General features: G+C 40.1%; 4 protein-coding genes and 1 pseudogene across 8 annotated transcripts in view; 1 reads left to right on the plus strand and 4 right to left on the minus strand.

The window, feature by feature from the left end:
- Positions 1-1,904: 1,904 nt before the first annotated feature.
- On the minus strand, positions 1,905-6,674 carry LOC133618965 (gap junction delta-4 protein-like). The gene is made up of 2 exons (XM_061979823.1): positions 6,572-6,674; positions 1,905-2,746 (listed from the first exon to the last, which is right to left on the minus strand). The coding sequence occupies exons 1-2, from the start codon at positions 6,627-6,629 to the stop codon at positions 1,905-1,907; spliced, it is 900 nt and encodes a 299-aa protein (XP_061835807.1). The 5' UTR covers positions 6,630-6,674.
- A 3,097-nt stretch (positions 6,675-9,771) lies between these two features.
- LOC133619012 (cyclin-Y-like) lies at positions 9,772-21,611 on the minus strand. Its single transcript, XM_061979874.2, has 10 exons — positions 21,458-21,611; positions 17,811-17,885; positions 17,447-17,481; positions 17,241-17,338; positions 15,557-15,592; positions 15,436-15,490; positions 15,238-15,357; positions 12,423-12,589; positions 12,190-12,352; positions 9,772-10,224 (listed from the first exon to the last, which is right to left on the minus strand). Exons 1-10 carry the CDS (start codon positions 21,609-21,611, stop codon positions 10,108-10,110), a joined length of 1,020 nt encoding a protein of 339 aa, XP_061835858.1. The 3' UTR covers positions 9,772-10,107.
- A 72-nt stretch (positions 21,612-21,683) lies between these two features.
- LOC140679590 (uncharacterized) lies at positions 21,684-23,649 on the minus strand (annotated as a pseudogene).
- A 2,792-nt stretch (positions 23,650-26,441) lies between these two features.
- crema (cAMP responsive element modulator a) lies at positions 26,442-42,634 on the minus strand. Of its 2 annotated transcripts, XM_061979079.1 has the most exons (8): positions 42,506-42,634; positions 41,851-41,961; positions 36,800-36,862; positions 36,650-36,723; positions 36,445-36,578; positions 36,202-36,372; positions 27,455-27,614; positions 26,442-27,330 (listed from the first exon to the last, which is right to left on the minus strand). In XM_061979079.1, exons 2-8 carry the CDS (start codon positions 41,947-41,949, stop codon positions 27,186-27,188), a joined length of 846 nt encoding a protein of 281 aa, XP_061835063.1. In that variant the 5' UTR covers positions 41,950-41,961; positions 42,506-42,634; the 3' UTR covers positions 26,442-27,185. The 2 variants fall into 2 exon arrangements, with proteins under 2 accessions (XP_061835063.1, XP_061835064.1); XM_061979080.2 differs by lacking the exons at positions 36,202-36,372; positions 36,445-36,578; positions 36,650-36,723; ... (1 more) ...; positions 41,851-41,961; positions 42,506-42,634 and adding an exon at positions 33,162-33,440.
- A 9,239-nt stretch (positions 42,635-51,873) lies between these two features.
- Positions 51,874-72,089, plus strand: part of pard3ab (par-3 family cell polarity regulator alpha, b) — a 427,849-nt gene continuing 407,633 nt past the window's right edge. For 2 of the 4 annotated variants that reach the window (XM_061979076.2, XM_061979077.2), the window contains exon 1: positions 51,874-52,287. In XM_061979076.2, the coding sequence (XP_061835060.1) occupies positions 52,168-52,287 (120 nt within the window). In that variant the 5' untranslated portion in view covers positions 51,874-52,167. The remainder of the gene's footprint in view (positions 52,288-72,089) is intronic. The other 2 variants (XM_061979075.2, XM_061979078.2) reach the window with 2 other exon arrangements.

Genomic DNA, 72,089 nt, shown 5'->3' on the forward strand with positions numbered 1-72,089 from the left:
ACTCCAACAAGTCAATAACATCAACAAAGCTCACTTTTGTGCATTCACGCACAGCATAAAACGTTTGGTGGACAAAATGTGACAAAGAAGGAGTGGCATAAAACACTTCTTTCTGTGGCAGTGTCGGAGAAAGTTATGCATGTAAACAAACTGGTCAGTCACAGTCCACCCAACGGTGAGTTCAAGGGCCGCTGAAATTAGTAGGACAAAACGGCGCTCGCCAAATACTCTCATCGGTGAAGCATGAACACAAACATATTAAACAGTGGGCTTTGTAACAATTAGGAAGGTTTGTGTCATGTTTTTCCTCCTACAGAAACCATATTACAACAAAAAACAGATCGTTCACCCCATTTTTTTTCCATTTCCATGCATTTTTGAAAAAGCTCCATGGCTCTAGAGCCGCGGGGTTGCCGACCCCCGGTCTAGTGGTACGCCAAAGAATCACTTGATTAAAGTACAACGTTTTGTTTTCCTTTCTTTAAACTCAGTGTTACTGTTCAAACTGTGTGTTACAGTTGCCAAAAATATTACATATACTCCGCCTTGTTTTTAATCAATACTTAGGTCTACTACACTACTATATTTTAATGTTGGTCATAATGCATACTTGCCAACCTTGAGACCTCCAATTTCGGGAGGTGGGGGGTGGGGGCGTGGTCGGGGGTGGGGCGGGGCGTGGTTAAGAGGGGAGGAGTATATTGACAGCTAGAATTCCCCAAGTCAAGTATTTCATACAGGCAGCACGGTGGAAGAGGGGTTAGTGCATCTGCCTCACAATACGAAGGTCCTGAGCAGTCCTGGGTACAATCCCGGGCTCTGGATCTTTCTGTGTGGAGTTTGCATGTTCTCCCCGTGACTGCGTGGGTTCCCTCCGGGTACTCCGGCTTCCTCCCACCTCCAAAGACATGCACCTGGGGATAGGTTGATTGGCAACACTAAATTGGCCCGAGTGTGTGAATGTGAGTGTGAATGTTGTCTGTCTATCTGTGTTGGCCCTGCGATGAGGTGGCGACTTATCCAGGATGTACCCCGCCTTCCGCCCGATTGTAGCTGAGATAGGCTCCAGCGCCCCCGCGACCCCGAAGAGATTAAGCGGTAGAAAATGGATGGATGGAAGTATTTCAGACATACATATATATATATATATATATATATATATATATACATCCTGAAAATATGCAAACAAAACTGTGTTTAGATAATTGATACTTCAAACTTGCATAAATAAATATTAAGGAATATAACATAACTTGGCTTCTGAGAGTTTCAAAATGTAATGAATAAAATGCTAAAGTTGTTGATAAACAAGCAATTATTTTAATAATTAAATATGGTCATTTTAAATGAATAATTATGATAATTTAAAATCAATTATTTCAAATATGTTTATTTTAATGTATAATTCTATGGCTGGATGTAATAAGGAGTCACAAAAAAATACAAATAAAAATACAATTAATTTTGATGTTTTTAGCAAAATATAGTAAAAATGTATTTTTTTTTTTTTTTTTTTAAATTAATTAATATATTTATTTTTAGGTAAAATAAACATAATAATACAATTTATCTCTAGTCTGGATGAAAAAAGGCTGTCCTCACTCAGGTCCGCATGGAGCTGGAGGGGGCGTGGCTTCCAGCTCCGGCTGAAAATCGGGAAATTTTCGGGAGAATATTTGTCCCGGGAGGTTTTCGGGAAAGGCGCTGAATTTCGGGAGTCTCCCGGAAAATTCGGGAGGGTTGGCAAGTATGTCATAATGGTGGAGAGCCAACTTCTTCCTGAGGTGGTACTTATACCAGTTGAGTTGAGTCACAATCCTTTTATTGGTTTTGTGACTCAGGAAGTGTTTGGATGTAAACATAAAAAACTACATGAGTAGAATAGAAGTAAAGTCTAGTCGCCATCAAACCCACGCCCTCTTGTCTTTGACAGACCAGTTGTTACTGGATGTGACCCGGCTTGGCTCTTTGGGTGTTGGAGATCTGGCCTGGTCGTGGAGGACTAAGTGCATCACAGAGAAAGGCGATACGTCCGTCTGAGCGTGCCTGGGGTCTTGAAGCTTCTTGAGTTGTCCGTTTGGAAGAGGTGCCCCCTCCTTGTGGTCGTTCATGGAGGTCCCGCTGGTGCTTGTTCTTTGGGTCAGGAGCCCATCGGGGACGCTACCTTCTTCTCCTTTGCACAGCTGGTCACCCAGTATGCGTCTCGCTCTCCTCCGGCTCAGCGTGGCTTTGATTGTGCAGACCAAGTCCAGCAGGCTCAACATGGCTGACAAGGATGCCAAGGCCAGCATCAGGTGGAGCATCAGGGTCTTCTCTGTAGGTCTGGAGACGAAGCACTCCACCCCCGAGCTGCAGGGGGCCTCGTAGCACAGCACGCTCTTCGGGATGGACAAACCAAAGAGGAAGAACTGTCCCGCACCGAAAGACACTTCCAGAAGGATGCGAAGAATGATGGTGACAACGTAGGCGCAGGAGAACCTCGGCACCCCTCCACCTGGGTAGCCAGCGGTGGTTCTGTGGGTGACGTAGGTGGCGAACAGGATGTGAGGCAAACACAGCAGGATGAGCTGGAAGAGCCACAGGCGCAGAAGACACACCGGAGACAAGACGTCAAAGCAGACCACCGAGCAGCCCGGCTGGAGGCTGTTGCACACAAACCTCTCCTGATCGTCTTGGAAGAGGCTCGAGGCGCCCAGACACAGCACCAGAACGCGGCCCAGAACCATCAGAACCCACCACACTTTGCCTGAGGAACACAGGTACATTTCATTAGGTACACCTTCCTAGGAGCTCCAATAGAAACATGCTTCAGTTATGTAACAGTGGTGGTCATCCCGCACAGTACTGCCCCGCACACACCAGGCTCGAACCAGCAACCCACTCATCCCTGCTGATTGAGAGTGAAGTGGAGCAACAGGCGGTCAGCTCCTCGTGCAGCACAGCTCTTAAAGGTGAGCCATGATGATTTTAATCTAATCTACAATGTGTTGTGCATTACAAACTCAAAAGTAGAGATGTCCCATAATATCGGACTGCCGATATCATCGGCCGATAAATGCTTTAAAATGTAATATCGGAAATTATCGGTAAAGTAAAATGTATGACTTTTTAAGACGCCGCTGTACGAAGTGGTACACAGACGTAGAGAGAAGTAAAGAGCGCCAATCAACCTTAAAGGCACTGCCTTTACGTGCCGGTCCAATCACATAATACATACAGCTTTTCACACACACAAGTGAATGCAAGTCATACTTGGTCAACAGCCATACAGGTCACACTGAGGGTGGCCGTATAAACAACTTTAACACTGTTACAAGTATGCGCCACACTGTGAACCCACACCAAACAAGAATGACAAACACATTTCGGGATAACATCCGCACCGTAACACAACATAAACACAACAGAACAAATACCCAGAACCCCTTGCAGCACTAACTCTTCCGGGACACGGCAATACAACCCAACCCCACCCACCTCAACCTCCTCATGCTTTCTCAGGGAGAGCATGTCCCAAATTCCAAGCTGCTGTTTTGAGGCACGTTAAAACAAATAATGCACTTTGTTACTTCAGTAGTAAATATGGCAGTGCCATGTTGGCATTTTTTTCCATCACTTGAGTTGATTTATTTTGGGGCATCACAACAAAATTAAGCATAATAATGTGTTAATTCCACGACTGTATAAATCTGTATCGGTTGATATCGGAATCTGTAATTAAGAGTTGGACAATATCGGATATCGGCAAAAAAGCCATTATCGGACATCTCTACTCAAAAGCAATTTAGCTGTTGATGCAAAAAGCCAGCGTATGGCTAATGACATTGAAAAACGATGTGTTACTACGCTAGAATAACAAAGTTGCTACAGCTGTGCTGATCCGTTGCCCGGATCATGTTTTGTTTTAGTTTGAGACTCCCCTAGTTCTGTTTCAGCACCCTGGGGTTTGTGTTTCGTGGTTGCCATGGGTGCTGATTATTTTCATTTGCTCACCTGCTCCCGGGCACTAATCAGAGAGGTATTTATTCCTGCCTTTTGCCACACTCGGTCTAACTGGGGTTTTTTTTATCCTGCAACATGTTATGTTGGTTATCTTAGCTTCTTGTTCCTGTGCTTAGCTCTACCCTAGCTTCCCGTGCAATCGGCATGCTTTTCTGTTCTTGTTTTCTTGCCTTATTTATGAAAATAAATAATTTTTTCCTACCTGGCCGCTGCTTCCGGAGTTCCGTCTGCATCTTGGGAAAACAACCTGCGCATAGCCATGCGACCCCCCCAACCGTAACAACAGCTTGGTTGTTAGGCAGGTTACGGAACCTAAATCAAGTATTGTTGGCGGTTTTTGGAAGCATTTTTGAAGTGAATTAGAGGCAAAAGGAATTGATCCCCATTAGCTGCATTGCTAACCACCAAGAACAAGCCGATTATTACAAATTAGAATGCAAACTTGTCTCCTGTCTCACATGAGGATTGTGAACAATGGGCAAACAGTGCAGTTCCCCTTTAAATATTAATTTTGAAGTTGTCCACTGCTACACTTTTTCCAGACGTGGTCGAAAATTAACAATATATAGATTCACCAGGTCACAACATTAGGTACACCTGCACACACTCTGACCAATTGTGAATTATATTTAGTGAAGTGAATTATATTTATATAGCGCTTTTCTCTAGTGACTCAAAGCGCTTTACATAGTGAAACCCAATATCTTAGTTACATTTAAACCAGTGTGGGTGGCACTGGGAGCAGGTGGGTAAAGTGTCTCGCCCAAGGACACAACGGCAGTAACTAGGATGGCGGAAGTGGGAATCGAACCTGGAACCCTCAAGTTGCTGGCACGGCCACTCTACCAACCGAGCTATACAGACTCTGCTTTAAGAAATTGCCTTTGGCAGCATTAATGTCACTTCATGCAGCACTTTGGTGTTATTGTGTGCATACCACGATTAGTTAAACATATTACTTTATCTTACCTTTATGTATGTGTCCACATAGCCTAAAGCAGTGTTTTTCAACCTTTTTGGAGCCAAGGCACGCTTTTTGCGTTGAACAAATCCGGAGGCACACCACCAGCAGAAATCATAAACTCAGTTGACAGTTAAAAGTCATTGTCGGAATTGTTGGATATGACTTTTAAAGCATAACCAAGCATGCATCACTATAGCTCTTGTCTCAAAGTAGGTGTACTGTCACCACCTGTCACATCACACCCTAACTTATTTGGAGTTGTTTGCTGTTTTCCTGTGTGTAGTGTTTTAGTTCTTGTCTTGCGCTCCTATTTTGGTGGCTTTTTCTCTTTTGTTGGTATTTTCCTGTAGCAGTTTCATGTCTTATATTTCCCGCATCTACTTTGTTTTAGCAATCAAGAATATTTCAGTTGTTTTTATCCGTCTTTGTGGGGGCATTGTTGATTGTCATGTCATGTTCGGATGTACATTGTGGACGCCGTCTTTGCTCCACAGTAAGTCTTTGTTGTCGTCCAGCATTCTGTTTTTGTTTACTTTGTAGCCAGTTCAGTTTTACTTTCGTTCTGCATAGCCTTCCCTAAGCTTCAATGCCTTTTCTTAAGGGCACTCACCTTTTGTTTATTTTTGGTTTAAGCATAAGACACCTTTTTACCTGCATTTACAAAGCAAATAGCTACCGGCTGCCACCTACTGATATGGAAGAGTATTACACGGTTACTCTGCCGAGCTCTAGACAGCACCGACACTCAGCAACAACACATAATTTGCAGACTATAATTACTGGTTTGCAAAAAATATTTTTAACCCAAATAGGTGAAATTAGATAATCTCCCACGGCACACCAGACTGTATCTCACGGCACACTAGTGTGCCGCGGCACAGTGGTTGAAAAACACTGGCCTAAAGCATAAGGGGAAGAGCTCCTCCCCCTCTGGCAAAAATGCCTGAACCTTATAATTTGATCATTTGGTATTGTTTATCACGAGTATCCAACAATTTATAGGACAGAAAAGACTAAATTTATCATAGGTCCCTTTTAAAGTGAGATTTACACAGAGTTCTATAACACAGCCCCACGAACTGGCAAACGTTACTTTTAAAAAAAATAACATTTACTAACTTAACAATTATTTATCGTTCTGCTTAGAACACTCGTACAATCAAGTACTCGAGTAGTACATAAAAACGTACTGCTTCTTGTTATGTTAGTAGCAGCATTTGCCTATTAGCCGAAATACCTCTGCTATTGATTCAGTTTACCTTTGTAGCCAAGAGAACATTCCATATGGTGATCTGTTACGATACAATCTATATCTAAGATAGCATAGATATGCCATTTCTGAGTTGCTAGCATTAGCTTGTGTTCGCATTATCTTAGTACAAATACTCATTCTTAGTTCAATCTAACAGAAAAATCTACTTTCACAAAGATAATAATGCTCACTTCAACTATTGAATCAACACTATGTTTATTTTACCATCAACATGGCACAATACTGTAAATTAATTTGAAAAAATAATAACTTTTAGAGGCATATTTCTTTTGTTCTCATTGTATCCAGTAGGTTTTGTCATGAATTCTTTGAAATAAAAGAGCGAGACTCACCGATGAAGGATACGTTGTGACTGATAGTGATGAAGACCAGATCGTAGAGTGTCACCATGGCTCAGCGTGGACATAAAAACACGGAAGTCCTTGAACAGACCCGATTCACTCTGCTGCAGTCCTCTTCTGTCGCTGACTTGTTGTGAGGAGGCCAAGACCTGTGCGGCTATTCTTACCCAGATGCCTTCAAAGCATTGTTGGCATGACGAGGTACAATGGAGAACCTTATGGAGGAGGACCACCAATCATACTGGACAGCTTATAGAGCAGCATCTTAGTTGTTCTTACATTAACACCTTAGAAGTAGAGATGTTTAGAAATATGGGCAAAATACAGCCCGTGGGCCACATTAAGTTCAAAGTTAAAGTACCACTGATTGTCACACACACATAAGGTGTGGTGAAATGTGTCTTCTGAATTTGACCCATCCCCTTGTTCACCTCCTGGGAGGTGAGGGGAGCAGTGGGCGCGGCAATCATTTTTGGTGATTTAACCCACAATTCCAACCCTTGATGCTGAGTGCCAAGCAGGGAGGTAACATGTCCCATTTTTATAGTCTTTGGTATGACTCGGCCAGGGTTTGAACTCACAACCTACCGATCTCAGGGCGGACACTAACCACTATGCCAATGAGTAGGGCCCGTTAGGATTTTCAATCCGGCCCGCCGGTTGTTCTACATAATTTTTTTAGACCTTTAAGATTAAAACTGCAGTGCAGTACTGTTTTTAAATGACCGTAGGTCTTGAACTGTAGAAAGTATTTCAATGGTTGAAATCTGCGCTTTTGAGTGTTATACGAGTTATTACGGTAATCTTCGTCACAGCAGCTCAGACGAAGAACAACCCAGAGTGGGCGGGGTTTGTTTTCAGCGCACCCAGCCCTAAACGCGTGTGTCAGAAACAGATGCGGAAGCAGATTTTTACCTAATAATATATCATATTGTAGGTGTGGATTACACTTTGCCTTCATATTTTGCTGTTTGTTACATTTTTTTGCTTGATTGTAAAAGATGTCCATCAAAGAGCTGGTCTGAGTAGTAAAAGAGGTGTCACGACTGGGTGGCATCTGTCCGGTTCAAACACTGATGACATCTATTAAACAAAACAAAAAGCAAGGAATTAAACGGAGCCAAAATTAAATTTGGCTCAATTGAGGAGCGCTGCCTGGCAAAAGATTGTACGCCTCCTCTTTTATTTGGACTTTCCCTGATTACATGGCAAGAGTTTTTTCTAAGGGACGGGGGTCGTAAACAGCCATCACCTTTGATTAAAACAGTTCAAAGAAAAGGTCGTAAAACAGTTCACAGAATAGGTCGCCTTGATGGGAGTCAGGCCCTGCTTCCTCTCCGCTTTGTAGTTCTTGGGTCACGACAATATCTTTCTGTTGATTACAATACATGAAAAAAACAGAACACCTTCATGTTGCTTCCCATCCTACACAGTGGAGTTTTACAAGCCTTCTTCTTGGTAGGTTCAAAGACAGCTTTTGTCTTCTCGCCGGGAACTTATTTCAACACAAAGTTTTGTGATAACTTAGATACAATTATTCTGACAGCATGTTACTGCGGGGGTTGCTCTCCCAGGATGCAGACGGAAAACTCCGGACGAAGCGTGCAGGTAGGATATGATTTATTTTTTTCATAAATCGTACAACATACCAAAGACAGGAAATAAACAAAAGAGATACGTGCCCGATTGCACGGGGAGCTAAGGTAAAACTTAGCACAGGAATCAAAAGAATAAACAAGCATAGAAACGAGAAGCAAGGTAAACATCCAACGTGACTGTTGCATAAAGCAAACAAGGAAACCAGACCGAGTGTGGCACACAACGTGAATAAGTAGCTCTCTGATTAGTGCCAGGCAGCAGGTGAGCGTGCCGAACACTAATCAGAGGCAGGTGAGACTAATCAGCACCCATGGTAACCAAAACACAAACCCAGTGGTGCTAAAAAACTGAACTTAGGTTGTGGAACTAGTAGAACAAAACATGATCCGGGCAACGGATCATGACAAGAGGAGTGATGTTCATATGTTGTTGATATTCAGTGTTTTATTGTTCATAGTTAATATTATAAATCCCACTTTCTTTATTTTAATGTACAATTTGGGTGTCCCCTTCAGTAAAAAACTGTAAAATTCCATTCCGTTTTTTTGAGGTGGTCTATCATAATGTTTTTAGAACTCTATCGGACATTGTGACTTTTGGTATTAGCTTTCCTGAAAAAAAGGGACCCAAACACATATACAGTACAGCAGATTTTTACAGCTACATGTGTATATATCATCTATACCAGGGGTCGGCGACCCGCGGTTCTAGAGCCGCATGCGGCTCTTTAGCGCCGCCCTAGTGGCTCTCTGGAGCTTTTTCAAAAATGTATGAAAAATGGAAAAAGATGAGGGGGGAAAAAAATATTTTTTGTTTTAATATGGTTTCTGTGGGAGGACAAACATGACACAAACCTCCCTAATTGTTATAAATCACTCTGTTTTTATTAAACATGCTTCACTGATTTGAGTATTTGGCGAGTGCCGTTTTGTCCTACTAATTTTGGCGATCCTTGAACTCACCGTAGTTTGTTTACAAAAGAATAACTTTCTCCGACTTTCTAGGACGGGTTTTATGCCACTTCTTTTTCTGTCTCATTTTGTCCACCAAACTTTTAACGTTGAGCATGAATGCACAAAGGTGAGTTTTGTTGATGTTATTGACTTGTGTGGAGTGCTAATCAGACATATTTGGTCACTGCATGACTGCAAGCTAGTCGATGCTAACGTGCTATTTAGGCTAGCTATATGTACATATTGCATCATTATGCCTCATCTGTAGGTATATTTGAGGTCATTTAGTTTACTTTAAATCCTCTTAATTCAATGAATATCTCATGACACACTATCTGTATGTAATAGGGCTTTTAATTTGTTGCGGCTCCAGACAGATTTGTTTTTGTATTTTTGGTCCAATATGGCTCTTTCAACATTTTGGGTTGCCGACCCCTGATCTATACACACATACACCTTGGCCCCCGTGACACATTTTCTTCTCTAAATGTGGCCCCCCCCGAGTCAAAATATTAGCCCACCTCTGGTTTAGAAAATAGTGAGGGATTGTTGACAGTCAATGTAGTATGTAGTCCAAGGAGGGCAGACCAAGGTACTCATTTTGGATCATCAGCACAGGTGTGGATCAGAAGTGATCATACAGAGCTGATGTCAAACAATAGCAAACATACTAAATCCGAAAATATTTCCTTCTCTCGTCGAGGTAATAAGCTAGAACACCGGAATTACTTGACAAAAACCTCTGAAGACTCATTTTCAATGTTTTTATTTTTCTAGGAATGAACACGTAGAAAGTCACTCCACTCTACTAGCTGTTCAAATATAGAAATAAAAAGGAACTAAAAAAATAAAGTTTCTGTTAAATGTCAGAGGCGATTTGTTCTAGAAAGTCTATTTGTTTCAGACCTTTCTCTCAAACCAAGACATCACCTGACATCCAAGGTGGAGTCCAGCACGCCATCAGTCCAGTCTGTGTTAGGAGAGGATGGCGGGAACCCAGGTGACCCCGTACAGGTCGTCCTGGCTGGCGGAGTGCTTCCTGGCGGCTCGCCGCGCGTCCTTGAAGCTGTCGTCACACAGTCTGGAAATAGCCTGGAAGGCGGGGAACGCAATTTCACTTACCAGGTCTTCTCGCTCACCTCTAGATTTCACCTCTAGATTTCAAAACATGGAGACTTTCTTGAGCTGTTGACATTGCACTCAGAGAACTTGTAAACGTGTCCACATGCTGCTTGGTGAGGTAATGATGACATATGCAATGCTTCATCAGGACACTATATATATGTATATATGATAGTATATATCTGTATCATAAATCAATTTAAGTGGACCCCGACTTAAACAAGTTGAAAAACTTATTCGGGTGTTACCATTTAGTGGTCAATTGTACGGAATATGTACTTCACTGTGCAACCTACTAATAAAAGTCTCAATCAATCAATCACTACAGCAGTGGTCCGAGGCCATAACTTATTTGCTACAGGACCGCACAGAAACACAAAATAATTTACTGACGACCGTATTTTCTGACTTAACATTTACCTGTCCCACTAGAACACACCAGTAAGCTTCTTCATAGATGTACAAACCCAAAACCAGTCAAGTTAACACGTTGTGTAATTAGTAAATAAAAACAGAATACAATCATTTGCAAATCCTTTTTTAAATCCAATTTTTAAAGCTTTTCAGGTGGAATTCTTTCCCATTCTTGCTTGATGTACAGCTTAAGTTGTTCAACAGTCCAGGGTCTCCGTTAAGGTATTTTACACTTCATAATGGGCCACACATTTTCAATGGAAGACAGGTCTGGACTACAGGCAGACGAGTCTAGTACCCGCACTCTTTTACTACGAAGCCACACTGTTGTAACACGTGGCTTGGCGTTTTCTTGCTGAAATAAGCGTTTCTGGGTGTTGTTGATAAATGGCTTTGGCTTTGTATAGTAGAGTTTTAACTTGCACTTACAGATGTAGCGACAAACTGTAGTTACTGACAGTGGTTTTCTGAAGTGTTCCTGAGCCCATGTGGTGATATCCTTTACACGCTTATGTCACTTTTTAATGCAGTACCGGCTGAGGGATCGAAGGTCCGTAATATCATCGCTTACGTGGAGTGATTTCTCCAGATTCTCTGAATCTGTTGATGATGTTACGGACCGTAGATGGTGAAATCCCTAAATTCCTTGCAATAGCTCTAGAGAAATGTTGTTCTTAAATTGTTTGACAATTTGCTCACGCATTTGTTGACAAAGTGGTGCCCCTCGCCCCATCCTTGTTTGTGAATGACTGAGCATTTCATGGAAGCTGCTTTTATACCCAATCATTGCACCCACCTGTTCCCAATTAGCCTGTTCACCTGTGGGATGTTCCAAATAAGTGTTTGATGAGCATTCCTCAACTTTCTCAATCTTTTTTGCCACTTTTTTTAAACATGTTGCAGGCATCAAATTCTAAATGAGCTAATATTTGCAAAAAATAACAACGTTTTCCAGTTCGAACGTTAAGTATCTTGTCTTTGCCGTCTATGAAATTGAATATAAGTTGAAAAAGATTTGCAAATCATTGTATTCTGTTTTTATTTAGGATTTACACAACGTGCCAACTTCACTGGTTTTGGGTTTTGTAGTGATAATAATCAGTGATGTAGTTTTTTAAAAAAGCGAACGTTGTGATGCATTTTTGAAATGAATGCTTAAAATGGTCAAAATATGTAATTATGTTATTATTGTGTATGTTACCACATTACATATATAATTACATAATTTATATAAAACCTTAACGGATGTGTTTTGGATGTTTTTTTTCAAGGCCTTTATAGGCAGAATAGAGTGTCTCTCTGAAGGCTCCATTGTAAGCTGACTTTTAATCGCATACATTTAATATTTAGAATGCTTTTCTTTTATGCATACGCCTTTCATAATGATTGTGAACGATAGGCAAGTGATGTTCCCCTTTTAACTGTGTTATTGGTGTTGTGTGCATGTCATGAGCATGTAATTGTTGTGTTATTATAATATTGTATGCAAATATGCCTCAATGTTGTTGGTTGTTAGCTCACCTCCAGTTTGCGAGCCTTGTCGCGGCTGAGTGGCTCCAGGGGGATGCTGAGGTCGTTGGCCTCTGAGAGGGAGCGTAGGTCAAAATAATACTTGACATAAACGCTCGAGGGCACGTTGATGTTAAACTGCAGAAGCTCCAAGAAGTGACGCTCCAGCTCGTTCCTGGTGGGGTAAGAAGGTGGCGAGCGCGTCACGCGTGGCTTCAGTGATGAAAACGTGGCGTGTCACGTACATATCCTCCACCGCCATGTCTTTGAGGATCTGACAGTAGTCCACGTTCCACACGGCCTGGTCATCCCACACCTTGGAAGCCAGCAGGACGGCACCCAGCACCATCCTCTTCCACGTGCCGGGACTCATGGAGATGTCTGCGTACGTCAGCAGCCTCTCCAGGTACACCTATACAGGACACACAATCTTATTAACAATTAACAAGTTTTTTTTTCTTCTATGTACATACAGAGGAGTTTCCTCACCTGTCATTACCTTACCCCCATCAGTGGTACTCATTCTTGGTAAGTTTGAAGCTCTACCATGAACTTCTTTTTACACTTACATGCCAGTTCTGCTCAACATGAGCTATTTAGAGGTCTTATTTTTGTGTTCGGGTCGCATGTCTACGATGGTTGTGTACCTCAGGAAGCGGAAGAAGCAGTGTGCAGGTAAGTTAAAGTACCAACTGATGTGGTGAAATTATCCTCTGCATTTGACCCATCCCCATGTTCACCCCCTGGGAGGTGAGGGGAGCAGTGAGCAGCAGCAGTGGCCGCGCTCGGGAATCATTTGGTGATTTAACCCCCAATTCCAACCTTTGATGCTGAGTGCCAAGCAGGGAGGCAATGGGTCCCATTTTTATAGTCTTTGGTATGACTCGGCCGGTGTTTGAACTCACGACCTTCCAGTCTCAGGGCGGACGCGCTTACCACAAGGCCACTGAGCAAGATCTTTTACTTCAAATGGCAAGGCAAAAAGACAAAAACAAACACCGTGACGCTAGGAGGCGCATGGGATGCCCACGGCAAAGCTAAACGTAGATTGACAAATATTTAAAATTATAATAGCACAGTCGCTTGTGGCGAGCATTGATCCTGCAAGGACTGGCGGGGTGAGACCGGAATAAGAAGCCCTCTTATTAGTAATTGGCAGCATAATGGCTAATCATAGGCAGGTGGTGAAAAACGGCGCTCAGAAAACCAGGGTGAAGTCCCTGCAGGAAAAAAACACACCAAACAGGAAGTGGAAACACAAAATAAGAGCGTTAACCCGGAAATAAGAACTACCGTATTTTTCAGACTATAAGTCACAGTTTGTTTTCATAGTTTGGCCGGGCGTGCGACTTATACTCAGGAGCGACTTATGCGTGAAATTATTAACACATTACCGTAAAATATCAAATCATATTATTTAGCTCATTCACGTAAGAGACTAGACGTATAAGATTTCATGGGATTTAGCGATTAGGAGTGACAGATTGTTTGGTAAACGTATAGCATGTTCTATATGTTATAGTTATTTGAATGACTCTTACCATAATATGTTACGTTAACATACCAGGCACGTTCTCAGTTGGTTATTTATGCCTCATATAACGTACACTTATTCAGCCTGTTGTTCACTATTCTTTATTTATTTTAAATTGCCTTTCAAATGTCTATTCTTGGTTTTATCAAATAAATTTCCTCAAAAAAATGCGACTTATACTCCAGTGCGACTTATATATGTTTTTTTCCTTCTTTATTATGCATTTTCGGCCGGTGCGACTTATACTCCGAAAAATATGGTAAACATAGGAAAAATATTGTCAAAATCCGTTGCTCGGATCATGTTTTGTTTAGTTAAAGACCCCCTTGGTTCTGTTTCAGCACCCCTGGGTTTGTGTTTTCCTGGTTGCCATGGGTGCTGATTGTTTTCACCTGCCTCTGATTAGAGTTCGGAACGCTCACCTGCTCCCCGGGCACTAATCAGAGAGCTATTTATTCCTGCTTTTTGCCACACTCAGTCTGGCTGTCTTGTTTGCGCCATGCAACAAGTATACCGTTTGATTCCTGAGCTAAGCGTCGCCATTTGTTTGCTTGTTTTCCGTGCTAAGCTTTCCCGTTAGCTTTTCCATAGTTACCCGTGCTATCGGCACGCTCTCCTGTATTTTTGGATTTTGCCTGATTTTTGAAAAATAAATCATTGTCCTACCTGCACGCTGCCTCCGGAGTTCCGTCTGCATCTTGGGGAAACATGTGACCCCGCCGTAACAACTAGATTAGTGGTTCTTAACCTTGTTGGAGGTACCGAACCCCACCAGTTTCATATGCGCATTCACCGAACCCTTCTTTAGTGAAAAATAAATTGTTTTTTTTTTCAAATTCAAGACAAAGTTATATGTTTTTGGTAACACTTTAGTATGGGGAACATATTCTAAGTAACAAAGACTTAATTTACAGTTTTTTGGACACTAGAGGAACATATTCTAAGTAACAAAGACTTAATTTAGAGTTATTTGGTTAGGGTTAGGGTTAGAGGGTTAGGGCCAGGGTTAGAGGGTTAGGGTTATAATAAGGCCATGCTGAATAAGGCATTAATAAGTACTTAATAATGACTAGTTAAGAGCCAATATGTTACTTATTTGCATGTTAATAAGCAACTAATTAATGGTGAATACGTTCCCCATACTAAAGTGTTACCATGTTTTTTTACTTGTGCACAAAATTAACCATGCATGAACATCACCTTGTTCAAAGAACAAAACCAACACAGTGCATAAACTCACAACAAATTACACACCTGCAAATCAGTCTGACTTCTGCTGCTGCCGTATCCGTAATACGCCGATAGGGAGAAGTTTTTATTTACACAATGAGTCGGGTGTGTTTTGACCTCCGCCGAACCCCTGAGCCCGACTCACCGAACCCCTAGGGTTCCATCGAACCCAAGTTAAAAACCACTGAACTAGAACAAGACTTGACAGGTCTTGACTGGACCCTCATGGATTCGTTTCGGTTTTCATAATTTTTTTAAGTGCACAATTCCGATTGTGACTATAGATGTCATCATACCAGCGAGACGATGGCGCACTCGGACGCCAGTTGAGCAGCACAGAAGAGCGTACGCACAAAGCGATATGTCTGCCTCTGGTCTGGGTCACGCCGGTCGTAGTCCGCCGTCACTTGGGATCTCTGTGGGAGGGAGCAGTAGGATGGAGGACTAAGGGAAGCGTTGTGTATCTACTGTAGGAAGAAACATGGACATCTCACTGAGAGAGGATGGAGCTTCTCATCAAAAATGTCGAGTGGTGTTCCATCTTTGTCCCTAGAAGGCAGACGCCCAAACTCACTATTCATGCACGATAAACATACAATACACGAGCTGCCTCACCTGTTTTTTATGTGGTAGTAAATGGCCAGCGCCACGCTGTAAAAAGACACACGTGTGTTCAAATTAATTCTGTTTACTGTAAAAAGTTGTATTGATGTACAAACCCCAAAACTAGTGTAGTTGGCACGTTGTGTAAATGGTAAATAAAAACAGAATACAATCATTTGCAAATCCTTTTCAACCTATATTCAATTGAATAGACTGCAAAGACAAGATACTTGATCTTTGAACTGGTAAACTTTGTTATTTTTTGCAAATATTAGCTCATTTGGAATTTGATGCCTGCAACATGTTTCGAAAAAGCTGGCACAAGTGGCAAAAAAGACTGAGAAAGTTGAGGAATGCTCATCAAACACTTATTTGGAACATCCCACAGGTGAACAGGCTAATTGGGAACAGGTGGGTGCCATGATTGGGTATAAAAGTAACTTCCATGAAATGCTCAGTCATTCACAAACAAGGATGGGGCGAGGGTCACCACTTTGTCAACAAATGCTTGAGCAAATTGCCGAACAGTTTCTCGACGAGCTATTGCAAGGAATTAAGGGATTTCACCATCTACGGTCCGTAATATCATCAACAGGTTCAGAGAATCTGGAGAAATCACTGCACGTAAGCAGCAAGGACAAAAGCCAACGTGACCTTCGATCCCTCAGGCGGTACTGCATCAAAAACCGACATCAGTGTGTAAAGGATATCACCACATGACTCAGGAACATTTCAGAAAGCCCCTGTCATTAACTACAGTTCGTCGTTACATCTGTAAGTGCAAGTTAAAACTCTACTATGTAAAGCGAAAGCCATTTATCAACAACACCCAGAAACGCCGCTGGCTTCGCTGGGCCCGAACTCATCTAAGATTGACTGATGCAAAGTGTAAAAGTGTTCTGTGGTCTGACGAGTCCACATTTCAAATAGTTTTTGGAAACTGTGGACGTTGTGTCCTCCGGACCAAAGAGAAAAAGAACCACCCGGACTGTTATAAGCGCAAAGTTCAAAAACCAGCATCTGTGATGGTATGGGGGTGTATTAGTGCCCAAGGCATGGGTAACTTACACATCTGTGAAAGCACCATTAATGCTGAAAGGTACATACAGGTTTTGGAGCAACATATGTTGCCATCCAAGCAACATCTTTTTCATGGCCGCCCCTGCTTATTTCAGCAAGACAATGCCAAGCCACATTCTGCACGTGTTACAAAAGCGTGGCTTCGTAGTAAAAGAGTGCGGGTACTAGACTGGCCTGCCTGTAGTCCAGACCTGTCTACCATTGAAAATGTGTGGCGCATTATGAAGCGTTAAATACCACAACTGTTGAACAACTTAAGCTGTACATCAAGCAAGAATGGGAAAGAATTCCACCTGAAAAGCTTCAAAAATTGGTCTCCTCAGATCCCAAACGTTTACTGAGTGTTGTTAAAAGGAAAGGCCATGTAACACAGTGGTAAAAAAATGCCCCTGTGCCAACTTTTTTGCAACGTGTTGCTGCCATTAAATTCTAAATTTGTGATTATTTGAAAAAAAAAAAAATTACGTTTCTCAGTTCAAACATGAAATATCTTGTCTTTGCAGTCTATTCAATTGAATATAAGTTGAAAAGGATTTGCAAATCATTGTATTCTGATTTTATTTACTAATTACACAACGTGCCAACTTGACTGGTTTTGGGTTTTGTACTCTGGTACCATTTGATGGTGTATTTCAGGTGTGGCCTACTGACGGTGTTGTCATCAAGAAAGATGGTGGAGCAGGAACTGTACTTGCACCTGGTGACCGGACCGTACTAACACACACACACACACGCACACACACACACACACACACACACACACACAAGCATTAGAGTACCAGTGACAGCTGTCAATCAGCATGTGATGATAAGTATACTCACGTATCGTATAAAGTGTATCCTTTGTTTTTCTGTCACTGCAAATACAAACAGTTTGGTCACAAAGTTGGCTTTTTACAGCAGTAAAATGGAAAATATGAATAACTCTGGACTCAAACAGGACACAGTGAGGTCATTTGGACACAAGAGGGAGACAAAACCTTTCTACCAAGAATGAGGCGGGAAAACTAAGTCTAAAATGTGATTACTCCTCCAAGCAAGATAAATGTATTTATATGATGCTTCCATCATCAGATTTATAAGGCTGCATTTGACCTTGACTGTTGACCTAAACAACAGATTAGCATCGATAGCCAATATGAAAAGTGATTGTTGAATTTGACGTGAAACAATAGAAACACCTCACCATCGTTGAGAGACTTCCTTAGGAACATGGTGCTGGTCTGTGGATGATCTGCAGGACTGACCAACGTGTCCAACTCTGTCAGGACATTAAAGATTTGGACAAAAGGTATAAAGTGGTGTTGTCCCGATTCAATATTGATATCAGTCTAATATCAGCAAAACATAAGTATGGAATGATATCGGCTTGCATCTAAAATGTCTGATAGAATTGTTTTGATACAAGCAGTCCTGCTGTGTGTTTACTTGGACAGCCAGTTAACATCGGAATGTCCTCCAATAAGCATGCAAGGTTGGTATTTTCTTGTTTTTAGTCAAGTCGTAAACATAGTAAGCTGTGGGTCACGAGGAGCGAGCAGCTACACAACAGTTAAGCCCACAATAGCACACCAGACGAACGTAATAGGGATGTAATAATCAAAGGTAATAATGATAACTGCAGTAAAGCTTCCGACGGTTTGTAATAATTCTCCAAAAAAACGTGATTGATAAACTCACAGGCTGATTGGTAACATGAAAACAAGAGACATTGACGTCTTTCCCCATTAAGAAACAATACCCAATATCAGAACTGATATAGACACATTGCTGTCTGAGCAACTAAGTTATTCAATCGTGCACATTGAACCTTCAAATTTGCTGTCTTATCGTGAGTGATCGAGGATTACGAAACACAGGTGTTTTTACGGTGTATTCAAGGACCGCTAAACAAAGTACGACGAAACAACGGCCACCCGAAATAATAATAATTAATTTTATTGGTCACAGACTTTTCGTTTAAATACATATTAAAGTGCTACAGTACAAACCAATATTTTAAACAATAAACGTTTAGCCATTAAAACAGATACAACACCAAGACTAAAACAGTATCAGTGAAGCATAAGAAACACAAACCATGCAAAATAGTGTTTTTTTCTAACAGTGTCTATATTACATATTTACACTGCAAAAAGTCAGTGTTCAAAAACAAGAAAAAAAAATACAAAAATTAGGGGTATTTTATTTGAACTAAGCAAAATTATCTGCCAATAGAACAAGAAAAGTTGGCTTGTCAAGACTTTCCAAAACAAGTCAAATTAGCTAACCTCAATGAACCCAAAAATACCTTAAAATAAGTATATTCTCACTAATAACAACTATACTTTCCAAAACAAGTCAAATGAGCTAACGTCAATGAACCCAAAAATACCTTAAAATAAGTATATTCTCACTAATAACAACTGTACTACTATATGAGTACGTATTTTCTATTGTTTTTTTGATTGGTTGATTGAAACTTTTATTAGTAGATTGCACAGTACAGTACATATTCCGTACAATTGACCACTAAATGGTAACACCCGAATACGGTTTTCAACTTGTTTAAGTCGGGGTCCACGTTAATCAATTCATGGTTTCATTGAAAATAAAACAGCAAAGTCAATTTGGCTGTCATCTGTTTTAATTATGAGACACAATTGTGTCAAAATCATGATTTTTTTTGTTCATGCTTGAAATAAGAAAATATTACTTTAAAAAAGTAGTTTTATACTTGTGAGTGTTGATGACACAGCTTTGCATCAGTTGATATTCTAGTTTCAAGGAGGCTTTACTCAATGTAGGTCATCAAATCTCAGCAAAAAGCTGTAATATCTTACTGAGATCATTTAGGACCAAAACACTTAAAACAAGTAAAACACTCTAACATAAAATCTGCTTAGTGAGAAGAATTATCTTATCAGACGGAAAATAAGCAAATATCACCCTTATTTGAGATATTTAATCTTACTTAGATTTCAGTTTTTGCAGTGCACTGTAGGAAAATTATGCAACTTCATCTAATTGGTCCAAAAATATTTTTTGCAAATCAATAATTAGAATAATGTGCCATTGTCTAGTGCCTGTGCTGTTTAGAGCTTGGAAGGGTAACCATGTAATACTCCATATCAGTAGGTGGCAGCAGGTAGTTCATTGCTTTGTAGAAGTCGGAACGCGTCAAGGATGGTTTGTCGCGATCCCGATATGCAGAGCACAGCGGGAGACAGCGTGCAGGTAAAAAGGTATGTAACGCTTAAACCAAAAATTAACAAAAGGCAAGTCCCGCTAGGAAAAGGCATTGAAGCATAGGGATGGCTATGCAAAACAAACTTAAAACTGAACTGGCTACAAAGTAAACAAAAACAGAATGCTGGACGACAGCAAAAACTTACAGCGTGTGGAGCAGAGACAGCAAAGTACATCCATACATGACATAACAATCAACAATGTACCCACAAAGAAGGATAGCGTGCGCACAACTTAAATAGTCTTGATTGCGAAAACAAAGCAGGTGCGGGCAATGGCACTTAAAGGAAGGCGTAAAGCTGCTACAGGAGAACACCAACAAAACAGGAAGGGTCACCAAAACAACAGCGCAAGACAGAAGCTAAAGTGCTACGCACAGCAACAACAAACAACAACAAACTCAAAATAATTTAATTTTTTTAACCTTTTCTGCTGGCAGTGTGCCTCCGTATTTTTTTTTATGAAAAAAATGTGCCTTGGCTCAAAAAAGGTTGAAAAACACAGATGTAGACCACAAGGAAGTGTTTGAAATGTAGAAACAAAACAAACAAACATAATATGACCCATTTGAAGACAGCATAAATCCATTCCAGTTTTTCTACAACATTCCACATAACAAAACCATAAAAGTGTATAATTGTATGTATGATCGTATCTGATCGATATCGGTATCGGCCCATGCTCAATGCTTCACTATCGGTATTGTATTAGAAGTGAAAAAGTGGTATTATGGCACCCCTAGCAATGACAAAGAATGTCAAAAGCATAAAAAATATGTATTGAAATACAAATTAACTTTCTTATTTTGCTTCTTTTCGTGTTTATTGCTTGCTTTTGATTGCACCCGCTGCTAGTTGAGAAGAGCAAAATGTGCTTCTCATGTCTCCAGAAGTGTCCAAAAGTACGATAAAGCAACGCGGATCCCTCCTACTATGTCTTCTTATTCTCTGGCAGAGCAGGTGTGTATGAGCTGTGTTAAAAAAAAAGAGCGATAAGATACCCCCTGCTGTTCAGAGTTGGAACCACAAGCTACACTAATAATGTGGGTGTAGCGCCATATTTGTTTGGGACGACCCGCGGGTGTACATCAATGTGTGGTAAACATTACAAAATGGCATTTTCTGGACAAGGATGTTACATGTTTTGTTTGCCAGGTTTACATTTTGCAGCCTTTGCTTCCTCCAGTAAACTTTAAAGAAGACTGCTGGAGGCTGAAAGAGGAGATGCTTGTCAATAATTCATGAACAAGACAACACCTCCTGACAAAAAAGTCAACTATTGCGCCCCCCCCAACTCCCTCCTCTGAACAAATGTTTATTTCAGTTTGAAGCACGTCACAGCGTCACATGACGACACACACACCAGCCGCTTTGACTCCCATGTCACACTAAAATGTTTGCAGTTTTATTAGTTATTGATGTCAAATATTGAGACAAGATCAATTTCAAACACCTTTGATTTCATAGATACATTAAGTCTCCATACTGTTAAATAAGCATAGTAGCACATGAGTACATAGTACATGATACATAGTACATGTTACATAGTACATTTTACATAGTACACGATACATAGTATATGTTAGAGTGCAGTCACTAAGCTTACCATCCATGTTCTCTCTGTCACTGATGTGTTGCAGGCTGCTCTCAGTCTCCACCAGGCTTGGTTCCACTTCCACTCGGTGCTCCTCCAGTCCAGAGTGAACTTCCCTGTGGAGCTTTGGAGTGGAAGGAAGACAGCAAGAGGCGATGCTGCCCATGACCAGGAACCTGAGGGCTTTCTTTTTGCAGTAAGTTGAGACTCCAGGTCACACGACCGGATGATAGGTGCATCACCGGAGCCAGCAAGGTACGTCCTCCTCCTCCTTCTCATCCTCTTTTTTCTTCTCCCCCTCCTTATTCTTGTTCTCCTCCTCTTCCTTCTCCTCCTCTTCCTTCTCCTTCATTTTCTCTTCCTCTTTCTTCTTCTTCTTCTTTTCCTCCTCCTCCTGCTCCTCTCCCTCCTGCTCGTGCTCCTTCTTCTCTTCCTCCTTTCCCTCCTTCTTGTTCTTCTTTTCCTCCTCCTTCTGCTCTTCCTCTTCCCCCTTCTTCTCTTCCTCCTTTTGATCCTCCTCCTCCCCCTTCTTCTCCTCCTCCTTCTCTCCCTTCTTTTTCTTTTTCTCCTCCAATTTCTTCTCCTTCTTTTCCTCTTCCTCCTCCTGCTCATCCTCCTCCTTCTCCCCCACCTCCCTCTCCCCTTCCTTCTCATTTTTCTTCTCCTCCTCCTCTTCCCCCCTCCTTATTTTCCTCCTGCTGGTACTCTTCCTCCTCCTCTCCCTTATCCTTCTTTTTCTCCTCCAATTTCTTCTCCTTCTTCTTTTCCTCCTCCTCCTCCCCCTCCTTCTACCCCTCCTTCTCGTTCTTGTTCTCCTCCTCCTCCTTCTGCTCCTCCTCTCCCCCTCCTTCTCTTCCTCCTTCTGATCCTCCTCCTCCTTCACATCCTCTCCCTTCTCCTTCTTTCTCTCCTCCAATTTCTTCTCCTTCTTCTTTTCCTCCCCCTCCTCCTGCTCCCCCTCCTTCTCCTCCTTCTCCTCCCCCTCCTTCTGGTTCTTCTTCTCCTCCCCCTCGTCCTCTCCCTTCTCCTTCTTTTTCTCCTCCAATTTCTTCTCCTTCTTCTTTTCCTCCTTCTCCTCCTTCTCCTCCCCCTCCTTCTTGTTCGTGTCCTCCTCCTCTTCCCCTCCTTCTGATCCTCCTCCTCCACCTCATTCTCCTCCTCTCCCTTCTCCTTCTTTTTCTCCTCCAATTTCTTCTCCTTCTTCTTTTCCTCCTTCTCCTCCTTCTCCTCCCCCTCCTTCTTGTTCGTGTCTGCCTCCTCTTCCCCTCCTTCTCTTCCTCCTTCTGATCCTTTTTCCTCCTCCAATTTCTTCTCCTTCTTCTCTTTCTCCTCCCCCTCCTTTTTGTTCGTGTCCTCCTCCTCTTTCCTTCCTTCTGTTCCTCCTTCTGATCCTCCTTCTCCTCCTCTCCCTTCTTCTTTTTCTCCTCCAATTTCTTCTCCTTCTTCTTTTCCTCCTACTCCTCCCCCTCCTTCTTGTTCTCCTCCTCCTCTTCCTCTCCCTTCTCCTTCCTTTTCTTCTCTAATTTCTTCTCCTTCTTCTTTTCCTCCTCCTCCTGCTCCTCCTCCTACTTCTCCCCCTCCTTCTCGTTCTTGTTCTCCTCCTCCTTTTCCCCCTTCTTCTCTTCCTCCTTCTGATCCTCCTCTTCCCTCTCCTTCTCATCCTCTCCCTTCTCCTTCTTTTTCTCCTCCATTTTCTTCTCCTTCTTCTTTTCCTCTTCCTCCTCCTCCTTCTCCTCCCCACTCCTTCTTGTTCGTGTCCTCCTCTTTCTGCTCCTCCTCTTCCCCCTCTTTCTCTTCCTCCTTCTGCTCCTCCTCCCCCTCCTCTCCCTTCTCCTTTTTTTCTCCTCCAATTTCTTCTCCTTCTTCTTTTCCTCCTCCTCCTGCTCCTCCTCTTTCTCCCCCTTCTTCTCATTCTTCTCCTCCTCCTCTTACTCCTTCTGCTCAGCCTCTTCCCCCTCCTTCTCTTCCTCCTCCTTCTCCTCCCACTCCTTCTTGTTCTTCTTCTCCTCCTCCTCTTTCTGCTCTTCCTCTTCCCCCTCCTTTTTTCCTCCTCCTCCTTCACCCTGTCCTTCTCCTTCTTCTTCTCCTCCACCTCCTTCTCCCCTCCTTCTTCTCCTCCATCTCCTCCTCTTTCTTCACCTTCTCCTCCTTCTTTTCCTCCATCTCCTCCTCTTTCTTTACCTTTTCTTCTTCTTTCTCATCATCCTCCTTGTCTTCCTCCTTCTCCTCCTCCTTCTCCTTTTTCCTCCTCCTCTTCTTTTTTCTCCTTCTCCTCCTTCTTATCCGCAGCAGCAGCCATGAATGCTGGCAGTCCTGAGAGGACAGCAAAAAAGCATCAACTATCCCCAACAGCCTGTCAGCATATCCTCCTGGTCCCTGACTGGGATTCTGTCATGAAGCTCACCAACTTGTTGAAGGTAATAACTTCGTAGTTTATGTTCTGTGTTTTATAACAACAAACAATATGTTTATTGATCAGTTAGCAAAAGGTGTCTTGTAGTGATGAAACAGTGAGCTTGTTGAAAGGAAACAATTAGCTTTTCTCAACGCGCGGTTAAATTACAAGAGAAACGGTGACATCTAGTGGTGAGTTGGTGACAGTGCTTGTCATAAAATAACATTTAGTATGACGTCGTTTCCTTTTTCATATTCGAAGCACTAGTTTGTCCACGAAGTGCTCATTTTACACATAAGTATGTATAAGTGCAGGTACATTTTGAATATAGTATTAAGCACATATCACCGCTTCAAATAACGTTTTTTTAAACTTCCTCATTTTTAACCACATCATTTCCAAATAGTCATATGACAACATGACACAATTTATAACTTCCTGCTATATTTCAAAGTAAAGCAAAAATAGAAAAATTAAGTTTGTTTTACAGCTTAATGTCATCTCAAATGTAAAGATGACAATTAGTCCAGTTTACTGTATACGGTATAGTTGAGAATGACCAGTAGAGGGCGGCCTTGCCTGCCGGGCAGACTGTTAAAGTGTGAGTGTGTGGAAAATTCCACTCCAAACAAGCTCGTGTCGAAAGGCCAACACAATATTTGAGAGCAAGAAAAACAAGAAATGTATTGAAATGTATCAACATCAAAATGATCGTTAAAAATGTACAAAAAAAAGCTGTTTGGAGGTACCGTATAGTATAACTTATTTCCCCGTTAAGAGCCTTTAAGTATGAAATCAATAAAGTTAGGCCTTCATAAAGGTGCATAATATTTGTGGCATCACAACATAAGTGACGTGTGTGTGTGTGTTGCTTGGTGAGTTTGAACATGCTAAAGCAGGCTGTGCACTTCATTAAACATGCACTGCAATTCCCAATTTAATAAAAAAAAAAAAGTTATTTCCTGCGTCATCCATTCCTCCAAGCTACCTCTGCGGTTACCATGGCAACCACTCAAAGCATCCTTTGTGCAGGGAGATAACACATACCTCAAAACATTCTACTGCTGCTTGGTGTGATACTCTACAGCTGTACACACAACATAACAAGCATATTGGTGAATGAACATGAGCATTTTTATCTTTGTAAAGAGGGATGAACATGGTGGCTCTGATTCATCTTTAAGAATGACATGTGAGCAAGCAGACTTGGAAACGTCACATTCAAATATTTTTATTACATACAGATTTGAACAACGCAAACAAGGAAGTGGCCTCAGAAGACGACGAAGGCTGGTGAGTTGAACTTTGACCCCTGACACCAACATGTCTACACACACTGCCGCCCTCTATAGCCACAAAATCAACTTTATTTACACCATGATGGAAAAACGACAAATGTACAAAAAGAGAGTCGGGGCTCTTGTGTTTAAAATGTATAAAACTTCCTTAGTGATGGTATTAATACACATTTTGCTGCTGTGAATGCTTGTGATTGATTGTGCTTTGATGGATGAGGAGCTGCTTTGTTAACTTACGATACACAGGGGTCCCTAAACTTTTTGACTCGGGGGCCACATTGGGTTAAAATAATTTGGCTGGAGGGGTCCAGGTTTAGCTTTTGTGAATATATATATATATATATATATATATATATATATATATATATATATATATATATATATATATATACACACACACATACATACATACACATACATATGTATATATACACATACATATATATATATATACACACACATATATATATATATGTATATGTATATATATATATATATATATATATATATATATATGTATATATATATATATATATGTATGTGTATATATGTATATATGTGTATATATATACATATACATATATATATATATATATGTATATATATATATATATATATATATATATATATATATATATATATATATATATATATATATATACACATATATATATATATATATATATATATATACAAAGTTTGGACACACCTTCTCATCCAATGATGCGTTTCCTTTATTTTCATGACTATTTACATTGTAGATTGTCACTGAAGGCATCAAAACTATGAATGAACACATGTGGAGTTATGCACTTAACAACAAATGGTGAAATACCTGAAAACATGTTTTATATTCTAGTTTCTTCAAAATAGCCACCCTTTGCTCTGATTACTGTTTTGCACACTCTTGGCATTCTCTCGATGAGCTTCAAGAGGTAGTCACCTGAAAGGGTTTTCACTTCACAGGTGTCATAGTTTTGATGCCTTCAGTGACAATCTACAATGTAAATAGTCATGAAAATAAAGAAAACTCATTGACATGAGAAGGTGTGTCCAAACTTTTGGCCTGTACAATATATATATATATATATATACACACACACACATTTTTGTCCTGTCCTCCTCTCCACAATTTCTCCCTCTGTCTTCTTTTTTCCGGTCCGGCTGTGCAAATCCCTAAATATATTCAAACATTTAAGAAAGTCAAATACAAATAAGGTATCCCACACTTCTCTTTTGTAAGGTACATCTGAATAGCAGACAAGGGGAAACAACATCAACAATATAAATTTGCCTGAGAGGATTTGTTCTGACGTATGCCGCTTATTTATTTTTTTCAACTCGGGATGTCCCGCGGGCCAGATTGTTGACGCTGGCGGGGGCCGCAGCTGGGGCACCTCCGTACTATACGATATATACCGACGATATGTGAGTTTAAACTGAAAATAACGGCTTCAAAAATAAGCTGTGTGGCATCACTCTGGTTACCGTGGCAACACCCACATTACCTGTTTTAACACTCGGGATATGTGGGTGGACCAGCCTGTACACATTGGGTGTCAGCTTCGGTGTTATGGTTAAGAACATTACAAAACAGATGAGTTCTGTTAGCATTTAGCACAAACGGCTAACAGCTTAGCATGTTGAGCTTCTAAATGGTGTCACATGTTTATCCGCTTCCTGTACGCATGCACAACAATGGCTTCTGAATTCAATCACAGTTTACACCAAAAAGAAACGACAATTATTCCTTACTTCAGCTTTAAAAATGAACACTTGCTACTTCCCGTCTCTTGGCGTCTTCAGGGTGAATGTAGCGTAACACAAAAGGTGCGTTCGGGTTCCTGGGAGTCTCCCTGTGTTCCTCTCATCTTGCGCGACGTTTTTTTAAGTTCCTCTGTGTGGGGAAAAAAAAGCCGCAAAGAGAACTGGAGCATTCCCATGACACACTGGAGGGGGTGGATGCAGCATTAGGAAAGGCCTGAGTGAGCAGATACAGTCACGACGGTTTGACGGGCGGCAGGCGGCGGCAGGTGTGAGGGCGCCCTTACTCCCCCTTGTGGCAGTAAATGTCCTTCAGAGCTTTCAACTCCTCGATCAACGTCTTGTTTTGGTTTTCCAGCACAGCCACGCGGTTTTCTAGACATTTCACGTACTCTTTCTTTTTCCTCCGGCACTCTCGCGCCGCCTCCCTGCGGAAGAAGAGAATAGTTGGTCAGGAGGCGCCAACGAGTGGCCTGGCGTGCACACTACGGCGTGCAGTTGCGAAAAAGTCAAGGAGGTTGTCATGGAAACGTGGTGCTGATGAATTCGGACCTGTTTTTCATGAGCCGCACTTCCCTCTTGCGCGTGACCTCCTCGGTGTGATGCGACGACGGGCTCTGTGTGGCGCTCGGTGACGGCGCCATCACGATGGTGTGGCTCAAACCTGTGTTGGGCGAGCGCAGCTGATAGGCGGGGATGTCTCCAGTGGCGGCTGCGGACAGAGTACACAACTTTTTTTTTACCTCCGCCGAGCACAAATCATATGAACTGATGTTTGTTTGCATGCAGAATGAGGCAAAAACAAACCATTTCCACAATACTTTTTGTAGCTTCATATTTATGCTTGTAAACTAGGAAACTACTACCGTATTTTTCGGACTATAAGTCGCAGTTTTTTTTCATAGTTTGGCCAGGGGTGCGACTTATGTGTGAAATTATTAACACATTACCGTAAAATATCAAATAATATTATTTAGCTCATTCACGTAAGAGACTAGACGTATAAGATTTCATGGGATTTAGCGATTAGGAGTGACAGATTGTTTGGTAAACGTATAGCATGTTCTATATGTTATAGTTATTTGAATGACTCTTACCATAATATGTTACGTTAACATACCAGGCACGTTCTCAGTTGGTTATTTATGCCTCATATAACGTACACTTATTCAGCCTGTTGTTCACTATTCTTTATTTATTTTAAATTGCCTTTCAAATGTCTATTCTTGGTGTTGGGTTTTATCAAATACATTTCCCCAAAAAATGCGACTTACAGGTAAAAGCCAGTAAGTTAGAATATTTTGAAAAACTTGATTTATTTCAGTAATTGCATTCAAAAGGTGTAACTTGAACATTATATTTATTCATTGCACACAGACTGATGCATTCAAATGTTTATTTCATTTAATTTTGATGATTTGAAGTGGCAACAAATGAAAATCCAAAATTCCGTGTGTCACAAAATTAGAATATTGTGTAAGGCTAATACAAAAAAGGGATTTTTAGAAATGTTGGCCAACTGAAAAGTATGAAAATGAAAAATATGAGCATGTACAATACTCAATACTTGGTTGGAGCTCCTTTTGCCTCAATTACTGCGTTAATGCGGCGTGGCATGGAGTCGATGAGTTTCTGGCACTGCTCAGGTGTTCTGAGAGCCCAGGTTGCTCTGATAGTGGCCTTCAACTCTTCTGCGTTTTTGGGTCTGGCATTCTGCATCTTCCTTTTCACAATACCCCACAGATTTTCTATGGGGCTAAGGTCAGGGGAGTTGGCGGGCCAATTTAGAACAGAAATACCATGGTCCGTAAACCAGGCACGGGTAGATTTTGCGCTGTGTGCAGGCGCCAAGTCCTGTTGGAACTTGAAATCTCCATCTCCATAGAGCAGGTCAGCAGCAGGAAGCATGAAGTGCTCTAAAACTTGCTGGTAGACGGCTGCGTTGACCCTGGATCTCAGGAAACAGAGTGGACCGACACCAGCAGATGACATGGCACCCCAAACCATCACTGATGGTGGAAACTTTACACTAGACTTCAGGCAACGTGGATCCTGAGCCTCTCCTGTCTTCCTCCAGACTCTGGGACCTCGATTTCCAAAGGAAATGCAAAATTTGCATGGTTGGGTGATGGTTTGGGGTGCCATGTCATCTGCTGGTGTCGGTCCACTCTGTTTCCTGAGATCCAGGGTCAACGCAGCCGTCTACCAGCAAGTTTTAGAGCACTTCATGCTTCCTGCTGCTGACCTGCTCTATGGAGATGGAGATTTCAAGTTCCAACAGGACTTGGCGCCTGCACACAGCGCAAAATCTTTCTGTTCTAAATTGGCCCGCCAACTCCCCTGACCTTAGCCCCATAGAAAATCTGTGGGGTATTGTGAAAAGGAAGATGCAGAATGCCAGACCCAAAAACGCAGAAGAGTTGAAGGCCACTATCAGAGCAACCTGGGCTCTCATAACACCTGAGCAGTGCCAGAAACTCATCGACTCCATGCCACGCCGCATTAACGCAGTAATTGAGGCTTAAGGAGCTCCAACCAAGTATTGAGTATTGTACATGCTCATATTTTTCATTTTCATACTTTTCAGTTGGCCAACATTTCTAAAAATCCCTTTTTTGTATTAGCCTTAAGTAATATTCTAATTTTGTGACACACGGAATTTTGGATTTTCATTTGTTGCCACTTCAAATCATCAAAATTAAATGAAATAAACATTTGAATGCATCAGTCTGTGTGCAATGAATAAATATAATGTACAAGTTACACCTTTTGAATGCAATTACTGAAATAAATCAAGTTTTTCAAAATATTCTAATTTACTGGCTTTTACCTGTATACTCCAGTGTGACTTATATGTTTTTTTCCTTCTTTATTATGCATTTTCGGCCGGTGCGACTTATACTCCGGTGCGACTTATACTCCAAAAAATACGGTAGTTTGTGTTGCGGCTTTTGTGTATCGGTTACATATACAGTAGACTCCCGCTATCTAAACGGGAAGATATGAACATCCCATCCGTCGGCATCCCAGTGAGAGCAGACATTGTACAGTAAGTGATTGTTTTCTTATGTTCAGTTTGTATTTCTTGTTTAGCTTGCTGGATCTTCTTATTACTCAGCTTCCAAAACTTGTAGCTAATATATTAAGTTAAAAAATTGAATAAGGTTCTGGATCATCATTTGTCCCAAAGTAGTCTTTGTCTCTCACGATTAGCAAAAGTGTTCTTGTTTCACATAAAAATTGTGAATGATAGGTAAAGTTCCAAAAACAGTTCAGTTCCCCTTTAAAGTACATAAAAGAAATGTAAAGAAATGTGCGGGTGACTATGTGGGCATCTACTGGATATACACAATCATTGAGTTTAATTAACTTAGAGTAAGAGTGCAATGTTTATGTCACGTACATTATTTCGCTACACGCACAATTTACATTTTCGGCGCAATCACTTCCTGTAGCTGCACCTTTACCCAGATTCTCACTGCGGACCATAAGGTTTTGCATTACTCAGTTACGCCGTTTTTAGCGTAACTCCGCACGCTAATCAACGGACATTAAAAAAGATACCGTATTGCAAAGACATTTTCAGCCATTAAGGCTAAGTTGTAGACGTGACGGGAGGATAAATACGTTGGGTTAAAAAATAAATAAAAAATAAGTAATTTTTTTTTTTTAAACATAACATTTTGAGTTATGTAAATGGGTGAGTCAGCTGTTTGGTGGCCCCTCGTCTTTCTTGTCTTGCCTGCTTTCCCCTGCAATTCCTACACACACACCCACACGCACACACACATTCTTGTATTTGCTACCTTCTTGAGACCTGTGAAAAATGCCTACCTCTTTAGGACCACCCTTTCTAGATATATAAATATTTGTATTTACAACATTAATAATATATACATACTATGCAAATATTAAAAAAGTAAGCTTTTAGTTAATTATTATTGTTTTTGAATTTTTGGTTTGTAATTGGTTTTTAATCTTCATTATTTACTTCAAGTTATTACAATATGTCTCCAAATACATATTTAATTGTTTTTATTAATTTTGGCCAAAGGGGGCGCATTTCAACTTCTTACACACTCTTGTTATTACATATGTTGACCAGAGACCTTTAAAAACCGACACAGTCAATTTGAAAAATCCCTCCTTTTTGGGACCACCCTAATTTTGATAGATTTCACCACGAGGGGTGCAAATGAGATCTCTTATTTGTTTTTTGTAATGTGCTTAAGGCCGATGACAAACGAGTCACGGACCACAGATGGCCCCTGTGCCGCACTTTGGGCAACCCAGCTTTAGAAGCTAACTGTTAATGGCCACTATAATCTTAGTACCGTAGTGTATTTGTTCATCCTATGGTCACATATGGGACGTGGGTTGTCTTAAGTCAGCACCGGAAGTCGTAAAATCAGCTGTTCACCCGGCGGGTTTTTTGGGGGATGAATAGGGAAGTCCTTCTTTAGCTGTCGTCTTGTTTCATCATATATTGCTACCTTTGCACCTGTCCATGTTTACTTTTGTATGACAATAAATCAACAAAAAATCCTGACTTTGGAGCAATGTTCACGGACTCTAGTATTTGGCTCTCTATTAGATGCAATGGTTTTCCATATTGGGACCATGATTGGGTCCTGACTTGTTCATCGGTCCTCATATGGAAGGTACTTTTTCTTCTTCATGTCTCCATAAAGGTAGAAATACAAGAACACACACACACATTCTTATATTTGTTACCTTCCAAAAAATGGATACCTCTTTAGGACCACCCTTTCTAGATGTATAAAGATTTGTATTTACAACATTAATAATATATACATACTATGCAAATAAAAGCTTGTTGTGAAAAATGAGTTGGAATTTCACAAGAACGTGGTCACAATTTCACAAGTAAAACTTAGAATTTTGGATTTTTATAATAAAGTCGTAATTTTACTCAATGCAAGTCAAAAATGTTCAAGAAAAACTGAATATTTGTGCAATATTATGATAAACGTTGGAATTTTACTCAATAACAGTAGCAATTTTACAAGAAAAGCTTAACATTTTGGCAATTTCATGAAAAACGTCGTAATTTTACTCGACAAAAGTCCCAATTTTATAAGAAAAACCTTAAAAATGTTGGCAATATTATAATTATAATCGTAATTTTACTTGGAAAAATTATCATAAAAGTCATAATTTTACTCAAAAAATGACACTATTTTACAAGAACAACAAAAAAATTGGCAACATTGTGATAAAAATCTGAATGTTATATGACAAATGTCACCATTTTGCTTTAAAAAGTAATAATTTTACGAGAAAATATTGCAATATTACAGAAACAGAAAGAATATGAGAAAATGTTCCCAATTTTATTAGCAAAATGTTGACACATTGTGAAAAAGACTGATTTTAGTTAATTGTAGATTTTTTTGTGGGGGGGGGTTGTAATTGGTTTCTAACCTTCCTTATTTACTTCAAGTAATTACAGTATGTCTCTATATACATATTTTATTTTTTTCAAATTAATTTTGGCCAAAGGGGGCCGATTTCAATGTCTTACACACACTTGTTATTACATATGTTGGCCAGAGGGGGAACACTTCAAAGATTTTACACACACTTGTTATTTCATATGTTGACAGTCATTTTTTTGGGACCACCCTAAATTTGATAGATTTCATCACCAGGGGTGCAAATGAGACATTCTCTATTAGATGCAATGGTTTTCCTTATTGGGACCATGATTTATGTCCCAACTTGTTCACCGCTCCTCATATGGAAGGTACTTTGCCTTGTTGATGTCTACAGAAGGGTGGAAATATAAGAACACACACACACACACACACACACACACACACACACACACAAGGATAACAGAAGGCAGTGCTGACGTCAGCGTGTGCGTCTCACTCGCCACTCTGCATTCCCTCCCGCCTGCCCGTGTTGTGTTCCAGGAAACCATGGTGACGTCAAAGCTGCAAATCCCCGCCCCCATCCTGCCTGACAACAATGATTAAACCATTTTACTGTACACTTGTTCACTTCGCCACAACAACCCAGCTTCCCCTTTTTTTGTCGCCATTAAACTACACGTCCTATAGTCGTCTACTAGTTAACCAACTAGTACTAGTAGCACTGAAGCAGCACACAAAATCATCCAAATACTGTAGTTTGTAAAGTTACTACCATGCTGGTTAGCTCGCGCGCAAGAACCGGAAGAAGAAGAAGTAAAAACGTTTAAAAAAATAAAATTAGGAAGTTGACAAAAGTTTACCTGACTCTGTCTCGTCCCCCGTGACGGCCATGTTAACCCTCCAGTGTTCCAGTACAAGTATTCCACTCAAACAGTCCGTCCGCGGTGACTCGCTGCCCGGCTAAAAGTCCGAGTGACGCCTTCTCGCTCCTCTCTTCTCCGTCTGGACCGTCAACTTCGCGGCGGGATTACAATTACCGGCATTGACGTCACCGTGACGTCACCGCCGACCGCTGAAGTCAACGAAGACGCGCTGGGTTAGAAGACACGCCCCCTCCTCCTCTTTCCTCCGCATGGAGGAGGCGGGGGGGAGGGTATTTTTGGAAGCAATGACGCAACTGGACAGCCTTGGCAAACAACGGGCGGCTCTGATTGGCTGAGTGTAAAGAAGGAGGCGGAACTAATGACACACCATTAACCTTTAACTTATTTATGTCAAGCAGAACTTTTAAACTATTTTCCACACTCCAGGTTTTTATTGCATCTAGTAGTCGTTACATTCTATGTTCAATTTTCATTCTTTTATGACTTTACCTCCAAGGTACTTTACTTACGTTTTTGTGTGTATTGCAAACATTTGGTGGTATAAATAACTAATTTAAACTATTTTTGGGGGGAGAGCGGCGGGGGTGGTGAATGTCAGTAAGCAGTTAAATCCTTAAATTTCTAAATAACAGTTTGGAAAAAATTGCAGTGACATAGCTTCTTAATACAAAACCTTAAAAGTCCTCATTTGGTGGTTTGTCTTTCAATCCATATTATAATATAAACTATTGCAAACAGTACGACACAGTTGAACAACCATAATAACATTGTTCATTAATAGTTCAAATATTATGGAGGGTCAAATGAGACAACACTTAATAAATCTTTAAATAATTACTTAAATGTGTCATTAATTAAATTATAATTTGAATTAAATGCATAAATGTAATATTAAATGTGTAATCTATTTAAAGTACATTTAATTTATCATTTCAATATTCATGTCAATTATTTTGTGATTTAATTGATTATTTTATGAACCTGTGAGTCACCACTTCCATCCATTCATTTTCTACCGCTTGTCCCTTTATTTTTATCTGTCAAACTCAGCCGTGATGGATTGCACGGCACTTTTACTCGCTTGCGTAATTTTAATTTGCTTGCGAAAATACCCTAATATTTGTGCACAAATACAGTTTTATGGTCAGAATGTCATCCGGGAACCTTTTTAAAAGTTTTACTTGAATGCATGTCATTTATTTGCACTAAATTTGGCAACACTTCTTTCAGGTTATATTTTGGAGTGAAATGTGCCAGCGAGCACACAAGTCCGATTCTTCTCACTCATTTTTGCACTGACATATGCATTGAGCGGATCACTGACCATAATGCATAAATTGCATGATTAATAAATGTGAACATGATTAAAATTATTATTTTTGTGATTTATCATAAGTTAACTCGTTAATTTTTACAGCCTTAGTTTTTAATTCAAATTATAATTAATAAAATGAATTAACTATTTAAATATTTATTTTTGTCCAATTTGACCTGCCACAGAATGAAATATGTGTTATTAATTAATATATTTTTCAGTGTTTTCTATTCAGACAAGATTTAGGTACAGTAGAGAGTCTTGGTCTTAAATAAGATTATCAATATTATCTTTGTAAGGGAAGATTACTTATTTAGATCTTCATAAGGCTGTGTACCTAATCAAGTGGCCAATGTGTGTGCGTGCATGTGTTTGTGTGTGTTTGTTCTTGTATTTCTACCCTTCTTGAGACATCAACAAGGAAAAGTACTTTCCATATGAGGACTGGTGAACAAGTTAGGACATAAATCATGGTCCCAATAAGGAAAACCATTGCATCTAATAGAGAATGTCTCATTTGCACCCCTGGTGGTGAAATCTATCAAAATTAGGGTGGTCCCAAAAAGGAGGGATTTTTCAAATTGACTGTGTGTCGGTTTTAAAAGTGCTCCCCCTCTGGTCAACATATGAAATAACAAGTGTGTGTAAGGAATTGAAATGCGCCCCCTTTTGGCCAAAATTAATTAAAGAAATAAATAAATATGTATATAGAGACATACTGTAATAACGAAGTAAATAATGAAGATTAAAAACCAATTACAGACAAAAAATGTAATTAACTAAAAGCAGTCTTTTTCTCACAATGTGTCAACTTTTTTCCTATAAAATTGGGAACTATTTCTCATTCTTTCTGTTTCTGTAATATTGCAATATTTTCTTGTAAAAATATTACTTTTTTATGTAAAGTGTTTACTTTTTAATGCAAACTGGTGACATTTGTCATATAAAATTCTGACTGTTATCACAATATTGCCAATTTTTTTGTTGTTCTTGTAAAATAGTGACATTTTTTTAGTAAAATTATAACTCTTGTCATAATCTTGCCAAGTAAAATTCCGATTATTATAATATTGCCCAAATTTCAAAGTTTTCTTATAAAATTGTGACTTTTGTCGAGTAAAATGACGACTCTTTTCATAAAATTGCCAAAATGTTAAGCTTTTCTTGTAAAATTGTGACTGTTATTGAGTAAAATTCCAACTTTTATCATAATATTGCACAGATGTTCAGTTTTTCTTGGGAAATTCTGACTTGCGTTGAGTAAAATTACGATTTATTATAATACTGCCAAAACTCTACGTTTTTCTTCATTGATTGATTGATTGATTCTTGTGAAACTGTGACCTTTTTCTTGTGAAATTCCAACTCATTTTTCACAACAAGCTTTTTTATATTTGCATAGTGTGTATATATTATTAAGGTTGTAAATACAAATCTTTATATATCTAAAAAGGGTGGTCCTAAAGAGAGAGGCATTTTTTGGAGGTCTCAAGAAGGTGACAAACACAAGAATGTGTGTGTGTGTGTGTGTGTGTGTGTGTGTGTGTGTGTGTGTGTGTGTGTGTGTGTGTGTGTGTGTGTGTGTGTGTGTGAGTGTGTGAGTGTTGTTGCAAAGTTCTTTCGGAGACCATTAGCAGCAAACATAGAATTTGTCCCTGCTGACAAGAAAACATGAACATTTGACAGCCAGACATTAGCTACCATGAATGAGCATCTGTCCTCCCTGGATGAAGAACTGCTTGGGGGCATCGCCCTGTGAGGCAGCACACTGCAGGATGGCACCACCAGGTTGCGGGTTCAGAGTTTGACTCCCCTGAAGAGCCTCAGCTCCGGTGCCACTCAGCCGGATGGTTCTACCCTGAGCGAAGGCGACTGTGGAGAAGGCGCGGACCTCAGTCAGTATGTTGGAATTATGTTGTGTTGTTATGCTGACTGTGCACTGACTGTATTGTCCTGAGCTGTTCTGGTAGATGGTTGGCTTGGAACCAGAGTCCACGCTTGCGATCGCCGCCTCCTCCTCCTCCTCGTCGATTTTAGGAACCGACGAAGCGTCCGATGCGAGCTCGTTGAGGATTTTTCTGTGGACAACAAGAAGGTTTGGTGAAAAGGACGTCTCGCTCTTTCTGACGGCGACGTTCAATGTTCTCACCGATAAGATGGACGTCTGGAGAGCAGCTCTCGTCTCTTGTGAGTGACGCCGTCTGACTCGTTAGCCGGAGTTACCTGATGACGTTTCATAGGAGCATGATCTTGTGTGACTTCAGACTAGAATGGAATGACTCAGTCAGTGTGTGATTACCTCAGGATTTAGAGGGTGTGGTGACTGTATGACGGAGGTCTGAGTCTTCCTGTGAGGAGAGACCTATACCAGAAAAAAGAAGAAGCTCAGCTAGAACAGCAAGTGGATAAAGGTACTCTTGTCTAAACCACCTCTATGGAGCCTAATCATATATGGCTTGGTTTTTAGCATTCAATCAATCAATCAATGTTTATTTATATAGCCCTAAATCACAAGTGTCTCAAAGGGCTGCACAAGCCACAACGACATCCTCGGTACAGAGCCCACATAAGGGCAAGGAAAAACTCACCCCAGTGGGATGTCGATGTGAATGACTATGAGAAACCTTGGAGAGGACCGCATATGTGGGTAACCCCCCCCCCTCTGGGGGAGACCGAATGCAATGGATGTCGAGTGGGTCTGACATAATATTGTGAGAGTACAGTCCATAGTGGATCCAACATAATAGTAAGAGTCCAGTCCATAGTGGGGTCAGCAGGAGACCATCCCGAGCGGAGACGGGTCAGCAGCGCAGAGATGTTCCCAACCGATGCACAGGCGAGCGGTCCACCCCGGGTCCCGACTCTGGACAGCCAGCACTTCATCCATGGCCACCGGACCTGTGTGTCTCCCTCTCCACAAGGGATAGGGGGAGCAGAGGAGAAAGGAAAAGAAACGGCAGATCAACTGGTCTAAAAGGGGGGTTTATTTAAAGGCTAGAGTATACAAATGAGTTTTAAGATGGGACTTAAATGCTTCTACTGAGGTAGCATCTCTAACTGTTACTGGGAGGGCATTCCAGAGTACTGGAGCCCGAATAGAAAACGCTCTATAGCCCGCAGACTTTTTTTGGGCTCTGGGAATCACTAATAAGCCAGAGTTCTTTAAACGCAGATTTCTTGCCGGGACATATGGTACAATACAATTGACAAGATAGGACGGAGCTAGACCGTGTAGTATTTTATACGTAAGTAGTAAAACCTTAAAGTCGCATCTTAAGTGCACAGCAAGCCAGTGCAGGTGAGCCAGTATAGGCGTAATATGATCAAACTTTCTTGTTCTTGTCAAAAGTCTAGCAGCCGCATTTTGTACCAACTGTAATCTTTTAATGCTAGACATAGGGAGACCCGAAAATAATACGTTACAGTAATCGAGACGAGACGTAACGAACGCATGAATAATGATCTCAGCGTCGCTAGTGGACAAAATGGAACGAATTTTAGCGATATTACGGAGATGAAAGAAGGCCGTTTTAGTAACACTCTTAATGTGTGACTCAAAGGAGAGAGTTGGGTCGAAGATAATACCCAGATTCTTTACCGAGTCGCCTTGTGTAATTGTTTGGTTGTCAAATGTTAAGGTGATATTATTAAATAAATGTCGGTGTCTAGCAGGACCGATAATCAGCATTTCCGCATTGGCATTTTTTGTCTGCATATGCAGAAAACACCTTCTAATTTGTTTTGACACTCTGCAAAGGTTTGAATTGTGCGCTAACCATCACCTACAGGACTCAAGTGGACCAGCGTAAACTTGAACGTAGAACACTTGAGTTGTTAGAAGGGCCGGCCCGTGGCATGAACATTATATGCGGTTGTTTAGGGCTACAACCGCTAAGGAGACCAGGGGCCGTATTTATCAAGCATCTTACAGTGCAAATACGACACCGACTTCCCGCTGAAAAGCGAGCTGAGAAAAAGAAAGGTGAAGGAACTGAAATCCCAGTTGTCCGGACAGCAGTCATTTTTCACACAAACTTCAAAAGCGAAAGTCGCCACCGAAGCATCATTCCGGGTGAGTCACATCATAGTTAAAAACAAGAAGTCCTTCCAATACGGAGAGATGGTAAAGGAGGCATTTGTTGAAGCAGCTGACTCATTGTTCCGAGACTTTAAAAATAAGGCAGAAATATTATCTTCCATCAAAGCTCTCCAGCTGTCAAGATGTACAGTTACACGGCGCTGTGAAGCCATGGCTGAGGATTTAACCCAGCAACTTTGGACGGACATCGGAGATTGCGAGTGTTTCTCACTGCAGTTGGACGAATTTACGGACGTGAGTGACACAGCCCAGATGTGCATTTTCATCCGTATGGTGTTTAGTGATATTACTACAAAAGAAGAGCTATTAACATTACTGCCCATGAAAGAACAGACGCGAGGAGAGGACATATTTCAGTCGTTTAAAAACTTTGTGGAGAAAACTCAGCTCCCAGTGTACAAACTGATGTCTATCACCACGGATGGAGCTCCCGCAATGGTTGGCCGCTTGAATGGATTTATTGCCAAGTGCAGGCAGGACGATGATTTCCCGGACTTCCTAAATTACCATTGCATAATCCACCAACAAGCGTTATGCGCTAAAATGCTCAACATGAAGGAGATCATGGATGTTGCAATGAAGATCGCCTGTTCTATTCGCGCCAGATCTCTTCAAAGGCGGTTATTTCGTGCACATCTGGAGAAGGCTGACTGCGACCACTCTGAGTTGTTGCTGCACACTGACGTGAGATGGCTTAGTCGAGGGAAATTCCTGCAAAGATTTCGAGAGCTCTGTCCAGAGATTAAGGAGTTTTTCCGTGTAGCAGCTGGACATGCAGAATACACGCAACTAAATGACGGTCAGTGGCTGTTAGACTTGGCATTTTTAACCGATCTGACCAACATGTTGAATGATCTTAATCTAGAGCTGCAAGGAAAAGACAAAACAGTGATCAATATGATCAGCTCAGTTAATGCTTTCAAACGAAAGATGAAACATCTCTCCTCAAAGCTGCAGCGCCATGATTTGGCAAACTTCCAGAACCTGGCGTCAGAGCTGGAGATGCAAGGGAAGGCCTGTGTGCAACTTGACAGTGCACGCTACACAGAGCAGATTGACAATTGTCTGTCAGAGTTTGACAAACGCTTTCAAGACTTTTCTTTGCTCGAGCCAGTCGCTACATTCATGTGCTATCCTTTTCGGGAAGATGCTGAGGTTGATTCCCTCGCATCACAAATTGCAACACTATTTCACCTGAACTCTTCTGGAGTGGAAGATGAGATTTTGACACTGCAAGCCAACATTGAGCTGAAGTCCAGAGCTCATGGACAGTTCTGGAACTTACTCACAGAGGTAAAGTACCCCAACATCAGGAAATGTGCTACCTCCTTGACTGCATTATTCGGCTCCACTTATTTATGTGAGTCAGCCTTTTCCCACATGAAGATCATTAAGTCCAAGTACCGTTCCACCATGACTGATGAACATTTGGAAGTGTGCTTGAGGCTGGCTGTCAGCAGCTACTGTCCGGACTATGCATCCCTGACTGATTCAATTCAGTGCAAGTCATCAGAGTAAACTCGGGTAATGACAAAAAATGTACATAGTTAATTGTGTTGTGTTGTGCAATATTGGCTCATGCGGTTATGCATGTACATCAACATACATTGTTGATATAAAGAATCCTCAATATATTTAGAAATAAATATACGTTTTGCATTTTTGTAGTAGGTACATCATTTTGACTTGATCATTTTATAAGTAGCTTGCATGCTGAAAAAGTGTGAGCACCCCTGATTCTTGTATTATCATTAAACACCTTTAATTTATTAACAATATTAACTATATGTGTTAAACATGCTTGCATTATCATTAAACACCTTTAACTTGTTAACAAAAACATATATTTCATAAATAAGTAAATATAAATTATATATATGAATGAGGTAGATCCCCACGACTTGATCAATTGAAAAGTAGCTCGCCTGCAGAAAAAGGGTGAGCACCCCTGCCTTACATGAATCAGCTCATTCCTAGCTTTCACTGTGAACTAAACGGAAATTTGGCATAATGAATTTATAATCATATTTAAGTGAAAAATTATCAAAGTTCACATTCTGGCTACTGTATGATAAACATACTCGCCAACCTTGAGACCTCCGAATTCGGGAGATGGGGGGCGGGGTTTGGTGGTAGCGTGGGTGTATATTGTAGCGTCCCGGAAGAGTTAGTGCTGCAAGGGGTTCCGGGTATTTGTTCTGTTGTGTTTATGTTGTGTTACGGTGCGGATGTTCTCCCGAAATGTGTTTGTCATTCTTGTTTGGTGTGGGTTCACAGTGTGGCGCATATTTGTAACAGTGTTAAAGTTGTTTATACGGCCACCCTCAGTGTGACCTGTATGGCTGTTGATCAAGTATGCCTTGCATTCACTTGTGTGTGTGTTAAAGCCGCATATGATATGCGAATGGGCCAGAACACTGTTTGTATGAAGGAGAAGTGAACGTGACGACAGGTTGTAGAGGACGTTAAAGGCAGTGCCTTTAAGGCACGCCACCAATATTGTCGTCCGGGTGGAAATCGGGAGAAATTCGGGAGAATGGTTGCCCCGAGAGATATTCGGGAGGGGCACTGAAATCCGGGAGTCTCCAGGGAAAATCGGGAGGGTTGGCAAGTATGACGATAAATATGATAAATCCCATCTAGATCAGTGATTCCTACACTCAGGTACACAGGCTCCATCTAGTGGTACGCCAAAGAATCACTTGATTCAAGTACAGTGTTTTATTTTCCCATATTCAAACACAGTGTGACTGTTCACAGTGTGTGTAATGATACAGTGGTCAACAATATCAAATATACATGTTGAATTAAACCTGCCTTGTTTTTAATGAAAACTTAGGTCTACCATGCTACTGTATTTAAATGTTAATCATAGTGGTGGTACTGGAAGAGCCAGGTGTTTTCTGAGGTGGTACTTCGTGAAAAACGTTTGAGAACCACTGTTCTCGATATGTTAATCCCATCTTTAAAAAGTCAAAAACCTTATAAAAGATTTTTCATACAAAATTTTGGAGACATTACAAGCTGCATGCAAAAATCATATTGTAGTTTTTATGTGTCTTTTAAAGATATATTTTCTTCAGCTCTTTAGGGGTCTAGTTATAAAAAATAAATAATATTAAACCCCTAAATGAGGCCACACAAGCCTGGTTGGTAGCTTTGACTTTGTCTCGCGGTCCACTCATTCCTGCAGTGTTTTGGTTTTTACACACTTGCAAAACAAAACACATTGCTTAGCTCAAATTGTTTACTTGGGAAAAAGGTCCTTCATCCTGGTCCTCCTCCTCCTCCTCCTCGTCGTCTGAGAGCGAGTCGTTCATGCTGTCATCCAGTTGGGACGAGTCGTCCATGGTTGCTTGTCTCTGAGGACAAAAACATCAGAATCAGAATCAGAAATACTTTATTAAGTATTTCTTAATATTATTACTACTATTATCCATAAACATGTGGATTCAAGTTACCAACAAAAATGTCTTTATGACTGTTGAATGGGTAATCTCATTTAATTCAATCATATCAAATGGGGGTTTCAAAGTGTTTTGCTTATTTTTGGGATCTAATTAATTTTTAGTGTAAGTGACTTTGAAATACATTTGGTCGAATCAACTTCTCTATTCTGGGTAGCAGAAAGTAAACTTGTTTGAAATGTTGCCATTAATGCGGATCAACTGAATCCGTTTCCGGGCGATTTAGTTTGAAGGTTCAACTTCCGGCCTTGTTACGGTGTCCAACTTAAAAAGTGCAGCTCGCTGAGTCATCACAGGCCACTTCTTCCCTCACCAACTCGCTGCGCTTATTCGTCTTCATACACACTGAAGTTTTCTTAACTATCTCCATGCTGCCTACGTGCGCGTCCCCTACGCGCATGCGTCCCACGCGTGACCGTGGCATCTCGTCGTGACTTACCGAAAACTTTTCACGTCGAGCTCGTCGTCACCGGTGACGGTGCGGCTGGATGTCGTCGCTCCACGTCAGCGCAGATCATCCACTGACGACACCCTGGCAGCAGCGGCCGCTTTCGCGACAGAGAGTACGCGCGCAGCAGCGGGAGCAAGATAGTTCACGGCCATCGCTACTCACTTCCGGGTTCGCCCTGCTATGCCGTCGACACGACCAAAACGACAGTTTAGTCCAGAAGCTTCTCTACTTTTGTGCCGACGAATGTTTTACATTTAACTATAAGACATTTAACGTAAAAATATGGATGTGACTGACCGTAAAACGTAATTTGTGTATCAGCCTACCATTCAGTACACAGTGTTGGTACAGCTTTTGTCGGCGTTCCGACATGTTACGTAAAATATGAACGCATATGACTGGAAAAGGAACTCAATTGTCAGCCTAACATTTAGTACATATTGTAAGTATTGCTTTTGTAGTACATTCAAACTCAAATTTAGAAAAATAAACGGAACAGGTGAGATATATTTTTTTAAGGTGACAACGCACTCATCCAGTCATATGAGTCTGACGTCATCCCTATCCTCGCACAGCCATCCATCAGATGACTGACGTCATTTCTATGTTTAGTTTTTATCAAAATGTATTAATAATATGCAACATCTACATACAGGCAAATACATAATAATAATCAGAACAAGTACAGAAACTGTACAAAAACAGTACAAAACAGCGCCAGGGGGTTGTAAACTCAATAAAGTAACTAAAGTAGAATGCAATATATATATATATATTATCTTAAAAAGTTTCTTAAAAAAAGGTAGAAAAGCGCTATACAAGTACAACCCATTTACCATATATATATATATATATATATATATATATATATATATATATATAAATAAACAGTACAAAACAGCACCAGGGGGTTGTAAACTCAATAAAGTAATTAAAGTAGAATGCAATATATATATATATATATATATATATATATATATATATATATATATATATATATATATATATATATATACATACACACAACTACAGTGTATATATATATACACATATACATATATATATATATATATATTAGTGTATATATATATATATATATAGTGTATATATATATAGTGTATATATATATACACATATATATATATATATAGTGTATATATATATACACTGTAGTTGTGTGTGTGTATATATATATATATATATATTGCATTCTACTTGTATAGACTTGTATAGCGCTTTTCTACCTTATTTTAAGAAACTTTTTAAGAAACAGGCAAAGACATAATAATAATCAGAACAAGTACAGAAACAGTACAAAACAGCACCAGGGGGTTGTAAACTCAATAAAGTAATTCAAGTAGAATGCAATATATATATATATATATATATATATATATATATATATATATATATATATATATATATATATATATATATATATATATATATATATATATATATATATATATACATATATATACATATATATATATATATATACACAACTACAGTGTATATATATATATATATATATACAGTATATGTGTGTATATATTATAGATCAGTGACGTGCGGTGAGGTTCATGACTGGTGAGGCACTGACTTCATCACAGTCAGATTTACAAACATATGAACCCTAAAGAGTATCTTATTCATCATTTGATTGGCAGCAGTTAACGGGTTATGTTTAAAAGCTCATACCAGCATTCTTCCCTGCTTGGCACTCAGCATCAAGGGTTGGAATTGGTGGTTAAATCACCAACAATTATTCCCGGGCGCGGCGCCGCTGCTGCCCACTGCTCCCCTCACATCCCAGGGGGTGATCAAGGGGATGGGTCAAATGCAGATGACAAATTTCACCACACCTAGTGTGTGTGTGACAATCATTGGTACTTTAACTTAACTTTAACTTTAACTTTACACATACAAACTGTAGAACACAAAAAAGCACATTTTATTAAAAAAAAACGTTATTATGGTCTTACCTTTACTTATAAGTGCGGGAACAGTGATGTTCGTGTTGGAGGAGTTGTGAATGAATGAAATATGAAATCCGTGCTGCAGTCTGCAGGTGTACCTAATGTTGTGTCCCTGCAGTCGTTCACGGCTCCTCCGGCGCGAGCAATGTTGTTTTTGCACTTTTTGGCTTCTTGTTAAGTGACTTTTTTTGGGTGGATTCGGTCTTGCACGTGGAGGGTTTGGGTGTGGGCTTTGGTTGGTGTGGCGCTCCTGTCGGGGGGTGCAGTCTGCGGCGGAGGTGCATTAACCGGCACCAGGAGGCGGGGTTACGCAAGCCTCAGCCAGTGCGTCTTCGCAGCAGTTTTATGATTGCTCAGCACAAGAAATACGTTACACACATACTGTTGTTGACAAAATACACTGTACATTATATACCTCAGCTAACTAAACTATGGAAATGTATAATATAATTCATATAGCAATACGGTCTCACTGCACAGCAGGCCAGCAGTTAGCCGAGTCCGCAATCCATGGAGATGCACAATTGAGTGACGTGCCTCAACTGGCTGCTGATCACCGCACCGTCTCTTCTCAGTATTTGAACGGCAAATGTGAAAATTCAGCCATTTTGAATAAAAATAATCTAAAACTGGTGAAGTTAAATGGAAAATAACTTTATAGTATAATCACTGGATACATATAACAATTTAATTAATTTTTTTTCTTTTTACATTTTTTTTCTTTCCATGATGGCAGGTGAGGCCCCGCCTCACCTGCCTCTAGTGACCGCACGTCACTGATATAGCTATATATATATTACCATTAATTGGGCAGCACGGTGGAAGAGGGGTTAGTGCGTCTGCCTCACAATACGAAGGTCCTGAGTAGTCTTGGGTTCAATCCCAGGCTCGGGATCTTTCTGTGTGGAGTTTGCATGTTCTCCCCGTGACTGCGTGGGTTCCCTCCGGGTACTCCGGCTTCCTCCCACCTCCAAAGACATGCACCTGGGGATAGGTTGATTGGCAACACTAAATGGGCCCTAGTTTGTGAATGTGAGTGTGAATGTTGTCTGTCTATCTGTGATGAGGGGGCGACTTGTCCAGGGTGTACCCCGCCTTCCGCCCGATTGTAGCTGAGATAGGCTGCAGCGCCCCCCACGACCCCAAAGGTCATTTTATTTGTACAATAAGTTTGCATGGATACTCTGTTGTGTTATTTATTTTTCTTTCTTTTCATTCAGCCTGACCCCTCTGACGCCATGTGTTTCTCCACATTCCGGCAGAGGACACATCACCATAATCCTACACAATCATATGTGCACTTATGTCAGTATAAATAGTTCAATATAATATTTAGTTAGGCAGCATGTTATTTGATTATTTGACTTTTTTTCTCGAGGTGGCTGCTGGTGGCAGGAGCTCTGTGCTCTTGTGTCATCCTTTTGTGTTCCTGGTGGTTTCCCTCTTGTTTTCATGTGTTTTTTTTGGTTTTTTTTGCCTTTTGGGACCCTTTGGGACTGTGTGACAAGGGGTGGCACTTTCGTGACTTCTGTGGTGCTTTTTTATGAACTTCTGTCTCTGTCTCCCAGGAGCCTTTTGGCCATGGAGACCAGCTGCTGGGTCTCTGCCACACCAGAGACCGTTTGGAGAGACTGGAGGAGATGTGGATGAAGAGACAGGGCTGCAGAGCTGGCGCTGAGCACCGGGACAGACAAGCTGAAGGTCTTGGCTGAATGAGCAGGTATCGGACACCTCGGTCTTCTTAGACGCATGCGGACTGGACACTGGCCGAGAGTTGGTGGGCGGCCGAGAGTTGAGTCGGCTCTCTTGGTTGCTTTGTTGGGTCTGCTCCTGTCTCTGGCCATGCTCCCCCCACCCCAGCAGACGATGGCGTGGAATACCGCAGAGGCCATCACAGTGTGTGTGTTTTTAGATTTTTTTTGTTGTACCTCCGAGTCTTGTTCACGAGTGAGGGAAGAGTGGATCGTGAGATCGACAGGCAGATCGGTGCGGCCTCTTCACTAATGCGGACGCTGTATCGATCCGTTGTGGTGAAGAAGGAACTGAACCGGAAGGCAAAGATCTCAATTTACCAGTCGATCTACATTCCCATTCTCACCTATGGTCATGAGCTTTGGGTACAAGATCACGGGTACAAGCGGCCGAAATGAGTTTCCTCCGCCGGGTGGCGGGGCTCTCCCTTAGAGATTGGGTGAGAAGCTCTGCTATCCAGGGAGGAGCTCAAAGTAAAGCTGCTGCTCCACCATATCAAGAGGAGCCAGATGAAGTGATCCGAACGCCTGTTTAGGGCACGTCCGACCGGTAGGAGGCCACGGCGGAAGACCCAGGACACGTTGGGAAGACTATGTCTCCCGGCTGGCCTGGGAACGCCCCAGGATCCCCCGGGAAGAGCTGGACGAAGTGGCTGGGGAGAGGGAAGTCTGGGCTTCCCTGCTTAGGCTTCTGCCCCCGCGACCCAAGCTCGGATAAGCTGAAAAAGATGGATGGATGGTTTAACTTTTGTGGTTGTATGTAGAAGTGGCCGGTTGCATCAGCTCTGCTCTTTTAATGTCTTTAATGTCCTTTTTGTTCTTTGATATTTCCCTCTTACACACATTTTTATGTGTGAGGGTTTTTTTTCTCCTTGGCCTCCTTGCCCCCCTCTCCCCCTTCTGATTCTGATTCTGATTTTTTCACACTCAAAATACTCCTTTTTATATTATCATTTTAACTGCCACATGTAACTAATCTGTTACATTTGTCAGTTTCTTCGAACTTCATCACCCTCCCTATGTCCTTACTCGCATGTCTTCCAGATGGTCCAGCAGGGGTGTCCTGGACCGGGAGACCACCTCCCTGACAACAGGCAGCCAAACATGACCCGCATCGCAGGACCGTTGATGACAAAATGAGCCTGGAATGAAGCACGGCACAATGACACGTTGGTAACACCATCAAATGGTCTTCATTGTCCTCTTTGCAGCTTAACAGGATCCCTGCACAGCTGCTGCCGCTGCAACGAGCTAACTTGGAGGAATGACGGACGTCACACAGCTGCTATGTCTCACCAGTCAACTTGGGACACTTTAACTATACTTAGGTGACGCACAAAACTTTAACTATACTTATGTGACGCACAAAACTTTAACTATACTTATGTGACGCACAAAACTTTAACTATACTTATGTGACGCACAAAACTTTAACTATACTTATGTGACGCACAAAATCTATATGTTCAAATGAAAAAGAATAAGCGGTAGAAATGGATGGATGGATGGATGAAATGTGATGTATCCAAGGATAGGAACCCACATTAAAACGTCACCATAGCAACAGGACTTCCCAGAGACAGTTATTCACTACGTCTCACCACTAGAGGGCGCCACTGACTCACATATTTTGATGTCCACCAGAGGGGACACTTCATGAGGGGAAATGTGATCATTGTTGTTTTTGTTTTCCAGTAAAACAAAACAAACTAACAAAAAAACACATTCAACTCAACATGCACGGATGATAACGCCATGATTCCAGAAATAGAAAGCATAGAATATAAATGTAAATGTAAATGCATCTTTACATTACTTCTACACATTCTACTGTTTGTTTTGAAACCATGAACTCAAACAAAGCAATAACAAATTTGAATTACCAACTAACAAATATGAATTGTTAGTTGGTAATCAACTTTTGGCCCCCATATAAAGCAATTTCAAGCATAAAAATGGCTAAATAAACGGATTAATCTATCGATACTACAGTAGTATTGGACACTAGAGGAGACCAAACCAATCAGAGTGTGCTGTTTCAGTATCGTGGCCACTGATAGGCTCAGCCTCGACAGTCAATCAATCAATCAATCAAAGTTTATTTATATAGCCCTTAATCACAATAGAATATAATATAATATAAAGTACTTTATTGATCCCTGGGGGAAATTCACCACCAGAGTTCGCTCACAATAAACAATAAACACTTAGGTATTTTTTACATGTGAATAAAAGTTGGGTTGAAAAAAATGTACCCAAAATGTTGAGTTAAAAGTAAGTCAAATAAGGGGTTTGTCCTTTTCTGAATCAGCAGTTGGGTTAAAATAGGGTTATTTTTTAACCCAGCATCCTTATTTTAAAAGTATTATTTTAACTCAATTTATGGGTTTTCAAAATTATGAATCATTTTTGGGTTGTTTTTCAACTAGTAACGCATTTTTGGGTAAAATGCTTTTTTTAATTTTAATTAAAAGGTTACTTTTTTCTTGAAGGGAATTTTATTATGGATTAACATTATTTACAATCACCCTACATTAAGTTAGCACAACTCAACTTTTTGGTTAAATAATTCAACCCAATAGTTTGGTGGGGAATAACCTAACATTAAGTTATCATAACTCAACTTTGTAGTTAAATAATTCAACGCAAAAGTTGGGTTGAAAAAAATTAACCCAAAATGTTGAGTTAAAAATAAGTCAAAAAGGGGTTTGTCCTTTTCTGAACCAGCAGTTGGGTTAAAAAAGGGTTATTTTTTAACCCAACATTCTTATTTTAAGGGTATTATTTTAACTCAATTTATGGGTTTTCAAAATTATGAACCATTTTTGGGTTGTTTTTCAACGAGTAACGCATTATTAGGTAAAATGCTTTTTTATTTATTTTAGTTAAAGTTACTTTTTTTCTTGAAGGGAATTTTATTATGGATTCAAATTATTTACAATCACCCAACATTGAGTTAGCACAACTCAATTTTTTGGTTAAATAATTCAAGGCAAAAGTTGGGTTGAAAAAATTAACCCAAAATGTTGAGTTAAAATAACTCAAATAAGGGGTTAGTCCTTTTCTGAACCAGCAGTTGGGTTAAAATTAGGTTTCTTTTTTTCTTTCATTGTACAGCACTTTGGCTACCCCTGTGGTAAATTTTAAATGTGCTCTATAAATAAAGTTGATTTGATTTGATTTGATTTAACCCAACATTCTTATTTTAAGGGTATTATTTTAACTCAATTTATGGGTTTTCAAAATTATGAACCATTTTTGGGTTGTTTTTCAACGAGTAACGCATTTTTGGGTAAAATGCTTTTTTTTTTTAAATTAAAAAGTCACTTTTTTTCTTGAAGGGAATTTATTATGGATTAATCTCATTAACATTATTTACAATCACCCAACATTGAGTTAGCATAACTCAACTTTGTGGTTAAATAATTAAATGCAAAAGTTGGGTTGAAAAAAATTAACCCAAAATGTTGAGTTAAAAATAACTCAAATAAGGGGTTCGTCCTTTTCTGAACCAGTAGTTGGGTTAAAATTGGGTTTCTTTTTTAACCCAACATTCTTATTTTAAGGGTATTATTTTAACTCAATGTATGGGTTTTCAAAATTATGAACCATTTTTGGGTTGTTTTTCAACAAGTAACACATTTTTGAGTAAAATGCTTCTTTTTTTTTAATTAAAAAGTTACTTTTTTCTTGAAGGGAATTTTATTATGGATTAATCTCATTAACATTATTTACAATCACCCAACATTGAGTAAGCATAACTCAACATTTGGGTGAAATAATTCAACCCAATAGTTTGGTGGGGAATAACCCAACATTAAGTTATCATAACTCAACTTTGTGGTTAAATAAATCAATGCAAAAGTTGGGTTGAAAAAAATTAACCCAAAATGTTGAGTTAAAATAACTCAAATAAGGGGTTCGTCCTTTTCTGAACTAGCAGTTGGGTTAAAATTGGGTTTCTTTTTTAACCCAACATTCTTATTTTAAGGGTATTATTTTAACTCAATTTATGGGTTTTCAAAATTATGAACCATTTTTGGGTTGTTTTTCAACGAGTAACGCATTTTTGGGTAAAACGCTTTTTTTTTTTATTTAAAAAGTTACTTTTTTTCTTGAAGGGGATTTTATTATGGATTAACATTATTTACAATCACCCAACATTGAGTTAGCACAACTTTTTTTTTTTTTTGGTTAAATAATTCAAGGCAAAATTTGGGTTGAAAAAATTAACCCAAAATGTTGACTTAAAATAAGTCAAATAAGGGGTTAGTCCTTTTCTGAGCCAGCAGTTGGGTTAAAATTGGGTTTCTTTTTTAACCCAACATTTTTGTTTTAAGGATATTATTTCAACTAAATTTCTGGGTTTTCAAAATTATGAACCATTTTTGGGTTGTTTTTCAACGAGTAACGCATTTTTGGGTAAAACGCTTTTTTAAATTTTTATTAAAAAGTTACTTTTTTTCTTGAAGGGAATTTTATTATGGATTAACATTATTTACAATCACCCAACATTGAGTTAGTACAACTCAACTTTTTGGTTAAATATTTCAAGGCAAAAGTTGGGGTGAAAAAATTAACCCAAAATGTTGAGTTAAAATAACTCAAATAAGGGGTTCGTCCTTTTCTGAACCAGCAGTTGGGTTAAAATTGGGTTTCTTTTTTAACCCAACATTTTTGTTTTAAGGGTATTATTTTAACTAAATTTCTGGGTTTTCAAAATTATGAACCATTTTTGGGTTGTTTTTCAACGAGTAACGCATTTTTGGGTAAAACGCTTTTTTAAATTTTTATTAAAAAGTTACTTTTTTTCTTGAAGGGAATTTTATTATGAATTAACATTATGTTAGTACAACTCAACTTTTTGGTTAAATATTTCAAGGCAAAAGTTGGGGTGAAAAAATTAACCCAAAATGTTGAGTTAAAATAACTCAAATAAGGGGTTCGTCCTTTTCTGAACCAGCAGTTGGGTTAAAATTGGGTTTCTTTTTTAACCCAACAGTTTTGTTTTAAGGGTATTATTTTAACTAAATTTCTGGGTTTTCAAAATTATAAACCATTTTTGGGTTGTTTTTCAACGAGTAACGCATTTTTGGGTAAAATGCTTTTTTTTTATATATATTAAAAATAACTATAAATTCTTGAAGGCATTTTATTATGGATTAATCTCATTAACATAACCCAACATTGAGTTAGCATAACTCAACTTTTGGGTTAAAATAATTCAACCCAATAGTTGGGTTGAAAAAATTAACCCAAAATGTTGAGTTAAAATAACTTTAATGAACCAGCATTTGGGTTAGAATGGTGTTGTTTTTTAACCCAACAATTTTTTTGTGTATACTAGTACGTTTAGTATTAGGTAATTATGTAAATATGATTGGGAAAAGTGTGATGAGGCCGGACACAATCCATCCATCCATTTCCTACCGCTTGTCCTTCTTGTCCCCCAGCTCCTCCATGACTCTTTTGTTTGTAGTAGTGTTAGTATGTTTAAAAGTATCTTCAATGTAGATTATCTTTTATATTACCCCAAATACTGTTTGAAGTAACCTGAAAAGTAATCTCCAATATGATGATCGGTTGAGTTCGAAACGAAATACAAGAAATGAAAAGTCCAAAGGGGTAATTTCCGCGTGTTCTTGAACGCAGCAGGCCGCCGGCCACGAGCAAAGGGAGTCTCCGGGAGCGCGCCTGAGCAAGTAAAGCGGCAGAGAAGCTAAACAGGTGGTCAGCTAACAATGTCGTCCTGCGGGGGGAGGCGGAAAGACGCCCCGACTGTGGAATAGCGGGAATCGAACCCCCCGCCATCGCTCGCCGCACACCCTCATGCTTCTTGTGGCCCGCTGGTGGGCTCTTCGCGGTCTTCGCTGCGCCTGTGGACTCGCTACAGTGGACGGGGCAGTCGGACGAGCGCGCCATGAAAGTCACGGTGTGTTTTGGCCGGACGCGCGTGGTCGTGCCGTGCGGGGACGGCAGCATCCGAGTGCGCGCGCTCGTGCAGCAGGCTGTCATGAGGTACAAGAAGGCCATCGCCAAGGTAAGACAACAACAACAACAACAACAACAACTCGTGCATGCATTCTGTGCACATACACAACAACCAGCATGGCTCTGTGCTTGTTTGCATCCCGGTGCACGCAATATTGCAAACAATCACAAAGTCCATCTCGCTATTTTTACGATCTTTGCATGCTGCACTTTTGTGGAGTCCTTGTTACCGTGGACGCCAAAATGCTGTAAAGAAAGGGGGCAGCGCCATTGTGCTTCCTCCCAAGTGTGTGTGCGTGTGCGTGTGCGTGTGTGTGCGTGCAAAACCTCCCTACTACACTGGCAAGTCATAACTTGGAGCTAGTTGTATCCTATCATCTGTTCTGAGATGTCAGGTTCTATGGAACTCTTTGCACTGAATATGCAAAGTTGGACTCACTGTGAAAGTCTGGGGGAAACTATCCAGCAGATGTTAGCCGGCTAGGATAGCAAGTTAGCATTTGTGTGTGTGTTTTTATGTATACTGTGTGTGTGTGTATGTATATATACCATATGTGTGTGTATGTATATATATATATGTATATTTTTATGTGTATGTATATATATGTATATGTATTTGTGTATATATATATGCCATCCATCCATTTTCTACCGCTTGTCCCTTTTGGGGTCGCGGGGGGTGCTGGAGCCTATCTCAGCTACAATCGGGCGGAAGGCGAGGTACACCCCGGACAAGTCGCCACCTCATCACAGGGCCAACACAGATAGACAGACAACATTCACACTCACATTCACACACTATGGCCAATTTGGTGTTGCCAATCAACCTATCCCCAGGTGCATGTTTTTGGAGGTGGGAGGAAGTCGGAGTACCCTGAGGGAACCCACGCAGTCACGGGGAGAACATGCAAACTCCACACAGAAAGATCCCGACCCCGGAATTTAACCCAGGACTACTCAGGGCCTTCGTATTGTGAGGCACATGCACTAACTCCTGTGCCACCGTGCTATGTATATGTGTATATACTGGCAGCATGGTGGCAGAGGGGTTAGTGCGTCTGCCTCACAATATGAAGGTCCTGGGTTCGCTCCTGCGCTCGGGATCTTTCTGTGTGGAGTTTGCATGTCCTCCCCGTGACTGCGTGGGTTCCCTCCGGGTACTCCGGCTTCCTCCCACCTCCAAAGACATGCACCTGGGGATAGGTTGATTGGCAACACTCAATTGGCCCTAGTGCAGTGGTTCTTAACCTTGTTGGAGGTACCGAACCCCACCAGTTTCATATGCGCATTCACCGAACCCTTCTTTAGTGAAAAATAAAATGTTTTTTCTTAATTTAATCTTAATTTGTAAATATTAATCATGAAATGATGTTATTATATTAAAGAAATACTAAAAGATATATTTGGCAAACAGAAAGTTACAGGAATGTACACATGATCCCATGTTTACATCTCATTGTGCAACATGTGAATGTTTTAGTGGGAACTAAATGCGACATCTGAAAGGGGTACAAATTATTTCCAAAGCAGGACCCCCACCCAGACATGCAATACTAGTACACAGCTCATGAAAAACAATATTTTTTGTTATTGTCATTGTAAGTGGGCCAAAACACTTATATTAAAAAATAATCTATTGGATTATAATGACTATAATGATTATAATAATAAAACATTTAACTTGTTATTTAGTCAGGTTTGGGACTTGTGTGCTGCTGGTGTGGCCACAGTGCATGTGCACGTCTGATGTCGCTCACATGTGCTCCACTGAATGCTCAAGGAGTTTTTGCGTTTGCTCAAGCAGATGGAAAATTAGAGGGAACATTGTTTGGGGGTATCCATAATACGCCGATAGGGAGAAGTTTTTATTTACACGATGAGTCGGATGTGTCTTGACCTCCGCGGCGGAGGCTCCGTCGAATCCCTGAGTCCGACTCACCGAACCCCTAGGGTTCGATTGAACCCAGGTTAAGAACCAGTGCCCTGGTGTGTGAATGTGAGTGTGAATGTTGTCTGTCTATCTGTGTTGGCCCTGTGATGAGGGGGCGACTTGTCCAGGGTGTACCCCGCCTTCCGCCTGATTGTAGCTGAGAGAGACTCCAGCGCCCCCTGCGACTTCGAAGGGAATAAGCGGTAGAAAATGGATGGATGGATGTGTATATACAGTATAGGCCAAAAGGTTGGACACACCTTTTCATTCAATGTGTTTTCTTTATTTTCATGACTATTTCCATTGTAGATTGTCACTGAAGGCATCAAAACTATGAATGAACACATGTGGAGTTATGTACTTAACAAAAAAAGGGGAAATAACTGAAACACGTTTTATATTCTATCCATCCATCCATTTTTACCGCTTGTCCCTTTTGGGGTTGCGGGGGGTCTCAGCTGCATTCGGGCGGAAGGCGGGGTACTCCCTGGACAAGTCGCCATCTCATCACAGGGCCAACACAGATAGACAGAAAACATTCACACTCACATTCACACACTAGGGCCCATTTAGTGTTGCCAATCAACCTATCCCCAGGTGCATGTCTTTGGAGGTGGGAAGAAGCCGGAGTACAGTTTCGTCAAAATAGCCACCCTTTGCTCTGATTACTTATTCGCACACTCTTGGCATTCTCTCGACGAGCTTCAAGAGGCAGTCACCTGAAATGGTTTTCACGTCACAGGTGTGCTCGAAGCTCATCGAGAGAATGCCAAGAGTGTGCAAAGCAGTAATCCGAGCAAAGGGTGGCTATTTTGAAGAAACTAGAATAAAAAATAAGTTTTCAGTTATTTCACCTTTTTTTTTGTTAAGTACATAACTCCACAGGTGTTCATTTATGGTTTTGATGCCTTCAGTGACAATCTACAATGTAAATAGTCATGAAAATAATAAAGAAAACCCATTGAATGAGGAGAAGGTGTGTCCAAACTTTTGGCCTGTACTGTATGTATATATATATATATATATATATATATATATATATATATAGTTTGATGTTTATTTATTATCCTGTGACTTCAGTTAAGTGTTTAGTTGATGCGAGATGAGCTTCATTAGTTAATAATTCTGCGTATAAAGACGTATGAACATCCTGCTGCTAAACAACATCATTTATGACTCACAAGCTCCAAATACCAACTATGGGTTTGATGAGTCAAGACATGAATAAAATAACCATTTACTGTCTCAAAAGATGTGGTAATGTCTTCTAATGATAGGACACGCATAGGCGCCGATCTACATTTATGCCAGTGGGTGCTCGGTGTGTGTGTATTAAAACAAAAAATTGACGTTCAGCCAAGTTAATAGCCCATATGATTTGTGGCTTTATTATTTTGCAAAACGGACCGAACTCGCCACAAAATTAACTACAAGATTGATTTTTCAAAAATGATTATAAAGATTAAAAGTTGTCATCAATCCCTCGGGATCAGCACCTATGCGTTGACCTATTAGCCCTTAATCACCGGTTTACACCCAGTAGAGCGTTTGGAATCATTTAAAAAAGTAATCGAATAAGGACGTACCAACGTTTACTTGTAATTTGTTGTTGTAGAAAGAGAAGATGCCTTAGTTTAGTTTCTCAAAGTAAGGCAAACACTTGTCAAATGAAGATCTACTCTGGGGGAAAAAAGCTCTCAAACATAACCATGAAGTTATAGTATGAAGTTATTACTTTTTAATGACGTGGAAGGCTTTCAAAGAGAACTTAAAAGTATGATTTACTTTGTCAAAATGATTGCATGTTGTCTAAAAATGTTGATTTGTAGTCCAAAGATTGATGATTTAGTATCTTTAAAGTGAGGTCAGGTTTGCAATTGATGACTTACGTCTCCCTTTGTAGTCAAACTTATTTATAGTCTAAAAAGAACATCATGTTTTGGTTCTTTTATTTTACCTCCAAATATACAGTATCTGAAAAATAATGATAAAAGGTTAAAACGTAATGATTTTGTACTTGAGACAAGATAAGAAAATATTTACTATATCCAAGACTTCATTTAGTTCAAGTAATGAGAAAACTAGTTCAGAAATGATGTTTTGATCTGAAACAGTTTTCTTACAATACAGTAATGAGTTGTGTTAATATGGATGATGTGTTTTAAATATTTAGTCGAAATCCAAACTTTACAAAAACATGTTTTACTTTCAAAAACGGTCAGTAGGTTGCAAACTATAAAAAGACAATACAAATAAAATGATGTTCAGGCATCTATAATGCAGTTGCATTGGTAAGGGGACGTTTGGACGTTTCTTGTCCTCAAACTTTGAATTAAAGTGTGAAAATGTAATTTAGGTGCAAGTGTGTCTCATTAAACAATAAATGGTAGAAGATGGATGGATGGATTCTATGCAGAAAAATGTTTTAGCACCGGGTCATGCTGTCCTCGCACGGCCGCCCACACTGTCCGTCGGCTGGCTTGCTGCTCGTCGTCCGCCGGGTGTCCGACCAGATGTTTCAGCTCCATTATTGCTCGCCGTGTGCTTGCTGGACACCGTTAACTACTTTTAACCAAACAAATGATGCGTCTCCGACGACTGTTTCAACCACATTTTGACATAATTCCACTGAAAGAAGACGATGGTTACGGGGCGAAGCTAACGGCTAAGCTAGCGTCCTTAGCAACAAGTTGTTCGCTAAAAAGAGAGATGGACATTTATTGTGCTTCAAAAAACTATACCCACGCTGTATTTAAGTCACGCTTCATCGCGATATTATTTGAGTGATTTTATTAAGCAGATGTTGTTAAACTTGCAGAAAAGTAGCGACTGCGGCCGGAAGTGACGCAACAGTGTTGTTTAACGCACTTTCTGTTTGCGAATAACAGTCCATTTTACACTTATGTAAACAAACACATTACTAGACCGTTGTCCACACATTGGATAAACCAGTGTGGATTAGAAATTGACTAGTAGATCTCACTAGTAGACCATAACAATATAATAAAATAGAATAATGAAATGTATTTCATAGTTTTTTACATTGTATGTATATAAAAGTTAAAGTACCAATGATTGTCACACACACACTAGGTTTGGTGGAATTATCCTCTGCATTTGACCCATCCCCTTGTTCACCCCCTGGGAGGTGAGGGGAGCAGTGAGCAGTGAGGAGGCCGCGCCCGGGAATCATTTTGGTGATTTAACCCCCAATTCAAACCTCTGAAGCTGAGTGCCAAGCAGGGAGGTAATGGGTCCCATTTTTATAGTCTTTGGTATGCCTCGGCCGGGGGATTTAACTCACAACCAATGTTCCCTCTAAGGTGCGCGCCTGTGCAATTGCGCACGGCAAATCTATGCCACGCACAAAATCAAATAAAAAAAATAAGCGCATAACAATTTTCGACACGACAGAGAAAACAGTTTTCGTCATCATTGTTCAAATATTGTAACGTCTGTCGAGACGCTTTGAGGACATGAATTCCATCGATCACTTTACTGAGCAAAACTCTTTGTTGTCGGCCATAAACACATCACCAAAACATTAGTAAAAAAAAATGATATCTAGCAAAACTGGTTATTTTCTGCAGTACAAATCAGACCAAAAGCAACTTTGTTATATCAACAGCAGCCACTCGCTCTTTCTCACTTGCGCCAACACACACACATATGGCACTTAGCCAGTGATGCGTTTACAGCCACACAAAAAGTCGGACAACTCCAACACCACACATAAAGTGTCATTCCAGGTCGTTACACTATGATTTACCAATCAAATGTGTGCTTATTCTAGTGTCATTTATTAGGAATCTTAATTTATTAATATTAATCATGAAATGCTGTTAGTATATTAAATAAATACTTATAAAAATGTTTTTTTACAAACTGGAAGTTGCAGGAATGTACACATGATCCCTTGCTTACATCTCATTGTGCAACATGTGAATGTTTTAATGGGAACTAAATGCAATGTCTGAAAGGGGTACAAATTATTTCCAAAGCAGGACCTCCACCCAGACAAACAATACAAGTACACAGTTCATGAAAAACAATATTTTTTATTATTGTCATTGTAAGTGGGCCTAAACACTTATATTAGAAAATAACCTCATGGTAATGACTGCTGCCATTTGATTATAATAATAAGAGAATGTTGTCTGTCTATCTGTGTTGGCCCTGCGATGAAGTGGGGACTTGTCCAGGGTGTACCCCGCCTTCCGTCCGAATGCAGCTGAGATAGGCTCCAGCGACCCCGAAAGGGACAAGCGGTAGAAAATTGATGGATGGATGGAGATTGAACTTGTTGTTTGGGACAGGTGTGCTGCTGGTGTAGCCACAGTGTGCACGTCTGATGTTGCTCACATGGGCTCCACTGAATGCTCAGGGAGTTTTTGCGTTTGCTCACACACATGAAAAATTAGAGGGAACATTGCTCAGGGCGGACACTCTAACCACTAGGCCACTGACAATACAAATTCATCCGTCCATCCATTTTCTACCGTTTGTCCCTTAGGCTCCTGCACCCTCCCACAACAATACAATTATTTAGTTTTTATGGATACAACGGTTTCAGTCAAATCATTTTTAGATTTGAAGAAAATATGTACTGTTTTTGCATGGTCAGAATCAGAAGCTTTAATGTCAAGCACTGTTTAATCTGGATCTGATTCGGTCTTCACATTTGGCACAAATGTAGGAGTCACATAGAGCAGTGGTTCTCAAATGGGGGTACGCGTACCTCTGGGGGTACTTGAAGGTATGCCAAGGGGTACGTGAGATTTTTAAAAAATATTCTAAAAATAGCAATAATTCAAAAATCCTTTTATAAATATATTTATTGAATAATACTTCAACAAAATATGAATGTAAGTTCATAAACTGAACATCAAATCAAGTAGGCTATTCCATTCATTACAATGCAACAATGCAATATTCAGTGTTGACAGCTAGATTTTTTGTGGACATGTTCCATAAATATTGATGTTAAAGATTTCTTTTTTTGTGAAGAAATGTTTAGAATTAAGTTCATGAATCCAGATGGATCTCTATTACAATCCCCAAAGAGGGCACTTTAAGTTGATGATTACTTCTATGTGTAGAAATCTTTATTTATAATTGAATCACTTGTTTATTTTTCAACAAGTTTTTAGTTATTTTTATATCTTTTTTTTCCAAATAGTTCAAGAAAGACTACTACAAATGAGCAATACTTTGCACTGTTATACAATTTAATAAATCAGAAACTGATGACAAAGTGTTGTATTTTACTTCTTTATCTCTTTTTTTCAACCAAAAATGCTTTGCTCTGATTAGGGGGTACTTGAATTAAAAAAATGTTCACAGGGGGTACATCACTGAAAAAAGGTTGAGAACCACTGACATAGAGAATCATAGTTTTGCCATGTTCAGACACCTGTACTGTATCTGTCAAATATCATTATGTTGTTGTGTTGTTTTTGCATCTAATATTGTATGTTGAAAAACATGAATTTTTTTAAATAGTTCCTATGTATTTTGCAATGGGCAAACGTTTATGAAGCACAATTTAAAACTTGAGCTGTAACAGAGACACATTTATTTTTTTAAGACTTTGGAGAAGCTCCTCATGGATAAAATACTAACACAAGAGTGTGCTACGTTTGACTTTTTTTTTTACCCAGAAGTTGTCTCCTTTCAATTATTCAGCCGAGCAGGCCGCCAGATCAGTGCAAGTGTCATTGTAGGTTTGTTGATCTTTAAATTGTGGTTGACATTCCTGATAATTTGTTTTCAGAAATAAAATACACGCAAATCTCTAGAAAAGCTTACTTTGATTTCATCTGCTACGTAGCAACACGTCCACTCAAATACCCTTTCTATGCACTTTTATGCTGACCGTAGAACACAGAACATGCAGAAGTTACTAATATTTAGGCTGGGTGTTTCCTGCTGTGTTTATGTGGAGCGCCTTGTACTGTAACTTCCCCTGTCATTACACAGGAATGCTTCCAGAAAAAACAACAACCCGCTTGCTTGTCACATCCAGAATTTTCTCATACCTGAGGAATGAGAGGGATGAGGAAAGTGTGGCCATTTTTTTTTTGGTTCCATTAATGATCCACCAATACATTCCAGCTTGTCCGAGTGAGTGTAAAAGATGAGTCTGCAGCGGTAAAGAGCTCTGGTGGTTTCACCAGAGCATCCTCTCTTTATTAACATCACGATCCGGTTCGATGCTTTTCGAAGGCTGTGGCGGGGATATCAGGTGTCTGGGCTGGTAATGCGAGGTTCTCTGTACAGACGTCTGATGGAGATGACATTTGGAGGTAGATGAGGCAGCGTGGCATTGATTTATTTTTTTAAATTATTATTATGATTACTATTGTTGTCGTTATTGCCAAAGAACTGAGTGATGGTGGTGCAAGAAAAAAAAAACTTGTCACCAGCTTCACAGATTGACATGAAACATGATGGAAACGTCAATCATGATGGTTGTTAGAATTTTTTTTTCCCGATATCTATCCTTAATTTTAGGCAAAAACCAGGTGTTGAACTTTGTCGAACTTCTCCTAGGAATTTTGACTGAATGTACCGTCGTGATCATATGATAACAATAAACAAGACGACGTCCGATCTAATTTATCCAATTGGGAAACAACTGCACTCTAAGATGTTTAATATCTACCGTAATTTTCGGACTATAAGTCGCAGTTTTTTTTCATAGTTTGGCCGGGCTCCAGTGCGATTTATATATGTTTTTTTCCTTCTTTATTATGCATTTTCGGCAGGTGCGACTTATACTCCGGTGCGACTTATACTCCGAAAAATACAGTACATTTTTGCCTACAGAAATGAGTCCATTTATTTTTTTGTTTGTTTAGGAAAAAGTTATTTACATTCCAATCACAGTACAATGGTAGACAATTCTACAGTAATGAGAAATAAAAGTTGATATCCTTTTAAATGGTTATTTGCATTACTAGTACCGGTATATATTATGATTACATTATAAACACTTTTGTTAGTTATTAAAAAAAAGAGCATGATGTAGACAAAAGCTTTGAATCTGTCTGTAAGTAAATGATTGTATATTGTTTTAATGTCTGGCACTTTGAGACAAAAATATGTTGACAGTCTCAAAGTACCGTAACGTCTTCTTTCACTCACTATTTTAGCAGTTTTGTGCATTTTTATGTATACAAAATTGCAAATTTAATCGCAATTTTGGAGAGAAAAATCGCAATTAGGTTTTTTCTCAAAATCGTGCAGCCCTAGTATGTGGTTTGCATTCCACCGCTTTTTATAGTTCAGGTAGTTTATACAAATCAGACTGACGACGAGTGGTTTAGTATAGTTCTACATTGATGCCATGTAAATAAACAGACAATATTAAATCACAGTTTTTCTACTAAAAAAGTAAGTAAATGAAATCCAAAGCAATTTTATTACAAAACGATATGATTTTAAAAGTTAAGTGTACCAGATTGTTCATAAAAGGTCAGACTTTTGTCCGCAATGTCGGACAGTCAGAAAGTCGTCCTCTGTAAATTATGAATTCATGAGGGTCAGGCGATTCCTTTTGGTCCATTTCTGCTGTAAATTGTTCGTTGCCTCTCTTGGACTGCTTTTGAATGTGTGCACACTCCCCGCGCGTATGTGTGGACATATGGTAACATAAGCTTTCCGCTGGTGTTTTTGTTTTATTTTTCGCTTTTAAAAATGTAACTGAGCAAGATGCAAACAGCCGCTATAACAGCCATAAAATGATAAGAGCCCCCAGATATACCGTATTTCCTTGAATTAGCGCCGGGGCGGTTATTATTTTAAAACCTCTTATCACTCCGGCGCTTACCAAAGGCATGCGGTAAATTTAGGCAAGCGCTTATAAATTTGAGTGTGATATAAAGATACCATGGGCTTCACGGTGGGAGAGGGGTTAGTGCATCTGCCTCACAATACGAAGGTCCTGAGTAGTCTTGGGTTCAATCCCGGGCTCGGGATCTTTCTGTGTGGAGTTTGCATGTTCTCCCCGTGACTGCGTGGGTTCCCTCCGGGTGCTCCGGCTTCCTCCCACCTCCAAAGACATGCACCTGGGGATAAGTTGATTGGCAACACTAAATTGGCCCTAGTGTGTGGATGTGAGTGTGAATGTTGTCTGTCTATCTGTGTTGGCCCTGCGATGAGGTGGCGACTTGTCCAGGGTGTAGCCCGCTTTCCGCCCGATTGTACCTGAGATAGGCTCCAGCGCCCCCCCGCGACCCCAAAGGGAATAAGCGGTAGAAAATGGATGGATGGATAAAGATACCATCATGAAAAGGACATTTAATAAAAAAAACGTTATTATGGTCTTACCTTTTACTTATAAATGAAGTCCATGCGCCGCTCCGTCTGAACAAAAGCATTGATAACTTGTTTATAGAAGTCTTCTTTATCTTTCTTCAGTTTTAAAAGTCTCTCTGTCTCGATGGAGATCTTCCTTTAATTATTACCTCTTGCTTAGATTGAAAGTCCAGTTTAGAAAACTGTTGTTGTCACTTCTTCTGCAGCTGAGTAGTCGCAAGAATGATTCCTGGGATCACTATAGCGCCCTCTACCACCATGAGGCGGGAGTCATTTAATGACTCATATTTGACACACGCAGCTATATTAATAAAAACATTTTACTGTTCTTTTTAGCATATTCAATAGCTTGGACCTTAAATCCTACTGAATAGCTCTTTATCTTCTTCCCTTCACGCGATTTTAAATTATTGAAATTAGCGTCCTCCATTTTGGAAAATGATGCCTTGAAAGGTGAAGTGTCACTCGTGACGTGACAAGTTTGACTCGGCGGTAAAACGAGGCATATGCTAATTATTCTGCGAAACGAGTTTGACCCGGCGGTAAAACGAGGCATATGCTAATTATTCTGCGAAACGAGTTTGACCCGGCGGTAAAACGAGACATGCGCTAACTATTTTGCTAAACAAGTTTGACCCGGCAGTAATTCTAAGTATGCGCTAATTATTTAGCGAAAAAGTTTGACCCGGCGGTAAAACGAGGCATGCGGATAATATATACCCGGTGGCAATTCAAGGAAATACGGTATTACGCTACTATACAGCCATTCATACAATATATTACTTTTACTTGTTTTCACGTAAAAAAAAATTCAAATTTTTAAGGTGTGGTGGCTTTTATTTTGTAGTGGTAGACCACCATGATCAAGTACATGTAGCGGAAACCCTGGTGTATGCATAACTACTTTTTGAGGACATTCAACAATAATAATATAACCATGATAACTGGTCACACTAACCGTGTGATAAAATGTTGATATCGTTATATCCCTCGCTAACCACGAACTGCACGCTAGAGCTTTTGAATTTAAACAATGTGGGCAAATTGATCCAAATATCGACCGTGACAATACGTAGTAGTATAGTATCAGGTTGATACCACAGTGGTTCGATCGATATTTTTTACTATCACCATTTCTTTGCTTTTATTTTTGTTTAAAAAGGAACATTATCACAATTTCAGAAGGGTTAAAACCATTAAAAATCAGTTCCCAGTGGCTTATTTTATTTTTTTAAGTTTTTTTTCAAAATTTTACCCATCACGCAATATCCCTAAAAAAAGCTTCAAAGTGCCTGTTTTTAACCATCGTTATATACACCCGTCCATTTTCCTGTGACGTCACATAGTGATGCCAATACAAACAAACATGGCGGATAGAACAGCAAGCTATAGCGACATTAGCTCGGATTCAGACTCATATTTCAGCGGCTTAAGCGATTCAACAGATTACGAATGTATTGAAATGGATGGTTGTAGTGTGGAGGCAGGTAGCGAAAACGAAATTGAAGAAGAAACTGAAGCTATTGAGCCATATCGGTTTGAACCGTATGCAAGCAAAACCGACGAAAACGACACAACAGCCAGCGACGCGGGAGAAAGCGAGGACGAATTCGGCGATCGCCTTCTAACCAACGATTGGTATGTGTTTGTTTGGCATTAAAGGAAACTAACAACTATGAGCTAGGTTTACAGCATATGAAATACATTTGGCAACAACATGCACTTTGAGAGTGCAGACAGCCCAATTTTCATCAATTAATATATTCTGTAGACATACCCTCATCCGTTCTCTTTTCCTGAAAGCTGATCTGTCCAGTTTTGGAGTTGATGTCAACAGACCAGGGAAGCTAGGGTCGCTATTCTTCTCTTGATCATCTTCGGTGGCATAAGGAACGGTGTGAGCCAAGACATCCAGGGGGTTTAGCTCGCTCGTCTGCGGGAACAAACTGCCGCCATTGCTTGCCGTGCTACCGAGGTCCTTTGTCCCTGAATTTCTCACACACTCCGGCAGATTCAATGGGGGTCTGGCGGCAGATTTCTTTGACTTTATCGTTGGAAATGCATCTGCTCTGAGTGTCGCAGGATATCCACACATTCTTACCATCTCTGTCGTAGCATAGCTTTCGTCGGTAAAGTGTGCGGAACAAACGTCCAATTTCTTGCCACTTTTGCATCTTTGGGCCACTGGTGCAACTTGAATCCGTCCCTGTTCGTGTTGTTACACCCTCCAACAACACACCGACGAGGCATGATGTCTCCAAGGTACGGAAAACAGTCGAAAAAACGGAAAATAACAGAGCTGATTTGACTCGGTGTTTGAGAAAATGGCGGATTGCTTCCCGTATGTATAATAATTTACGTAAAACCGCGAGTAATGAATAAAGTTTTCATCAATTAATATATTCTGTAGACATACCCTCATCCGCTCTCTTTTCCTCAAAGCTGATCTGTCCAGTTTTGGAGTTGATGTCAGCATCTGCTTTGAGTGTCGCAGGATATCCACACATTCTTGCCATCTCTGTCGTAGCATAGCTTTCGTCGGTAAAGTGTGCGGAACAAACGACTGACCATTTCGTCGGCTTTCCCCACAGCCTCGTATTTTGAACAAATTTCGTCCAATTTCTTGCCACTTTCGCATCTTTGGGCCACTGGTGCAACTTGAATCCGTCCCTGTTCGTGTTGTTACACCCTCCGACAACACACCGACGAAAGTGAGAAAATGGCGGATTGCTTCCCTGTGACGTCATCGCTCCGAGAGCGAATAATAGAAAGGCGTTTAATTCGCCGAAATTCACCCATTTAGAGTTCGGAAATCGGTTAAAAAAATATATGGTCTTTTTTCTGCAACATCAAGGTATATATTGACGCTTACATAGGTCTGGTGATAATGTTCCCCTTTAACAACTTAGGAAATAAGTTCCTGGGCACATGAGCTTTAAGGGCAAAAAGCAAAGGATTTAAATCAGAGCCAATAGTAGGTCTTAATTTAAATTATTTAGTGATATTGTTACACCGCCATCCTGTGTTATCTGAATTTAATGAGGATGATATGATCAATCATTAAAAGATATTGAAAAATGTAAGTTTCAGTAACATTGGTATGGCCAATACTGTCCCTGTATCTACTTGGTATTGGATCAATACCCAACTTTGTATTATCACCCAAAACTAATGTAAAGTATCAAACAACAGAAGAATAAGTGTTTACTACATTTTAACAGAAGTGTAGATAGAATCAGAAACAGAAAACCAAATATTAATTGTAAATTAACAAGTAGATTAATTATAGTTTTGATAAAATAATACAACAGGAATTGGATGTAATATGTTACTGCACATGTCAGCAGCCAAATTAGGACCCTTTGTAACGCATTTTGCAATGGTTCTATTATCATTGATGTGTACCAAATAATATATCGTAATATATAGACTGCAATATATCATATAGATTTTAGGCCACAAATCCCTAACGAGCGATCATGAATTGTGAAGGATTTCAGGCTGTCCAAAAAGATGTGGGAGAAGCCTTTGATGACTCGATATGCTTCATAAAACCCAAGTAACTCGACTACTTAAAGTCAGTAACAACCTGAGGAGATGTATTTGTCCCTTCTTCAATTTATGACAGTACCACTTAACTGCTGTGAGTATTACATCCTTTGGGGCCAACGACTTGCATCAACCCTGATTTGTGTGGGTTTGGATGGCCTGTTCAACGCTGCTTTTTGTTTTACCGCCCACAAGTTTTCTAGTTATTATTGTGTATAAAAATGAACAAGTGTCTGGTTAGTTTCATATATTTCAGTCTTTGTAGTGGTTTATAGTCTTTATGTGCGTTCTCCTGAAAACGGTGAGTTTGATAGATGAAATGGTACATGATGATGAGGAATAAATATTGTGTCATTTGGCAAAAATCATCAGTATTCTTGTTAATAACTCTATTCTCTCATCCATCAACCAATAGTCTAAACCAGGGGTCGGCAACCCAAAATGTTAAAGGAGCCATATTGGACCAAAACTACAAAAAAATAAATCTGCCTGGAGCCGCAAAAAATTGAAAAGCCTTATTTATAAGTCTTATAATGAAGGCAACACATGATGTAAGTAGAGATGTCCGAAAAATGCTTTAATATGTAATATCGAAAATTATCGGTATCTGTTTCAGAATTATCAGTATCTGTTTCAAAAAGTAAAATTTATGACTTTTTAAAACACCGCTGTGTACACGGACGTAGGGAGAAGTACAGAGCGCCAATAAACCTTAAAGGCACTGCCTTTGCGTGCCGGCCCAATCACATAATATCTACGGCTTTTCACACACACACACACACACACACACACACACACACACACAAGTGAATGCAAGCATACTTGGTCAACAGCCATACAGGTCACACTGAGGGTGGCCGTATAAACAACTTTAACACTGTTACAAATATGCGCCACACTGTGAACCCACACCAAACAAGAATGACAAACACATTTCGGGAGAACCGTAACACAACATAAACACAACAGAACAAGAACCCAGAACCCCTTGCAGCACTAATTCTTCCGGGACGCTGCAATATACACCCCCGCCCACCACAACCTCCTCATGCTCTCTCATGGCGAGCATGTCCCAAATTCCAAGCTGCTGTTTTGAGGCATCCATCCATCCATTTTCTACCGCTTATTCCCTTTGGGGTCGCGGGGGGGCGCTGGAGCCTATCTCAGCTACAATCGGGCGGAAGGCGGGGTACACCCTGGACAAGTCGCCACCTCATGTTAAAAAAAATAATGCATTTTGTGACTTCAATAATAAATATGGCAGTGCCATGTTGGCATTTTTTTCCATAACTTGGGTTGATTTATTTTGGAAAACCTTGTTACATTGTTTAATGCATCCAGCGGGGCATCACAACAAAATTAGGCATAATAATGTGTTAATTCCACCACTGTATATATCGGTATCAATTGATATCGGTATCGGTAATTAAGAGTTGGACATTATCGGAATATCGGCAAAAAAGCCATTATCGGACATCTCTAGATGTAAGTGTCTATATTGGCTATAATAGCCTACTATCAATATGACTGTGTTGCAGGCTGATGCAAATCTTCGTCGACAGAAATGTTGAAATGTAATATTTATTCTACCCATTTTTACAACATTGGAGAACAGTAGTAAAACGGAGGTTTCTCAGAGGGTGAGATAACTCCTGGAAATGACTGTCTTAGAATGGCCAAAGGTTTAGATGTGTGTGTCCAAGTTAAAGGAAACGACAAGCTGTCTTCTTCTAATGGATTTATTACAATCTTTGCAAGCTGGGTAACGTTTGCTGTGGCCTAAAACATAATCAGAAATGCAGTCAATATTACATACGGATATTGTGTCATGAGACATGCAAATATAAATTAAATACACAGAGGACATACGTGAGGGAATTTAAATTAGCTCAAATATAGCTACAAACAAGGCGTAATGTTGCAATATGTAGATACAGCAAGCCGGCATAGCATGTTAACATCGATTAGCTTGCGGTCATGCAGTGACCAAATATGCCTGATTAGCACTCCAACAAGTCAATAACATCAACAAAGTTCGACTTTGTGCATTCACGCACAGCATAAAACGTTTGGTGGACAAAATGAGACAAAGGAGTGGCATAAAACACGTCTTTCTGTGACGGCGTCACAGAAAGTTGTACATGTAAACAAACTACGGTGAGTTTAAGGACCACCTAAATTAGTAGGACGCTGTATACACTCATTATTGAAGCATGTTTTTTTATAAACAGTGGGATTTCTAACAATTTGTGTCATGTATGTCCTCTAGGGGTGTGGGAAAAAATCGATTCGAATCCAAATCGCCATTCTCACGTTGTACGATGCAGTATCGATTCTAATTTTTCAAAAATATATATATATTTTTTAATTTATTTTTATTTTTTTATTTTTTTTAGTAATCAATCCAACAAAACAATACACATCAATACCATAACAATGCAATCCAATTCCATAACCAAAACCGACCCAGCAACACTCAGAACTGCAATAAACAGAGTAATTGAGGAGACAAAACACGACAACAATCCAAAAGTAGTGAAACAAAAATTAATATTATCAACCAGGGGCGTCACTAGCTTTTAAGGACAGGGGGGGCTTTGCCCCCAGGAGATGCACAGGATGCGAGCGAATGTTACGCACGAGCACAAAACTTCACAAACGGCTAACAAAGACTTAGAAATTATTCATTGTTATTATTATTATTTTTTTTAAATGCACGGGACGAAATGAAATGCTCCCCGGGACGATGGCTTTTAACCATTTTTTTTTTTTTTCTTTTCATGTATTTATTCATTTTACATTTTATATTAAATGTCTTGGTTTTTCCTCCCTCTGAAAATCCTATTAAATGTTTAACAAGCCATCCTATAATAATAAAACAGCTATTAATGTAACAATACAATAAAACAAATATATTTAATTATGTTTTTTTCATTATTTTAACAATAGGCTTATGTATATTACTTTATATAGATTCTACAAGAAACACAAAACTTCACTCATTGTAAAGGAAGATAATGTGCTTCGTACACCTGCAGGACCGCAAGGAAGGTCGCAGAGAAAATGCGGGCTGGAATTTGAGTGATGTGGGCATTTTCTATATGAACAAGTGGAATGGATTGGATACCGACGCACGAAAGGGGCTCTCTACCTTACGCTACGAAGTGAGGGGAAACTGAGTGAATAATAACAGGTTATATGATTATTTATTTAAACTCATATTTGGGCCACTTTATAATGAATATGTCGGCATTTATTTGTAAAAAAACAACAAAAAAACACAAAATTATTTAGGGGGGGCTTAAGAATATTTTAGGGGGGCTTGAGCCCCCCTAAAATAGGCCTAACAACGCCAATGTTATCAACAACAGTATAAATATTAGTAACAATTTCAACATAGCAGTGATTAAAAATCCCTCATTGACATTATCATTAGACATTTATAAAAAAAAGAACAATAGTGTCACAGTGGCTTACAATTGCATCGCATCTCATAAGCTTGACAACACACTGTGTCCAATATTTTCACAAAGATAAAATAAGTCATATTTTTGGTTCATTTAATAGTTAAAACAAATTTACATTATTGTAATCGGTTGATAAAACATTGTCCTTTACAATTATAAAAGCTTTTTACAAAAATCTACTACTCTGCTTGCATGTCAGCAGACTGGGGTAGATCCTGCTGAAATCCCATGTATTGAATCAATCGAGAATCGTTTTGAATCGGAAAAATATCGTTTTTGAATCGAGAATCGCGTTGAATCGAAAAAAATCGATTTCTAATCGAATCGTGACCCCAAGAATCAATATTGAATCGAATCGTGGGACACCCAAAGATTCGCAGCCCTAATGTTCTCCTACAGAAACCATATTAAAACAAAAAAAATATATTTTTCCCATCATTTCCATTTTCTTACATTATTGAAAAAGCTCCAAGGAGCCACTCGGGGAGCGCTAAAGAGTCACATGCGGTCTAGACCCCCGGTCTCAACGTTGTTGCGTTGTCCATTCCTAAAGTGTGATTTGAGTGGCACGGCGGAATCATGGTAGTCGAGAGGTGGCCCGTGTTGTGTCGTGAGCTCGGATGATGTTCCGGTTCACTAGTCTGTCAGCAGAGATTGCTGCTACTAAAACCAGCTCAATGCAGCATAAGCGCTTCCCTGATGATCCTGACTGTGCCCGGGAAGCAAAACAATGGCTAAAAACATCACCTGGCCCTGAGACTGATTGATTGAAACTTTTATTAGTAGATTGCACACTACAGTACATATTCCGTACAATTGACCACTAAATGGTAACACCCGAATACGTTTTTCAACTTGTTTAAAGGGGAACATTATCACCAGACCTATGTAAGCGTCAATATATACCTTGATGTTTCAGAAAAAGATCATATATTTTTTTAACCGATTTCCGAACTCTAAATGGGTGAATTTTGGCGAATTAAACGCCTTTCTAATATCCGCTCTCGGAGCGTTGTGACGTCACAACGGGAAGCAATCCGCCATTTTCTCAAACACCGAGTCAAATCAGCTCTGTTATTTTCCGTTTTTTCGACTGTTTTCCGTACCTTGGAGACATCATGCCTCATCGGTGTGTTGTCGGAGGTTGTAACAACACGGACAGGGACGGATTCAAGTTGCACCAGTGGCCCAAAGATGCGAAAGTGGCAAGAAATTGGACGTTTGTTCCGCACACTTTACCGACGAAAGCTATGCTACGACAGAGATGGCAAGAATGTGTGGATATCCTGCGACACTCAAAGTAGATGCATTTCCAACGATAAAGTCAAAGAAATCTGCCGCCAGACCCCCATTGAATCTGCCTGAGTGTCTGAGCAATTCAGGGACAAAGGACCTCAGTAGCACGGCAAGCAATGGCGGCAGTTTGTTCCCGCAGACGAGCGAGCTAAACCCCCTATTGACCCTAGCTTCCCTGGCCTGCTGACATCAACTCCAAAACTGGACAGATCAGCTTTCAGGAAAAGAGCGCGGATGAGGGTATGTCTACAGAATATATTAATTGATGAAAATTGGGCTGTCTGCACTCTCAAAGTGCATGTTGTTGCCAAATGTATTTAATATGATGTAAACCTAGTTCATATTTGTTAGTTTCCTTTAATGCCAAACAAACACATACCAATCGTTTGTTAGAAGGCGATCGCCTAATTCGTCCTCGCTTTCTCCCGTGTCACTGCCTGTCGTGTCGTTTTTGTTGGTTTCGCTTGCATACGGTTCAAACCGATGTGGCTCAATAGCTTCAGTTTCTTCTTCAATTTCGTTTTCGCTACCTGCCTCCACACTACAACCATCCGTTTCAATACATGCGTAATCTGTTGAATCGCTTAAGCCGCTGAAATCCGAGTCTGAATCCGTGCTAATGTCGCTATAGCTTGCTGTTCTTTCCGCCATGTTTGTTTGTGTTGGCTTCACTATGTGACGTCACAGGAAAATGGACGTGTGGTTAAAATCGGGCACTTTGAAGCTTTTTTTAGGGATATTGCTTGATGGGTAAAATTTTGAAAAAAACTTCGAAAAATATAATAAGCCACTGGGAACTGATTTTTTATGGTTTTAACCATTCTGAAATTGTGATAATGTTCCCCTTTAAGTCGGGGTCCACTTTAATCAATTCATGGTAGCCTCACTTGAAAAAGCCATGAGACAAATCGTTGTTTTTTAAAGTAAGTGATCTCTGCACATTGAAACTCTGCTCCTCGGCAGCTTTGACATTCAAATAGGGAACGTTCTACAAAGCGGATCTGGGTCATCATCGGCGTTCTGTCATAGTGAACACGGATCTTACAAAGCCCAGTGTTATGTATTTCTGCTGCTTCCAAGAAAGAAGCGCTTGTACTGATCCCTGCCATGAATCACTCTCTTTAAGGACAACATGGTGCCTCATGGACGCTCTGAATCAAGTCTATTATTTCACAATGATGGCTGTACAGTGTGTGGGAGGTCTATTGCATGTTTGACCTGGGAAGAACCACAGTGGAAAAGTGCAGGGATTGTGTTTGAAGGCCAATCCAAGTGCCTGAAAAGATAAAC

This window comes from Nerophis lumbriciformis, linkage group LG19, assembly GCF_033978685.3.
Source record: "Nerophis lumbriciformis linkage group LG19, RoL_Nlum_v2.1, whole genome shotgun sequence".
NCBI lineage: Eukaryota > Metazoa > Chordata > Actinopteri > Syngnathiformes > Syngnathidae > Nerophis > Nerophis lumbriciformis.

Excerpts from the sequence above, each read along its gene's own strand:
- LOC133619012 (XM_061979874.2), bottom strand. The coding sequence starts at position 21,611 with ATGGGCAGCATCGCCTCTTGCTGTCTTCCTTCCACTCCAAAGCTCCAC. Across the intron at positions 17,482-17,810 it reads AAGGAAGTCTCTCAACGATG|TGACAGAAAAACAAAGGATA; the intron begins GTGAGGTGTTTC and ends TTGTATTTGCAG. Across the intron at positions 15,491-15,556 it reads TACTACCACATAAAAAACAG|GGACAAAGATGGAACACCAC; the intron begins GTGAGGCAGCTC and ends TCTGCCTTCTAG.
- crema (XM_061979079.1), bottom strand. The coding sequence starts at position 41,949 with ATGGACGACTCGTCCCAACTGGATGACAGCATGAACGACTCGCTCTCA. Across the intron at positions 36,863-41,850 it reads ATGAAGGACCTTTTTCCCAA|GTCTCTCCTCACAGGAAGAC; the intron begins GTAAACAATTTG and ends TTTCTGGTATAG. Across the intron at positions 36,724-36,799 it reads CACACCCTCTAAATCCTGAG|GTAACTCCGGCTAACGAGTC; the intron begins GTAATCACACAC and ends AAACGTCATCAG.
- LOC133618965 (XM_061979823.1), bottom strand. The coding sequence starts at position 6,629 with ATGGTGACACTCTACGATCTGGTCTTCATCACTATCAGTCACAACGTA. Across the intron at positions 2,747-6,571 it reads TCACAACGTATCCTTCATCG|GCAAAGTGTGGTGGGTTCTG; the intron begins GTGAGTCTCGCT and ends TGTGTTCCTCAG.